The 71,067-nt window shown below is 59.6% G+C and overlaps 2 protein-coding genes and 1 long non-coding RNA gene across 3 annotated transcripts; 1 reads left to right on the plus strand and 2 right to left on the minus strand.

The window, feature by feature from the left end:
* Positions 1–30,263: 30,263 nt before the first annotated feature.
* Positions 30,264–35,792, plus strand: LOC139826169 (uncharacterized; the record flags this gene model as incomplete). Its single annotated transcript, XM_071801189.1, has 3 exons — positions 30,264–30,555; positions 34,747–34,811; positions 34,947–35,792. Coding segments are annotated over 3 exons (667 nt in total), but the record flags the coding sequence as incomplete, so codon positions are not given.
* A 406-nt stretch (positions 35,793–36,198) lies between these two features.
* On the minus strand, positions 36,199–44,216 carry LOC139826170 (uncharacterized). Its single transcript, XM_071801190.1, has 10 exons — positions 43,514–44,216; positions 43,295–43,437; positions 41,904–42,022; positions 41,678–41,697; positions 41,457–41,634; positions 39,635–39,710; positions 39,390–39,478; positions 39,067–39,198; positions 38,565–38,686; positions 36,199–38,411 (listed from the first exon to the last, which is right to left on the minus strand). The coding sequence occupies exons 1-10, from the start codon at positions 43,672–43,674 to the stop codon at positions 36,311–36,313; spliced, it is 3,141 nt and encodes a 1,046-aa protein (XP_071657291.1). The 5' UTR covers positions 43,675–44,216; the 3' UTR covers positions 36,199–36,310.
* Positions 44,217–44,304: 88 nt separating this feature from the next.
* Positions 44,305–46,446, minus strand: LOC139826187 (uncharacterized). Its single transcript, XR_011736184.1, has 3 exons — positions 46,161–46,446; positions 45,323–45,407; positions 44,305–44,967 (listed from the first exon to the last, which is right to left on the minus strand). It is a non-coding gene; the product is annotated as an uncharacterized lncRNA (long non-coding RNA).
* Positions 46,447–71,067: the final 24,621 nt, after the last annotated feature.

Genomic DNA, 71,067 nt, shown 5'->3' on the forward strand with positions numbered 1-71,067 from the left:
CTCCCAGGGCCCGTTGTGGCACCATGGGGACACCCCCTTTGTCCCCAGGGCCCATTGTGACATCCCAGGACCCCCCTTTGTCCCCAGGGCCCATTGTAGCACCATGGGGACCCCCTTTGACCCCAGGGCCCATTGTGGTACTATGGCAACCCCTTTTGTCCCCAGGGCCCATTGTGACATTCTTGGACCCCACTTTGTCCCCAGGGCCTATTGTGACACCATGGGGACCCCTCCTTGCCACTGGGGACCCATTGTGACACCATGGGGACCCCCCCTTGTCCTCAGGAGTCATTCTGACATCCTGGACACCCCCCATTGTCCCCAGGGCCCATTGTGACATCCACTGCACCCCCCTGTCCCCAGGGCCCATTGTGACATTCAGGGGACTCCTCTTTGTCCCCAGGGCCCATTGTGACATCCTGGGGATCCCTCCTTGTCTTCAGGGCCCATTGTGATGTCCGAGGACCCCCCATTGTCCCCAGGGCCCATTGTGACATCCTCTGCACCCCCTTGTCCCCAGGGCCCATTGTGACATTCAGGGGACCCCTCTTTGTCCCCAGGGCCCATTGTGACATCCTGGGGATCCCTCCTTGTCGCCAGGGCCCATTGTGACGTCCCAGGACCCCCCATTGTCCCCAGGACCTATTGTGACATTCAGGGGACCCCCTTTGTCACTGGGGCCCATTGTGACACCATGGGGACCCCTCCTTGTCACTGGGGACCCATTATGACACCATGGGGACCCCCCTTGTCCTCAGGACTCATTCTCACATCCTGGACACCCCGCATTGTCCCCAGGGCCCATTGTGACATCCACTGCAACCCCTTGTCCCCAGGGCCCATTGTGACATTCAGGGGACCCCTCTTTGTCCCCAGGGCCCATTGTGAGATCCTGGGGACCCCCCCTTGTCCCCAGAGCCCATTGTGACGTCCCAGGACCCCCCATTGTCCCCAGGACCCATTGTGACATCCTGGGGACCCACCCTTTTGCCCAGGGCCCATTGTGACATCCTCTGCACCCCCTTGTCCCCAGGGCCCATTGTGACATTCAGGGGACCCCTCTTTGTCCCCAGGGCCCATTGTGACATGCTGGGGACCCTCTTTGTCACTGGGGCCTATTGTGACATCCCAGGACCCCCCTTTGTCCCCAGGGCCCATTGTAGCACCATGGGGACCCCCTTTGACCCCAGGGCCCATTGTGGCACCATGGCAACCGCTTTTGTCCCCAGGGCCCATTGTGACATTCTTGGACCCCACTTTGTCCCCAGGGCCTATTGTGACACCATGGGGACTCCTCCTTGTCACTGGGGACCCATTGTGATACCATGGGGACCCCGCCTTGTCCTCAGGACTCATTCTCACATCCTGGACGCCCCCCATTGTCCCCAGGGCCCATTGTGACATCCACTGCACCCCCTTGTCCCCAGGGCCCATTGTGACATTCAGGGGACCCCTCTTTGTCCCCAGGGCCCATTGTGACATCCTGGGGACCCCCCCTTGTCCCCAGGGCCCATTGTGACGTCCCAGGACCCCCCATTGTCCCCAGGGCCCATTGTGACATCCTGTGGATCCCTCCTTGTCCCCAGGGCCCATTGTGACGTCCCAGGACCCCCCATTGTCCCCAGGGCCCATTGTGATATGTTGGGGAGCCCTCTTTGTCCCCAGGGCCCATTGTGAAATTCAGGGGACCCCAACTTGTCCTCAGGGCCCATTCTGATATCCTGGGGACACTCTTTGTCCCCAGGGCCCATTGTGACATCCTGGGGACCCCATTGTCACCAAAGCCCATTGTGATATCCTGGCGACCACCTTTTGTCCCCAGGGCCCATTGTGATATCCTGAGGACCGCCCTTTGTCCCCAGGGCCCATTGTGACGTCCCAGGACCCCCCATTGTCCCCAGGGCCCATTGTGACATTCAGGGGCCCCCGTTTGTCATTGGGGCCCATTGTGACATCCCAGGACCCCACATTGTCCCAAGGGCCCATTGTGACTTTCAGGAGACTCCACTTGTCCCCAGGACCCATTGTGACACTATAGGGACCCCCCCTTGTGCCCAGTGCCCATTGTGACACCGTGGGTACCACCCTTGTCCGCAGGGCCCATTGTGACATCCTGGGGACACCCCCTTGTCCCCAGGGCCCATTGTGACATTTTGGGAATCCCTCCTTGTCCCCAGGGCCCATTGTGACGTCCCAGGAGCCCCCATTGTCCCCAGGACCCATTGTGACATTCAGGGGACCCCCTTTGTCACTGGGGCCCATTGTGAAATCCCAGGACCCCACACTGTCCCCAGGGCCCATTGTGACATCCTGGGGACCCCCCCTTTGTCCCCAGTGCCCATTGTGACATCCTGCGGACCCCCCTTTGTCCCCAGGGCCCATTTTGACATTCAGGGGACCCACCATTGTCCTCAGGGCCCATTGTGAGGTCCCAGGACCCCCCATTGTCCCCAGGGCCCATTGTGACATCCTCGGCACCCCCTTGTCCCCAGGGTCCATTGTGACACTATGGGGACCCCCCCTTGTGCCCAGGGCCCATTGTGACACTGTGGGTACCACCCTTGTCTGCAGGGCTCATTGTGACATCCCAGGACCCCCCATTGTCTCCAGGGCCCATTGTGACATTCAGGGGACCCCCCTTGTCCCCAGGGCCCATTCTGATACCGTGGGGACCCCCTTTGTCCCCAGGGCCCATTGTGACATCCTGGGGACCCTCCTTGTCCCCAGAGCCCATTGTGACATCCAGGGGACCCCCTTTGTCCCCAGGGCCCATTGTGGCACCATAGGGACCCCCTTTGTCACTGGGGCCCATTGTGACATCCCAGGACCCCCCCTGGTCCCCAGGGCCCATTGTGAACATCCTGGGGACCCCCTTTGTCCCAAGACTTCATTGTGACATCCTGGGGACCCCCCTTGTCCTCAGGGTCCATTGTGACAGCCCAGGACCTTACATTGTCCCCAGGGCCCATTGTGATATCTGGGGTACCCCCTTGTTCCCAAGGCCCATTGTGACATCCTGGGGACCCCCCCTTGTCCCCAGGGCCCATTGTGACATCCCAGGACCTTACTTTGTCCCCAGGGCCCATTGTGACATCCCACGACCCCCCATTGTCCCCAGGGCCCATTGTGACATCCTCTGCACCCCCTTGTCCCCAGGGCCCATTGTGACATTCAGGGGACCCCTCTTTGTCCCCAGGGCCCATTGTGACATCCTGGGGACCCCCCCTTGTCCCCAGGGCCCATTGTGACATCCTGGGGATCCCTCCTAGTCCCCAGGGCCCATTGTGACGTCCCAGGACCCCCCATTGTCCCCAGGGCCCATTGTGACATTCAGGGGACCCCCTTTGTCACTGGGGCCCATTGTGACGTCCCAGGACCCCCCATTGTTCCCAGGGCCCATTGTGATGTCCTTGGGAGCCCCCTCTCTTCCCAGGGCTCATTGTGACTCTCAGGGGACCCCATCTTGTCGCCAGGGCTGATTGTGACGTCCTAGGGCCCCTCTGTGTCCCCAGGGCCCATTGTGACGTCCCAGGACCCCCATTGTCCCCAGGGCCCATTGTGACATCCTCGGCACCCCCTTGTCCCCAGGGCCCATTGTGACATTCAGGGGACCCCTCTTTGTCCCCAGGGCCCATTGTGACACCGTGGGTACCACACTTGTCTGCAGGGCTCATTGTGACATCCCAGGACCCCCCATTGTCCCCAGGGCCCATTCTGATACCGTGGGGACCCCCTTTGTCCCCAGGGCCCATTGTGACATGCTGGGGACGCTCTTTGTCCCCAGGGCCCATTGGGACATCCTGGGGACCCTCCTTGTCCCCTGAGCCCATTGTGACATCCAGGGGACCCCCTTTGTCCCCAGGGCCCATTGTGGCACCATAGGGACCCCCTTTGTCACTGGGGCCCATTGTGACATCCTGGGGACCCCCCCTGGTCCCCAGGCCCCATTGTGACATCCTGGGGACCCCCTTTGTCCCAAGACTTCATTGTGACATCCTAGGGACCCCCCTTGTCCTCAGGGTCCATTGTGACAGCCCAGGACCTTACATTGTCCCCAGGGCCCATTGTGATATCTGGGGGACCCCCTTGTTCCCAAGGCCCATTGTGACATCCTGGGGACCCACCCTTGTCCCCAGGGCCCATTGTGACATCCTGGGGATCCCTCCTTGTCCCCAGGGCCCATTGTGACATCCTGGGGATCCCTCCTTGTCTCCAGGGCCCATTGTGATGTCCCAGGACCCCCCATTGTCCCCAGGGCCCATTGTGACATCCTCTGCACCCCCTTGTCCCCTGGGCCCTTTGTGACATTCAGGGGACCCCTCTTTGTCCCCAGGGCCCATTCTAACATCCTGGGGATCCCTCCTTGTCCCCAGGGCCCATTGTGACGTCCCAGGACCCCCCATTGTCCCCAGGACCTATTGTGACATTCAGGGGACCCCCTTTGTCACTGGGGCCCATTGTGACACCATGGAGACCCCCGCTTGTCCTCAGGGTCCATTGTGACATCCTGGGCACCCCCCATTTTCCCCAGTACCCATTGTGACATCCTGGCCACCCCCATGCTCCCAGGGCCCGTTGTGACACCATGGGGACACCCCCTTTGTCCCCAGGGCCCATTGTGACATCCCAGGACCCCCCTTTGTCCCCAGGGCCCATTGTGACATCCCAGGACCCCCCTTTGTCCCCAGGGCCCATTGTAGCACCATGGGGACCCCCTTTGACCCCAGGGCCCATTGTGGCACCATGGCAACCCCTTTTGTCCCCAGGGCCCATTGTGACATTCTTGGACCCCACTTTGTCCCCAGGGCCTATTGTGACACCATGGGGACCCCTCCTTGTCACTGGGGACCCATTGTGACACCATGGGGACCCCCCCTTGTCCTCAGGACTCATTCTCACATCCTGGACACCCCCCATTGTCCCCAGGGCCCATTGTGACATCCACTGCAACCCCTTGTCCCCAGGGCCCATTGTGACATTCAGGGGACCCCTCTTTGTCCCCAGGGCCCATTGTGACATCCTGGGGACCCCCCCTTGTCCCCAGGGCCCATTGTGACGTCCCAGGACCCGACATTGTCCCCAGGGCCCATTGTGACATCCTCTGCACCCCCTTGTCCCCAGGGCCCATTGTGACGTCCCAGGACCCCCCCTTGTCCCCAGGGCCCATTGTGACGTCCCAGGACCCCCCTTTGTCCCCAGGGCCCATACTGATACCGTGGGGACCCCCTTTGTCCCTAGGGCCCATTGTGACATGCTGGGGACCCTCCTTGTCCCCAGGGCCCATTGTGACATCCAGGGGACCCCCTTTGTCCCCAGGGCCCATTGTGGCACCATGAGGACCCTCTTTGTCACTGGAGCCCATTGTGACATCCCATGACCCCCCTTTGTCCCCAGTGCTATTGTGAAATCCTGGGGACCCCTTTTGTCCCCACGGCCCATTGTGACACCATGGGGAACCCCTTTGTCACTGGGGGCCATTGTGACATTCCAGGATTCCACTTTGTCCCCAGGGCTCGTTCTGACACCTTGGGGACTCCCATTGTCCCCAGGGCCCATTGTGACATCCTGGGCAACCCCATTGTCCTCAGGGCCCATTGTGACATCTGGGGGACGCCCTTGTCCCCAGGACCCATCGTGGCACCGTGGGGACCCTCCTTGTCACTTGGGCCCATTGTGACACCATGGGGACCCCCCCTTTATCCCTAGTGCCCATTGTGACATCCTGCGGACCCCCCTTTGTCCCCAGGGCCCATTTTGACATTCAGGGGACCCACCATTGTCCTCAGGGCCCATTGTGACATCCCAGGACCCCCCATTGTCCCCAGGGCCCATTGTGACATCCTCGGCACCCCCTTGTGCCCAGGGCCCATTGTGACATTCAGGGGACCCCTCATTGTCCCAAGGGCCCATTGTGACGTCGTGGGGACCCCCCCTTGTCCCCAGGGCCCATTGTGACGTCCCAGGACCCGCCATTGTCCCCAGGGCCCATTGTGACATCCTGGGTATCCCTCCTTGTCCCCAGGGCCCATTGTGACGTCCCAGGACCCCCCATTGTCCCCAGGGCCCATTGTGACATTCAGGGGACCCACCATTGTCCTCAGGGCCCATTGTGACATCCCAGGACCCCACATTGTCCCCAGGGCCCATTGTGACTTTCAGGGGACCCCACTTGTCCCCAGGACCCATTGTGACACTATAGGGACCCCCCCTTGTCCCAGTGACCATTGTGACACCGTGGGTACCACCCTTGTCCGCAGGGCCCATTGTGACATCCTGGGGACACCCCCTTGTCCCCAGGGCCCATTGTGACATCCTGGGAATCCCTCCTTGTCCCCAGGGCCCATCGTGACGTGCCAGGACCCCCATTTTCCCCAGGGCCCATTGTGACATCCTCGGCACCCCCTTGTCCCCAGGGCCCTGTGTGACATCCTGGGGTGCCCTCCTTGTCCCCAGGGCCCATTGTGACGTCCCAGGACCCCCCATTGTCCCCAGAGCCCATTGTGACATCCAGGGGACCCCCTTTGTCACTGGGGCCCATTGTGACATCCCAGGACCCCCCCTGGTCCCCAGGGCCCATTGTGACATCTGGGGGACCCCCCTTGTCCTCAGGGTCCATTGTGACAGCCCAGGACCTTACTTTGTCCCCAGGGCCCATTGTGATATCTGGGGGACCCCTTTGTCCCCAGGGCCCATTGTGACACCATGGGGACCCCCCTTTGTCCCCAGGGCCCATTGTGACATCCTGGGGTCCCCCCTTTGTCCCCAGGGCCCATTGAAATGTCCCAGGACCACCCTTTGTCCCCAGGGCTTATTGTGACACCATGGGGATCTCCCTTGTCCCCAGGGCCCATTGTGACATCCCACGACCCCCCTTTGTCCCCAGTGCTATTGTGAAATCCTGGGGACCCCTTTTGTCCCCAGGGCCCATTGTGGCACCATGGGGAACCCCTTTGTCACTGGGGGCCATTGTGACATTCCAGGATTCCACTTTGTCCCCAGGGCTCGTTCTGAACACCTTGGGGCCTCCCATTGTCCCCAGGGCCCATTGTGACATCTGGGGGACGCCCTTGTCCCCAGGACCCATCGTGGCACCGTGGGGACCCTCCTTGTCACTTGGGCCCATTGTGACACCATGGGGACCCCCCCTTTATCCCTAGTGCCCATTGTGACATCCTGCGGACCCCCCTTTGTCCCCAGGGCCCATTTTGACATTCAGGGGACCCACCATTGTCCTCAGGGCCCATTGTGAGGTCCCAGGACCCCCCATTGTCCCCAGGGCCCATTGTGACATCCTCGGCACCCCCTTGTCCCCAGGGTCCATTGTGACACTATGGGGACCCCCCCTTGTGCCCAGGGCCCATTGTGACACCGTGGGTACCACCCTTGTCCCCAGGGCTCATTGTGACATCCCAGGACCCCCCATTGTCCCCAGGGCCCATTGTGACACCGTGGGGACCCCCCTTGTCCCCAGGGCCCATTCTGACACCGTGGGGACCCCCTTTGTCCCCAGGGCCCGTTGTGACATCCTGGGGACCCCACCTTGTCCCCAGGGCCCATTGTGACATCCCAGGACCCCCCATTGTCCCCAGGGCCCATTGTGACATCCTCGGCACGCCCTTGTCCCCAGGGCCCATTGTGACATCCTGGGGACCCCACCTTGTCCCCAGGGCCCATTGTGACATCCCAGGACCCCCCATTGTCCCCAGGGCCCATTGTGACATCCTCGGCACGCCCTTGTCCCCAGGGCCCATTGTGACATCCTGGGGACCCCCCCTTGTCCCCAGGGCCCATTGTGACGTCCCAGGACCCCCCATTGTCCCCAGGGCCCATTGTGACATCCTGGGGATACCTCCTTGTCCCCAGGGCCCATTGTGATGTCCCAGGACCCCCCATTGTCTCCAGGGCCCATCGTGACATCCTCTGCACCCCCTTGTCCCCAGGGCCCATTGTGACATTCAGGGGACCCCTCTTTGTCCCCAGGGCCCATTGTGACATCCTGGGGACCCCCCCTTGTCCCCAGGGCCCATTGTGACGTCCCAGGACCCCCCATTGTCCCCAGGGCCCATTGTGACATCCTGGGGATCCCTCCTTGTCCCCAGGGCCCATTGTGATGTCCCAGGACCCCCTATTGTCCCCACGACCTATTGTGACATGCAGGGGACCCCCTTTGTCACTGGGGCCCATTGTGACACCATGGAGACCCCCGCTTGTCCTCAGGGTCCATTGTGACATCCTGGGCACCCCCCTTTGTCCCCAGGGCTCATTGTGACATCCCAGGACCCCCCTTTGTCCCCAGGGCCCATTGTAGCACCATGGGGACCCCCTTTGACCCCAGGGCCCATTGTGGCACTATGGCAACCCCTTTTGTCCCCAGGGCCCATTGTGACATTCTTGGACCCCACTTTGTCCCCAGGGCCTATTGTGACACCATGGGGACCCCTCCTTGTCACTGGGGACCCATTGTGACACCATGGGGACCCCCCCTTGTCCTCATGACTCATTCTCACATCCTGGACACCCCCCATTGTCCCCAGGGCCCATTGTGACATCCACTGCACCCCCCTGTCCCCAGGGCCCATTGTGACATTCAGGGGACCCCTCTTTGTCCCCAGGGCCCATTGTGACATCCTGGGGACCCCCCCTTGTCCCCAGGGCCCATTGTGACGTCCCAGGACCCCCCGTTGTCCCCAGAACCCATTGTGACATTCAAGGGACCCCCTTTGTCACTGGGGCCCATTGTGAAATCCCAGGACCCCACATTGTCCCCGGGGCCCATTGTGACATCCTGGGGACCCCCCCTTTGTCCCCAGTGCCCATTGTGACATCCTGCGGACCCCCCTTTGTCCCCAGGGCCCATTTTGACATTCAGGGGACCCACCATTGTCCTCAGGGCCCATTGTGCGGTCCCAGGACCCCCCATTGTCCCCAGGGCCCATTGTGACATCCTCGGCACCCCCTTGTCCCCAGGGTCCATTGTGACACTATGGGGACCCCCCCTTGTGCCCAGGGCCCATTGTGACACTGTGGGTACCACCCTTGTCTGCAGGGCTCATTGTGACATCCCAGGACCCCCCATTGTCCCCAGGGCCCATTGTGACATTCAGGGGACCCCCCTTGTCCCCAGGGCCCATTCTGATACCGTGGGGACCCCCTTTGTCCCCAGGGCCCATTGTGACATCCTGGGGACCCTCCTTGTCCCCAGAGCCCATTGTGACATCCTGGGGACCCCCTTTGTCCCCAGGGCCCATTGTGGCACCATAGGGACCCCCTTTGTCACTGGGGCCCATTGTGAGATTCCAGGACCCCCGCTTTGTCCCCAGGGCCCATTGTGACATCCTTGGGACCCCCTTTGTCCCAAGACTTCATTGTGACATCCTGGGGACCCCCCTTGTCCTCAGGGTCCATTGTGACAGCCCAGGACCTTACATTGTCCCCAGGGCCCATTGTGATATCTGGGGGACCCCCTTGTTCCCAAGGCCCATTGTGACACCCTGGGGACTCCTATTGTCCCCAGGGCCCATTGTGACATCCCAGGACCCCCCATTGTCCCCAGGGCCCATTGTGACATCCTCTGCACCCCCTTGTCCCCAGGGCCCATTGTGACATTCAGGGGACCCCTCTTTTTCCCCAGGGCCCATTGTGACATCCTGGGGACCCCCCCTTGTCCCCAGGGCCCATTGTGACGTCCCAGGACCCCCCATTGTCCCCAGGACCCATTGTGACACTATGGGGACCCCCCGTTGTGCCCAGGGCCCATTGTGACACCGTGGGTACCACACTTGTCCGCAGGGCTCATTGAGACATCCCAGGACCCCCCATTGTCCCCAGGGCCCATTGTGACATTCAGGGGACCCCCCTTTGTCCCCAGGGCCCATTCTGATACCGTGGGGACCCCCTTTGTCCCCAGGGCCCATTGTGACATGCTGGGGACGCTCTTTGTCCCCAGGGCCCATTGTGACATCCTGGGGACCCCCCCTTGTCCCCAGGGCCCATTGTGACGTCCCAGGACCCCCCATTGTCCCCAGGGCCCATTGTGATATGCTGGGGAGCCCTCTTTGTCCCCAGGGCCCATTGTGAAATTCAGGGGACCCCAACTTGTCCCCAGGGCCCATTGTGACATCCTGGGGACCCCATTGTCACCAGAGCCCATTGTGATATCCTGGCGACCGCCCTTTGTCCCCAGGGCCCATTGTGACATCCTGGGTCCCCCTTTGTCCCTGTCGAGGGTTAGGATTGCGGGGTGACAATCAAACCCTGCCAGATGTGTTGTCAACCTCCTCTGCCCCCCACTTCCCCCTTTTGCCCCTCCCTCTCCCCCCTTCCCACTCAGCACAGGCGATCGGGAGGGGAAGAAGCACAGAGGGGAGAGAGTTGGAAAAGTTCAAGATGTTTTACTGATGCTACTGATGAGAACAGAGAAAATGATACAAATATACAAAACCCATCTTGTAAGTCTGAGCAACTGCAGAGCCAGCACCCAAAGTCCTGGATCAGACTCTGCAGCCAACCGGAGCTGGATTCAGTCTCTCACTGGCCTCCGTTCGCAGGGACGACCAGCAAGGTCCTCTCCTGATGTCGGCCATGAGGAAAAAAGGGAGAAAGGGAAAAGGGGCGAGATCCTCGTGATCTCCCACTTTTATATGAAGTATTCACGTGAATGGAATGTTATTCACCGTTGGTCAGTCTCTCGATCACCAGTTTCTCGTTGCCCCTCTCGCGAGATGTCCATCTGTGCTTGTCAATAAGTTTGCATTCCCTTGCTGGGTTTAACCAAAACATGTGTCTGGTTCTCCAGGAAAATGCAGCTGACATGAAGGCTTTGGCTGACAGGCAAATTCACTAAAAGAGAAACTTGTTTTTAACAAAACCAGGACATTCCACCCCTTATCATATGACATTCACTGAATACTTAAACCTTATCAATACAATCTATCAATACAATCTAATTAATCACTACTACTATATATATATACATATGTACATATATACACAGGAGTAATTAATCAGTGGACCATCCTTTGAAAAGTTCATTAAGTTCATTTTGTCACCACAGTCTCCCAGGGCAGGGAAAATGGTCCAAGTGCATCTCATGACCCCTGTTGGTGGGTTAAGGACACCAACTTCCAAGAAGGTGTCGGGCGCCACTCGAAGAAGCCAGCGCTGGTTTCATCACCATTGTCTTGATCTGAAAGACACTTATTAAACATTGTTAGTGCGGCAATTCACATCGTACAGTTCAGCATTGCATATTTTCACCTAAAATCAAATCCCCTTGAGGTGCACACCGAACTTCTCCATCCTTAAGCATCACCCACCAGGTGCTGCCAGGTCCCTGGGCAAAAACAATCCCACGAATAGGTTTGCCTGTGCCTGAGGCAGGAGGAACCCAGACTGCCTTTCCTAACATATTTTTCATGTGTACTACAGGGACTTTATCTCCTTCCACAGTCCATAGAATTTCTGATTGGGCAGGCCCGGCTCGATTGGTTGATCCCCTGGTGTTGCCCAACCAAGTGGCTTTTGCTAAATGTGAATCCCAGTTTTTAAAGGCTCCACCACCCAGTGCCTTTAGTGTAGTTTTTAACAAACCATTGTACCTTTCAATTTTCCCAGAGGCTGGTGCATGATATGGAATATGATATACCCACTCAATACCATGTTCTTTGGCCCAATTGTCTATAATACTGGTTTTGAAATGAGTACCATTGTCTGATTCAGTTCTTTCTGGCGTACCCGGCCGCCAAAGGACTTGCTTCTCAAGGCCCAAGATGGTATTTCGGGCTGTAGCATGAGGTACGGCAGATGTTTCCAACCATCCAGTGGTTGCTTCCACCATTGTAAGTACATAACGCTTACCTTGACGTGTTTGTGGAAGTGTAATATAATCAATCTGCCAACCTTCCCCCAACACCCTGCAATCCCAAACCCTGCACCCCCAATTCTGGCGCTAAACCCTGCACCCCCAAAACCCTGCACCACTGAACCTTGCACCCCAAAACCCTGCTCCCCCAATCCTCCCCCCAAATACTCTGCACCCCAAAACCCTATACCCAAAACCCTGCACCCCACAAGTTGCACCCTGAAATCCCTGCACCCCCAAATCCTCCAAGCCCCAAGTCCTGCACCCCCAGGTGCTGAACACCTGAACCCCTCACCCCAGACCCCTCACCCCAAAACCCTGCACCCCAGTACCCCAGACCACCAAATCTTGCACCTCCAAATCCTGCCCCCTTTAGCCCTGCACTTCAAACCCTGCACCCCAAATCCTGCAACCAAACCCTGTACCCCAAATCCTGCAACCAGCCCTTGTACCCCTAAATCCTTGACCTCCACATCCCGAATCCCCAAAAGCAGCAACCCCAAAACCCTGCACCCCCAATCTCTGCACCTCCAAATAATTTTCTTTCAAATCCCACACCCAAAGCTCGTACACCCCAAGATTTTGCACCCCCACACACTGCACCCCAGATCCTGCACCCCCGAATCCTCCAGCCCCATGTCCCAAACCCCGAAACCCTGCAGCCTCAAATCTTGCATCCCCAAAACCCCAGCACCCCAAACTGTTCTCCCCCAAATCCTGCAAACCACAAATCCTGCACCTCCTGCACCCCAAAATTCAACACCTCCAAATCTTAAACCCTTAAACCCTGCATCCCCCAAATCCTTCCCCCCAACACAGAGCACCCCAAACCCTGCACCCCCAGTTCCTGCAGCCCCTAACTCTGCACCCCAAACGCTGCACCCTCAGATCCTGTGTCCCCCTAAATCTTCCACCTCCAAACCCTGCACCCCAACATCCGGCTGCCTTAAACCCTGAACCCCCATGTCCTGCACAGCCAAGCCCTACACCCCAAGATCCTTTCCTCCCGAACTCTGTACCCCTAGGTCCTGAACCTCAAAATCCTTCCACCCCCCCACCCCGCACCCTCAAACCCTGCACCAACATCCCTGCACCTGCAAATCCTTCCCCCCAACACCCTGCACCCCAAAATTCTACACCTCCAAATCCTAAACCCTTAAACCTGACCCTCCAAATCCTTCCCCCCAACACAGTGCCCCCCAAACCCTGCACCCCAGATCCTGCAGCCCCTAACTCTGCACCCCAAACGCTGCACCCTCAGATCCTGCGTCCCCCAACCCTGCACCCCAAGTCCTTTACCCCAAAATTCCCAAACCTGCAAACACAAATCCTGCACCCCCGGGTCCTGAACATGCGAACCCTGCACCCCAAAGCCTCAGCCTGAAGCCCTGCGCCCCCAAATCCTGCAGTACACAACCCTTCACCCCAAACCTCTTCAACCCAAGATACTGAAACCCTAAGCCCTGCCCCCCCAAACCTACATCCCCAAATCCTGCACCCCCAGGTCCTGAACACCCAAAATCTGCATCCCCAAATCCCTGAACTCCAAAAACCTGCACCCCCAATTCTGCCTCCCCAAGACCTCAACCCCCAAACCCTGCACCACTAAACCCTGCACCCCCAAACCCTGTACCCCAAATCCTGCCCCCCACAAGTTGCACCCTAAAAACCTGCACCCCAAATCCTGTCCTACCCAACCCTTCACCCCAAACCCCTTCACCCCAAGATCCTGCTGACCTAAACCCTGCACCCCAAAATCATCCCTCCCAACCCTGCCCCCCAAACCCTGTCCCCCTAAAGCCTGACCCCGAAACCCTGCTCCCCAAAACCCTGCTACCCCCAATCTTGCACCCCCAGATCCTGCTGCTCCAAACCCTGCACCCCCAAATCCTCCAGCCCCACGTACCGAACTCCCAAACCCTGCATCCCACAACCCTGCACCCCACAACCCCTTCACCCCCAAATCCTGCACCCCCAACCCTACCCCCTAAACTTTCCACCCCCAAATCCTGCCCTACCAAGCCCTCCACCCCAAACCCCTGCACCCCAAGATCCTGCACCCTGAAATCCCTGCACCCCCAAATCCTCCAACCCTCAGGTCCTGCACCCCCAGGTGCTGAACACCTGAACCCCTCACCCCAGACCCCTCACCCCAAATCCCTGCACCCCAAATCCTGCCTCTAAACGCTGAACTACAAGGTTCTGTACCCCAACAGCCTGCTCACCCAGATCCTGCACCCCAGAACCCTGCACCCCCATATTCTGATCCCTACAGCCTGCACCCCCAGCTCCTGCACCCCCAAAACCTGTACCCCTAAATCCTGCACCCTTCAACCCTGCAGCCCACAACGCTGCACCCCCAACCTCTGCAGCCCCAGTTCCTTAACGTGTGAAACCTGCGCCCCCAAGTCCTGCACCTCAAAACCTTACACCCGGAATCCTGCCCCCCAAACCATGCACCCCAAAATCAAGGCCCCTCAAACTTGCACTCAAAAGTCCGCACCAAGAAACCCTCCCCGCCCAGTTCCTAAAGACATGGAACCTGCACCCCCAAATCCCGCACCCCAAAACCCTGCAGCCCAGTACCCCAGACCACCAAATCTTGCACCTCCAAATCCTGCCCCCTTTAGCCCTGCACTTCAAACCCTGCACCCCAAATCCTGCAACCAACCCTGTACCCCAAATCCTGCAACCAGCCCTTGTACCCCTAAATCCTTGACCTCCACATCCCGAATCTCCAAACGCAGCAACCCCAAAACCCTACACCCCCAATCCCTGCACCCCCAAATCATTGTCCTTCAAATCCCACACCCAACGCTCGTACACCCCAAGATCTTGCACCCCCACACACTGCACCCCAAATCCTGCACCCCCAAATCCTCCAGCCCCATGTCCCAAACCCCCAAACCCTGCACCCTCAAGTCTTGCACCCTAATTCTGCCTCCCCAAGACCTGCACCCCCAAACCCTGCACCACTAAACCCTGCACCCCCAAACCCTGTACCCCAAATCCTGACCCCCACAAGTTGCACCCTAAAAACCTGCACCCCAAATCCTGTCCTACCCAACCCTTCACACCAAACCCCTTCACCCCAAGATCCTGCTGACCTAAACCCTGCACCCCAAAATCATCCCCACCAACCCTGCCCCCCAAACCCTGTCCCCCTAAAGCCTGACCCCAAAACCCTGCTCCCCAAAACCCTGCTACCCCCAATCTTGCACCCCCAGATCCTGCTGCTCCAAACCCTGCACCCCCAAATCCTCCAGCCCCACGTACCGAACTCCCAAACCCTGCATCCCACAACCCTGCACCCCACAACCCCTTCACCCCCAAATCCTGCACCCCCAACCCTACCCCCTAAACTTTCCACCCCGAAATCCTGCCCTACCAAGCCCTCCACCCCAAACCCCTGCACCCCAAGATCCTGCACCCTAAACTCTGCACCCCCATATCCTCCTTCCCCAAACCCTGCACCCCAAAACACTGCACTCCAAACCACTGCACCCCTAAATCCTGAACCCCCAAATCCTGCACCCCTGGAACCTGCAACCCCAGACCCTGTAGCCCCAAATCAGGCCCCGCAAAATCCTGCTGCCCCAGCCTTGCACCCCCAAATCCTGCACCACCTAATCCTCCAACCCCCTAACACAACCCCCTAACCCCTTTGTCCCCAGGGCCCATTGTGACATCCCAGGACCCCCCATTGTCCCCAGGGCCCATTGTGACACCATGGGGAACCCCCTTGTCACTGGGGACCCATTGTGACACCATGGGGAGCTCCCCTTCTCCTCAGGGCCCATTGTGCCATCCTGGGGACCCCCATTATCCCCAGAGCTCACTGTGGCACCATGGGGACACCCTTTGTCACTGTGGCCCATTGTGACATCCAAGGACCTCCCATTGTCCCCAGGGCCCATTGCTACATCCTGGGGACCCCCTTGTCCCCAGGACCCATTGTGACACCATGGGGAGCCGCCCTTGTCCTCAGGGCCCATTGTGAACATCCTGGGGACCCTCCATTGTCCCCAGGGCCCATTCTGACATCCTGGGGAGCCCCTTTGTCCCCAGGGCCCATTGTGACGTCCCAGAACCCCCCATTGTCCCCAGGGCTCATTGTGACATCCTGGGGACCCCCTTGTCCCCAGGACCCATCGTGGCACCGTGGGGACCCCCCTTGTCACTGGGGACCCATTGTGACACCATGGGGACCTCCCGTTGTCCTCAGGGCCCATTGAGAAATCCTGGGGACCCCCTTTATCACTGGGGACCCATTGTGACAGCCCAGGACCCCCCATTGTCCCAAGGGCCCACTGTGACATCCTGGGGATCCCCCTTTATCCTCAGGGCCCATTGTGACACCCTGGGGACCCCATTAGCCCCCAGAGCCCATTGTGACATCCGGAGGACCTCCCTTTGTCCCCAGGGCTCATTGTGGCACTATGGGGACGCCCTTTGTCACTGGGGCACATTGTGATATCCTGGGACCCCACTTTGTCCCCAGGGCCCATTGTGACATCCTGGGCACCCCCTTGTCCCCAGGACCCATTTTGACATCCCAGGATCCCTTAATGTCCCCAGGACCCATTGTGAAACCATGGGGACCCTCTTGTCACTGGGGCCCATTGTGACACCATAGGGAACCCCCCCCTTGTCCTCAGGGCCCATCGTGACATCCTGGGGACATCTCTTGTCCCCAGGGCCCATTGTGACATCCTGGGGACCCCTCCTTCTCCCCAGGGCCCATTGTGACGTCCCAGGACCCCCCATTGTCCCCAGGGCCCATTGTGACACCATGGGGACCCCCGCCTTGTACTCAGGAGCCATTGTGACATCCTGGGCACCCCACATTGTCCCCAGGGCCCATTGTGACATACTGGGGACCCTCCTTTGTCCCCAGGGCCCATTGTGACTCCGTGGGGACTCCGCTTGTCCCCAGGGCCCATTGTCACATTCAGGGGACCCCTTTTTATCCCCTGGGCCCATTGTGACGTCCCAGGACACCCCGTTGTCCCCAGGGCCCATTGTGACATCCCAGGACCCCACTTTGTCCCCAGGGCCCGTTGTGGCACTGTGGGGATCCCCCTTGTCCCCAGGGCCCATTGTGACATCCCGGGGACCCCCTTAGTCCCCAGAGCCCATTATGACAGGGTGGGGACTCCACTTGTCCCCAGGGCCCATTGTGACAGCATGGGGTCCCCCCCTTGTCCCCAGGGCCCATAGCAGCTCCATAGGGACCCTACTTGTCACTGGGGACCCATTGTGACACCGTGGGGGTCCCCCCTTTGTCCCCAGTGTCCATTGTGACATCCCAGGACCCCCCTTTGTCTCTAGGGCCCATTGTGGCACCATGGGGACCCCCCATTGTCCCCAGGGTCCATTGTGACATCCTGGGGACCCCCTTTGAACCCAGGGCCCATCGCGACACCATGGGGCCCCCCTTGTCACTGGGGATCCATTTTGACACCATGGGGACCCCCCCTTTTCCTCAAGGTCCATTGTGACATCCTGGGCACCCCTCATTGTCCCCAGGGCCCACTTTGATATCCTGGGGACCCCCTTGTCCCCATGGGCTATCATGGCACCGTGGGGAACCCACCCTGTCCCCAGGGCCCATTGTGACACCGTGGGGACCCCCTTTGTCTCTAGGGCCCATTGGACGTCCCAGGACTCCCCGTTGTCCCCAGGGCCCACTGTGACATCTTGGGACCCCCCTTTGTCACTGGGGCCCATTCTGACACCATGGGGACCCCCTTTGTACCCAGGGCCCATTGTGACATCCTGGGGACCCCCCCTTGTCCCCAGGGTCCATTGTGACATCCCAAGACCCCCCTTGTCCCCAGTGCCCATTATGACATCCCAGGACCCCACTTTTTCCCCAGGGCCCATTGTGCCACCATGGGGACCCCCTTTGTCACTGGTGCCCATTGTGACATCCCAGGAACGCCCTTGTCCTCAGAGCCCATCGTGACATCCCAAAACCCCCCATTGTCTCCAGGGCCCATTGTGACACCATGGGGACGCCACTTGTTCCCAGGACCCATTGTGGCATTCTAGGGACTCCGTTTGTCCCCATGGCCCATGGTGAAACTGTCAGGATACCCCAGGTCCCCAGGGCCCACTGTGACCTCCTGGGGAGACCCCATTGTTCCCAAGGCCCATTGTGGCACCATGGGGACCTCCTTTGTCCCCAGGGCCCATTGTGACATCCCAGGACCCCACTTAGTCCCCAGGGCCCATTGTGCCACCATGGGGACCCCCTTTGTCACTGGTGCCCATTTTGACATCCCAGGACCCCCCTTGTACTCAGAGCCCATCGTGACATCCCAAAACCCCCCATTGTCTCCAGGGCCCATTGTGACATTCAGGGGACACGCCTTTGTCCGCAGGGCCCATTGTGACACCGTCGAAATACCCCATGTCCCCAGGGCCCATTGTGACATCCTGGGGACCCCCCTTGTCCCCAGAGCCCATTGTGACATCCTGGGGAGCCCCCTTTGTCCCCAGGGGCCATTGTGACATCCCAGGACCCCCCATTGTCCCCAGGGCCCATTGTGACATCCTGGGGACCCACTTTGTCCCCAGGGCCCATTGTGGCACCATGTGGACCCCCTTTGTCTCCAGGGCCCCTTGTGACATCACAGGATGCCTCTCTGTCCCCAGGGCCCATTGTGACACTGTGGGGACCTCCCTTGTCCCCAGGGCCCATTGTGACATTCAGGGGACACCCCTTGTCCCCAGGGCCCATCGTGGTACCATGGGGACCCCCTTTGTCACTGGGGCCCACTGTGGCATCCCAGGACCCCACTTTGTCCCCAGGGCCCATTGTGACACCATGTGGACGCCCTTGTCCCCAGGGCCCATCATGGCACTGTGGGGACCCTCCTTGTCCCCAGGGCCCATTGGGACATCCTGGGGACCCCCGTTGTCCCCAGGGCCCATTGTGGCACCATGGGGACCCTCTTTGTCACTGGGGCCCATTGTGACATCCCAGGACCCCCCGTGGTCCCCAGGGCCCATTGTGACATCCTGGGGACCCCTTTGTCCCAAGACCCCATTGTGACATCCTGTGGACCCCCCCATTGTCCCAAGGGCCCATTGTGACACCATAGGGATCCCCTTTGTCCCCAGGGCCCATTGCGATGTCCCAGGACCCCCCGTTGTCCCCAGGGCCCATTGTGACATTTTGGGGACCCCCCCTTGTCGCCAGGGCCCACTGTGACATCCTGGAGACCCCGTTTTTTCCCAGGACCCACTGTGGCACCATGGGGACCTCCTTTGTCCCCAGGGCTCATTGTGACACCGTGGGGACTCCCTTTGTCCACAGGACCCATTGTGACATCCTGGGGACCCCCTTGTCCCCAGGGCCCATCGTTGCACCGAGGGGATCCCCTCTTTGTCCCCAGGGACAATTGTGACACTGTGGGGACCCCCTTTGTCCCCAGGGCCCATTGTGACATCCTGGGGATCCTATTGTCCCCAGGTCCCGTCCTGGCACTGTGGGGACCCCCTTTGTCCCCAGGGCCCACTGTGACATTCAAGGGAACCCCCTTGTCCCCAGGGCCCATTGTGACCTTCAAGGGAGCCCCCATCGTCCCCAGGGCCCGTTATGACGTCCCAGGACGCCACTTTGTCCCCAGGGCCCATTGTAGACACCATGGGGACCACATTTGTCCCCAGAACCCATTGTGACATCCCAGGACCCCCTTTGTCCCCAGGGCTCATTGTGACATCCTGGGCACCCCGTTTGTCTCCAGGGCCCGTTGTGACACCATGGGGACCCCACTTGTTCCCAGGACCCATTGTGGCATTCTGGGGACTCCCTTTGTCCCCATGACCCATGGTGACACCATGGGGACCCGATTTGTCACTGGGGCCCATTGTGACATCCCAGGACCGCCCAATTGTCCCCAGGGCCCACTGAGACATCCTGGGGACCCCCGCTTTCTCCCCAGATCGCATTGTCACATGCTTGGGACCCTCATTATCCGCAGAACTCATTGTGGCTCCATGGGGACACCCTTTGTCACTGGGGCCCACTGTGACATCCCAGGACCCCCCATTGTCCCCAGGGCCCATTGTGACATCCTGGGGTCCCCCTTTTGTCTCCTGGGCCCATTGTGACACTGTGGGGACCTCCTTTGTTCCCAGGGCCAATTATCACATCCTGGCGACCCCCTTTGTCCCCAGGACCCATTGTGACATCCTGGGAACCCCCTCGTCTCCAGTGCCCACTGTGACATCCCAGGACTCCACTTTGTCCCCAGGTCCAACTGTGACACCGTAGGGACCCTCTTTGTCCCCAGGACCCATTGTGACAGAGTGGGGAACCCCGTTGTCCCCAGGGTCCATTGTGACTTCCCAAGATCCCCCTTGTCCCCAGTGCCCATTATGACATCCCAGGACCCCACTTTGTCCCCAGGGCCCATTGTGACACCATGGGGACCCCGCCTTGTCCCCAGGGCCCATAGTGGCACCATGGGGACCCCCCTTGTTACTGGGGAACCATTGTGACACCATGGGCCCCCCGCTTTGTCCCCAGTGCCTATTGTGACATCCCAGGACCCATCTTTGTCCCCAGGGCCCATTGTGGCACCATGGGGACCACCTTTGTCCCCAGGGCCCATTGTGACATCCCAGGACCTCCCATTGTCCCCAGGGCCAATTGTGACATCCTGGGGACCCCCCTTTGTCCCCAGATCCCATTGTGACATGCTGGGGACCCCCATTATCTCCAGAGCTCATTGTGGCACCATGGGGACACCCTGTGTCACTGGGGCCCACTGTGACATCCCAGTGTCCCCCTTGTCCCCAGGGCCCATTGTGACACTGTGGGGACCCCCCTTGTCCCCAGGGCCCATTGTGACATCCTGGGGACCCCCCCTTGTCCACAGGGCCCATTGTGACATTTTGGGACTCCACTTTGTCCCCAGTGCTCATTGTGAAATTCTGGGGACCCCCCTTGTCCTCAGGGCCCATTGTGACAGCCGAGGACCTTACTTTGTCCCCAGGGTCCTTTGTGTCATCCGGAGGACCCCCTCGTCTCCAGTGCCCATTGTGACATCCCAGGACTCCACTTTGTCCCCAGGTCCAACTGTGACACCGTAGGGACTCTCTTTGTCCCCAGGGCACATTGTGACAGAGTGTGGAACCCCCTTGTCCACAGGGCCTATTGTGACATCCTGGGGACCCTCTTTGACCCCAGTGCCCATTGTGACATCCTGGGGACCCCCTTGTCCCCAGGGCCCATCGTGGCACCATGGGGATCCTCCTTGTCCCCAGTGCCCATTGTGACACCGTGGGGACCCCCCCTTTGTCCCCAGGGCCCATTGTGACAGGGTTGGACACCCCTTCTCCCCAGAGCCCATTGTGATATCCTGGGGAGCCCCCTTTGTCCCCAGGGCCCATTGTGTCATCCCAGGACACCCCATTGTCCCCAGAGCCCATTGTGACATCCTGGGGACCCCCTGTTTGTCTCCAGTGCCCATTGTGACGTCCTTGGGACCCCCCTTGTCCCCAGGGCCTATTGTGACATCCTGGGGACCCCCCCTTATCTCCAGGGCCCATTGTGACATCCCAGGACCCCCTATTTTTCCCAGGGCCCATTGTGAAATCCTGGGGACCCCTTCTTTGTCCCCAGGGCCCATTGTGACACCCTGCGGACCCCCTTGTCCCCAGGGTCCATCGTGGCACCGTTGGGACCCCCCCTTTGTCTCCATTCCCCGTTGTGACATCTTTGGGACCCCTCTTGTCACCAGAACCCATTGTGACATCCTGGGGACCCCCTCTGTCTCCAGGGTTCATTGTGACACCGTAGGGACCCCACTTGTCGTCAGAGCCCATTGTGATATTCAGGAGACCCGTCTTTGTTCCCAGGGCCTATTGTGACATCCTGGGGACCCCTCTTTGTCCCCAGGGACCATTGTAACATCCCAGAACCCCCCCTTGTCCCCAGGGCCAATTGTGACATCCCAGGACCTCCCATTGTCCCCAGGGCCATTGTGACATTTCAGGACGCCACTTTGTCCCCAGTGCTCATTGTGAAATTTTGGGTACCCCCCTTGTACTCAGGGCCCATTGTGACAGCCGAGGACCTTATCTTGTCCCCAGGGCCCATAGTGGCACCGTGGAGATCCCTCTTGTCACTTGAGCCCATTGTGACACCATGGGGACCCCTGCTTTGTCCCCAGAGCACATTGTGACATCCCAGGACCCCCCATTTTCCCCAGAGCCCATTGTGACATCCTGGGGACCCCTCTTTGTCCCCAGGGCCCATTGAGATGTCCTAGGACCCCCCTTTGTCCCCAGGGCCCATTGTAAGACCATGGAGACCCCATTTGTCACTGGGGCCCATTTTGACATGCCAGGACCCCGCTTTGTTCCCAGAGCCCGTTGTGATATCCTGGGGACCCCTTTTGTCCCAAGGGCCCATTGTGGCACCATGGGGACCCCTTTGTCCCCAGGGCCCATTGTGACGTCTCAGGATCCCCCGTTATCCCCTGGGCCCATTGTGACATTCTGAGGACCCCAAATGTCCCCAGGGCCCATTGTGACATTCTGGGGACCCCCTTTGTCCCCAGGGCCCATTGTGGCACCATGGGGATCCCCTTTGTCACTGGGCCCCATTGTGACATCCCAGGACCCCAATTTGTCTCCAGGGCCCATTGTGACATCCTGGGGACTCCGTTGTCCCCAGGGCCCATCATGGCACCGAGGGGACTTCCCCCTTTGTCCACTGGGACCATTTTGACACCGTGGGGACCCCCTTTGTCCCCAGGGCCCATTGTGACATCCTGGGGACCACCCTTTGTTCCCAGGGCCGACTGTGACATTCAAGGGACCCCCCCTTGTCTCCAGGGCCCATTGTGACGTCCCAGGACCCCCCATTGTCCCCAGGGCCCATTGTGACATCCTGGGGACCTCTTTTGTCCCCTGGGCCCATTGTGACACTGTGGGGACCTCCTTTGTCCCCAGAGCCCATTGTGACATCCTCGGGACAACCTTTGTCCCCAAGGCCCATCGTGACAGGGTGGGGACCCCCTTTGTCCCAAGGGCTCATTGTGATGTCCCAGGATCCCCATTGTCCCCAGAGCCCATTGTGGTGTCCTGGGGACCCCCTTTGTCACTGGGGCTCATTGTGACATCCCAGGACCCCGCCTGGTCCCAAGGGCCCATGGTGTCATCCTGGGCACCCCCTTTGTCCCAAGACCCAATTGTGACATCCTGGGGACCACCCATTGTCCCAAGGGCCCATTGTGACACCATGGGGATCCCCTTGTCCCCAGGGCCCATTGTGATATCCCAGGACACCCCTTTGTCCCCAGGGCCCATTGTGACATCCTGGGGACCACCCTTTGTCTCCAGGGCCCACTGTGACATTCAAGGGCCCCCCCCTTGTCCCCAGGGCCCATTGTGATGTCCCAGGACCCCTCATTGTCCCCAGGGCCCATTGTGACATCCTGGGCACCCCCTTTGTCCCCAGGACTCACTGTGGCACCATGGGGACCCCCTTTGTCACTAGGGCCCATTGTGGTACCATGGGGACCCCCTTTGTCACTGGGGCCCATTGTGACATCCCAGGACCCCCTGTTGTCCCCAGGGCCCATTGTGACATCCTGGAAACCCCCCTTGTCCCCATGGCCCATCGTGGCACCAAGGGGACACCCGCTTTGTCCCCAGGGACCATTGTGACACCGTGGGGACCCCCTCTGTCCCCAGGGCCCATTGTGACATCCTGGGGACCCTCTTGTCCCTAAGGCCCGTCGTGGCACCGTGGGGACCCCCTTTGTCCCCAGGGCCCATTGTGACATCCCAGGACCCCACTTTGTCCCCAGGGCCCACTGTGACATTCAAGGGAATCCCCCTTGTCCCCAGGGCCCATTGTGACGTCCCAGGAACCCTCATTGTCTGCAGGGCCCATTGTGACATTCTGGGCACCCCCTTTGTACCCAGGACTCACTCTGGCACCATAGGGACCCCCTTTGTCACTGGGGCCCATTGTGACATCCCAGGACCCCGCCTGGTCCCAAGGGCCCATGGCGTCATCCTGGGCACCCCCTTTGTCCCAAGACCCAATTGTGACATCCTGGGGACCACCCATTGTCCCAAGGGCCCATTGTGACACCATGGGGATCCCCTTGTCCCCAGGGCCCATTGTGATATCCCAGGACGCCCCTTTGACCCCAGGGCCCATTGTGACATCCTGGGGACCCCCTTTGTCCCCAGAGCCCATTGTGACATTCTGGGCACCCCAAATGTCCCCAGGGCCCATTGTGACATTCTGGGGAGCCCCTTTGTCCCCAGGGCCCAATGTGGCACCATGAGGACCCCCTTTGTCACTGGGGCTCATTGTGACATCCCAGGACCCCAATTTGTCCCCAGGGCCCATTCTGACATCCCGGGGACCCCCCTTGTCCCCATGGCCCATCGTGGCACCGAGGGGACCCCGCCTTTGTCCCCAGGGACCATTGTGACATCTTAGGGACCCTATTGTTCCTGGGGCCCATTGTGACGTCCCAGGAACCCTCGTTGTCTGCAGGGCCCATTGTGACATTCTGGGCACCCCCTTTGTCCCCAGGACTCACTGTGGCACCATAGGGACCCCCTTTGTCACTGGGGCCCATTGTGACATCCCAGGACTCCACTTTGTCCCGAGGGCCCATTGTAGACACCATGGGGACCACATTTGTCCCTGGGGCCCATTGTGACATCCCAGGACCCCCCATTGTTCCCAGGGTCCATTGTGACATTTTGGGGACCCCGTTTGTCTCCAGGGCCCGTTGTGACACCATGGGGACCCCCCCTATGTTCCCAGTGCCCATTGTGACATTCTGGGGACCCCCTTTGTCCCCAGGGCCCATTGTGACACCATGGGGACCCCACTTGTTCCCAGGACCCATTGTGGCATTCTGGGGACTCCCTTTGTCCCCATGGCCCATGGTGACACCATGGGGACCCCATTTGTCACTGGGGCCCATTGTGACATCCCAGGACCCCCCATTGTCCCCAGGGCCCATTGTGACATTCAGGTGACACCCCTTTGTCCCGAGGGCCCATTGTGACACCGTCAGGTTACTCATGTCCCCAGGGCCCGTTGTGACCTCCTGGGGAGACCCCATTGTCCCCAAGGCCCATTGTGGCACCATGGGGACCCCCTTTGTCACTGGTGCCCATTGTGGCATCCCAGGAACCCCCTTGTCCTCAGAGCCCATCGTGACATCCCAAAACCCCCCATTGTCTCCAGGGCCCATTGTGACATCCTGGGGACCCCCCTTTGTCCCCAGGGCCCATTGCGACACCATGCGGACGCCACTTGTTCCCAGGACCCATTGTGGCATTCTAGGGACTCCGTTTGTCCCCATGGCCCATGGTGAAACCGTCAGGATACCCCAGGTCCCCAGGGCCCATTGTGACCTCCTGGGGAGACCCCATTGTTCCCAAGGCCCATTGTGGCACCATGGGGACCTCCTTTGTCCCCAGGGCCCATTGTGACATCCCAGGACCCCACTTAGTCCCCAGGGCCCATTGTGGCACCATGTGGACCCCCTTTGTCTCCAGGGCCCCTTGTGACATCACAGGACGCCTCTTTGTCCCCAGGGCCCATTGTGACACTGTGGGGACCTCCCTTGTCCCCAGGGCCCATTGTGACATTCAGGGGACACCCCTTGTCCGCAGGGCCCATCGTGGCACCATGGGGACCCCCTTTGTCACTGGGGCCCACTGTGGCATCCCAGGACCCCACTTTGTCCCCAGGACCCATTGTGACACCATGTGGACACCCTTGTCCGCAGGGCCCATCGTGGCACTGTGGGGACCCTCCTTGTCCCCAGGGACCATTGTGACATCCTGGGGACCCCCTTTGTCCCCAGGGTCCATTGCGGCACCATGGGGACCCTCTTTGTCACTGGGGCCCATTGTGACATTCCAGGACCCCCCGTGGTCCCCAGGGCCCATTGTGACATCCTGGGGACCCTCTTTGTCCCAAGACCCCATTGTGACATCCTGTGGACCCCCCATTGTCCCAAGGGCCCATTGTGACACCATAGGGATCCCCTTTGTCCCCAGGGCCCATTGCGACATCCCAGGACCCCCCGTTGTCCCCAGGGCCCATTGTGACATTTTGGGGACCCCCCCTTGTCGCCAGGGCCCATTGCGACATCTTGGGGACCCCGTTTTTTCCCAGGACCCACTGTGGCACCATGGGGACCTCCTTTGTCCCCAGGGCCCATTGTGATATCCGAGGGACCCCCTTGTCCCCAGGGCCCATAGTGTCACCTTGGGGACCACTCTTGTCACTTGGGCCCATTGTGACACCATGGGGACCCACTATGTGCCCAGGGCCCATTGTGACATTCTAGGACTCCCCATTTTCCCCAGAGCCCATTGTGACATCCTGGGGATCCCCCTTTGTCCCCTGGGTCCATTGTAATGTCCCAGGACCCCCTTGTCCCCAGTGTTCATTGTGAAATCCTGGGGATTCCCTTTGTCCCGAGGGCCCATTGTGGCACCATGGGACCGCCTTTGTCACTGGGGACCATTGTGACATTCCAGGATTCCACTTTGTCCCCAGGGCCCGTTCTGACACCGTGGGGACCCCCATTGTCCCCAGGGCCCATTGTGACATCCTGGGGATCACCCTTTGTCCCAAGGGCCCATTGTGACGGGGTGGGGACCTTTTTTGTCTCCAGGGCCCATTGTGACATCTTGGGTACCCCCTTGTCCCCAGTGTCCATTGTGACATCCTGGGGACCCCCAATTGTCCCAGGGCCCATTGTGACATTCCAGGACCCCCCTTGTCTCCAGGGCTCATTGTGACATCACAGGACGCCCCTTTGTCCCCAGGGCCCGTTGTGACACAGTGGGGACCCCCCTGTCCCCAGGGCCCATTGTGCCATCCTGGGGACTCTCTTTGTCCCCAGGGCCCATTGTGATATCCTGGCGACCCCCGCTTTGTCCCCAGGGCCCATTGTGAACATCCTGGGGACCCCCTTTGTCCCCAGGGCCCATTGTGACATCCCTGGACCCCCCATTGTCCCCAGGGCGCATTGTGACATTCAGGGGACCCCCCTTTGGCCCCCGGGGCCCATTGTGATATCGTGGGGACCGTCTTTGTCCCCAGGGCCCATTGTGACACCATCAAGACCCCTCTTTGTCCCCAGGGCCTATTGTGACATACTGGGGACCCCCCCTTGTCTCCAGGGCCCATTGTGACGTCCGAGGACCCCCCCTTGTCCCCAAGGTCCATTGTGACACCGTGGGGACCCCGCTTGTCCTCAGGGCCCATTGTGACATTCAGGGGACCTCTCTTTGTCCCCAGGGCCTATTGTGACATCCTGGGGAACCCCCTTGTCTCCAGTCCCATTGTGATGTCCCAGGACCCCCCATTTTCCTTAGGGCCCATTGTGAAATCCGGGGGAACCCCCCCTTTCTCCTCAGGGCCCATTGTGACGTCCTGGGGACCCCCCTTTGTCCCCAGGGCCCATTGTGACGTTCAGGGGAACCACCTCTGTCCCCAGGGCCTATTGTGACATCCTGGGACACCCCCTTTGTCCTCAGGGCTCATTGTGACGTCCCAGGACCCCCCATTGTTCCCAGGGCCCATTATGAAATCCTGGGGACCCCCCCTTTGTCCCCAGGGCCCATCGTGGCACCATGGGGATCCCACCTTTGTCCCCAGGGCCCATTGTGACAGGGTGGGACCCCCCTTGTTCCCAGGGCCCATTGTGACATCCTGAGGATCCCCCATTGTCCCCAGGGCCCATTGTGACATTCTTAGGATGCCCTTTGTCCCCAGGGCCCATTGTGATATCCCAGGACCCCCCCTTGTCCCCAGGGCCCATTGTGACATCCTGGGGACCCCCTTTGTCTGCAGAGCCCATTGTGACATCCTGGGGAGCCCCCTTTGTCCCCAGGGCCCATTGTTATGTCCAAGGACCCCCCGTTGTCCCCAGGGCCCATTGTGACATCCTGAGGATGCCCTTTGTCCCCAGAGCCTATTGTGACATCCTGGGGACCCCTCTTTGTCCCCAGGGCCCATTGTGACAGGGTGGGACCCCCCTTGTCCCCAGAGCCCATTGTGACATCCTGGGGACCCCTTTGTCACCAGAGCCCATTGTGATATCCTAGGGACCCCCGCTTTGTCCCCAGGGCCCATTGTGACATTCAGGGGACCCCCCTTTATCCCCAGGGCCCATTGTGACATCCTTGGGACCTCATTTGTCCGCAAGGCCCATTGTTGTACCATGGGGACCCCCTTTGTCCCCACGGCCCATTGTGACAGCGATGACAGCGGTGTCAGTGATCAGGACACGGAACCACGGGCGCAGCTCCATGCGGTGCTTTATTCCAGCGCTGGGAAACCCGGGGTTCGCACCCAGAGCTTCCAACAGCTGATTCAGACTCCACCTTATTTATACAAGTTGGTCACATACATATTCCTTATGACCCCTGACAACCATGAGCACATCCCACACCTATTCTAACACAAACTGTCTGTCTAAGAGATGTTAAGCAACAGTCGCATGTTTATCAGTTATTTCTAAGGTACCAACTTGAAAAGAATATATCATAAATGTATGTCAGCCTTAAGAATAAGGCTTGGTTGCAGCTACCTGCTTTAGAAGAATATATCATAAATGTATGTCAACCTTAAGAATAAGGCTTGGTTACAGCTACCTATAAAGAATATATCGTAAATCTACGTCAACTTTAAGAATAAGGTTTGGTTACTGTCTTAAAGTTAATCCAACCGTAACAGATCAGTGATACCCAGGGATCCAACCGTAACAGATCAGTGACACCCAGGGATCCAACCGTAACAGATCAGTGATACCCAGGGATCCAACCGTAACAGGTCAGTGATACCCAGGGATCCAACTGTAACAGATCAGTGACACCCAGGGATCCAACCGTAACAGGTCAGTGATACCCAGGGATCCAACCGTAACAGGTCAGTGATACCCAGGGATCCAACTGTAACAGATCAGTGATACCCAGGGATCCAACTGTAACAGGTCAGTGATACCCAGGGATCCAACCGTAACAGGTCAGTGATACCCAGGGATCCAACCGTAACAGATCAGTGATACCCAGGGATCCAACCGTAACAGATCAGTGATACCCAGGGATCCAACCGTAACAGATCAGTGATACCCAGGGATCCAACCGTAACAGGTCAGTGATACCCAGGGATCCAACCGTAACAGATCAGTGATACCCAGGGATCCAACCGTAACAGATCAGTGATACCCAGGGATCCAGCTGTAACAGATCAGTGATACCCAGGGATCCAACCGTAACAGATCAGTGATACCCAGGGATCCAACCGTAACAGGTCAGTGATACCCAGGGATCCAACCGTAACAGATCAGTGATACCCAGGGATCCAACCGTAACAGGTCAGTGATACCCAGGGATCCAACCGTAACAGATCAGTGATACCCAGGGATCCAACCGTAACAGATCAGTGATACCCAGGGATCCAACCGTAACAGGTCAGTGATACCCAGGGATCCAGCTGTAACAGGTCAGTGATACCCAGGGATCCAACCGTAACAGGTCAGTGATACCCAGGGATCCAGCTGTAACAGGTCAGTGATACCCAGGGATCCAACTGTAACAGATCAGTGGTACCCAGGGCAGAGCCAGCCAAGGCCCATCCCATACCTGTTCCAGAAGGGAACACCTTGTAAAACCGATCCCGTCACTAACACCTGCGGCTGAACTTCATCAAATGCCGAGATCAGAAGTTTCACGGCACCAGCTGCAACCTTGAGGAGACGAGATCGCCAAGATTTCCAGCAAAAAGGGGGCGCCAGGCCGGGTTCAACCGCCTTGGCCGCTTGGGTCCCACCAGTTCCTCACAATGAGCCAAAGGGGCAAAGCCCACTGTGAGGAGGCTGAGGAGCCTTCATCCAAAGACCCCAAGGACCCCTCCTCAAATGCACCCAGTGCCACTGCGCAGGAGAACAGGGGGCTCAGGGCTGTGGAAACGGTTCTGAGATCACCTCATGGACATGCACAGTTCTGGGGTCATTATGAACACTTACTGTAATTAACACACTTCCTGTTGTTAAAGGTGTGCGTGTTGGGCCGAGCGAATCTCCCGCGCACCCAGCGCTGTTTCGCTTGTGCTCTCATGAACCCGCGTTTAAACAACACAATTAAAGAATTGGATTAAACAGCAGCGAGAGCCCGCAACGGACGACGGCGCCACCGCGGGGCTGCGCGGGGGCTGCACTGCGCAGGCGCGGAGCCGTGTCGGGAAGGGGAGGGACTTCCCGCTGGAAGCGGCACAGCCAATGGGCATCAGGAGGCCGCCTCCAGGCCAATGGCGGCTCGGGACGGGTGCTGAGGGACGGTGACGAGCCGGCTGTGTGGCCAATGGGGGTGCCGGGGGCGTGGCCAGGCAGCCCGCCCCGGGAGCAGCGGCCCGGCCGTGGCGGTTCGTCCCCTCCTGCCGCCGGAGCGCCGCTGCCACGGGCGGGTCCTGCGGCTGCAGCGGCTGCGGGGGCGGGCGGGGGGCCCGGGGCTGCGGCCCCGCTGGCCGGGGCCGGGCGGTCGCCGTGTTGCCCCCGGGCGGTCGCCGTGTTGCCCCCGGGCGGCAGTGGGGGGGGCCCGCTGGTCGCCCCCGCAGTTCCGCGGTTGAAAATCCTCCTCACACCGCGCTGGGACCGCGATCGCCGCCAGTTCCGTCCTGGGTGAGCGGCGGGGACGGATTTGGTTGGTGCGGGGGTTGTGGGGGGCGCGGGGCGGGTCTGGGGGTGCAGGGGAGCTGTGGGGGTTGGGGTGCAGCCGGCAGGAGGGACCAGGTTTGGGGGGCCCTGGGTCCCTTTGCGGGGGAGGGGAGGCCCTGCTGACCCTGCCTCCCCCAGCAAATCCCCCTGCGGGGCTCCCCCCGCCCCCCCGATCGGTCCCCGCCCCCCGCGACTCCCTCAAGTCCCCCTGAACCTCAATGCCCCTTTTTGACCCCAAAACAGCCCCAAATGTGCCCCCCAATGTCCCTTTAACACACCCTCCCCCCAGCCCCCCCGCACCGAGGCCTCCAGTGTATAAATTAAATGTGTAACATTAAACGCGACATTTGAGCGTTAACTAAAAAACAACAAATGTTGAAGTTTCGTTGAGGTTTTTGTTGAATTTTGGTTTCACGGAAGGGAGCGTTGTTGGAAATTTACTGGGATTAATGTTTTGCTTTAAAAACTTTTTGTATCTCAAAAGTGACCTGAACAGTTTGATAAAGAACATTTCAAATTAAATTAATTTCCCATTAAATTTCTTGGGATTAAACGTCCGTCAGAGGCAGTGGTGCTTAAACCCCACTTCGTTGGTCCCTCTCCGCATTAAAAATCCATCATTAAACAGTTAAATATTTCCCGTAATTAAACCCCTGTGATCTACATTCTGTAGTTTAAAAATGCGGTGACTGAGCGGTTGAACAGCCGATATCGCTCTGAGCGCGTGGCTCAATCTCTTGATTTCGGGCTCAGCTCAGTTCATCCCCACCAACCCCGTCGCCGTTCATGGGAACGTACCCGGGTGGATGGAGGGGGCGGGCGGTGGGTGTGGGCTCCCTGGGCTTCAGCAAAGCCTCTGACACCGTCTGCACAGCATCCGCACAGCTGAGCTGGGGAGGGGTGCTCTGGGCAGTGGGGAGTGGGGGGTGCAAACTGGCTGAGAGGGAGAAGCCAGAGAGTGGTGGTCAATGGGCAGAGTCCGGTTGAGGCCTGGATCCAGTGCAGGGCCTCAGGGGCCAATATTATTCAATATATTCGTTAACGATTCGGATGAGGGAATTGAGTGACTGTCAGCGAGTTTGCTGGGGACACCAAGCTGGGAGGAGTGGGTGACCCTGGAAGCTGTGCTGCCATCAGAGACCTGGACAGGCTGAGAGCTGGGGGGGGATAACCTGGTGAGATTTAACAAGGGGAAGTGCAGAGTGCTGCACCTGGGCAGGAACAACCCCAGGGTCAGTATAGGCTGGGAATGAGCTGTTAGAGAGCAGGGTAGGGAAAGGGAGCTGGGGTCCTGGGGACAGCAGGGTGAGCATGAGCCAGCACTGGGCCCTTGTGGCCAGGAAGCCAATGGGACCTGGGGTGGGTTAGAAGGGGGTGGTCAGTAGGTCAGAGAGGTTCTCCTGCCCCTCTGCTCTGCCCTGGGGAGACCACCCCTGGAATATTGTGTCCAGTTGTGGCCCCTCAGTTCCAGAAGGACAGGGAACTGCTGGAGAGGGTCCAGCGCAGCCACCAAGATGCTGAAGGGAGTGGAGCATCTCCCGTGTGGGGAAAGGCTGAGGGAGCTGGGCTCTTTAGTTTGGAGAAGAGGAGACTGAGGGGTGACCTCATTAATATTTATAAATATATAAAGGGTGAGTGCCAGGAGGATGGAGCCGGGCTCTTCTCGGTGGCAAACAATGATAGGACGAGGGGCAATGGGATCAAGCTGGAACACAAGAGGTTCCACTTAAATTTGAGAAAGAACTTCTTCCCAGTGAGGGTGGCAGAGCCCGGCCCAGGCTGCCCAGGGGGCTGTGGGGTCTCCTTCCCTGCAGACATTCAAACCCCCTGGACATGTTCCTGTGCGACCTCTCCTGGGCGTTCCTGCTCCATGGGGGGATTGGACTGGATGAGCTTTCGAGGTCCCTTCCAGTCCCAAACACACCGTGATACTGTGATACTGTGATTTCTGTGCTAAATCCTTTCCTTTCCCCCCGTGCCAGTGGGGGGGACCCAGAGGACCCACCCAGGCCCCCCCAGGTTTGTGGGAGCAGCACTGGGGAGGGGGTGCTTTTTCCCCCAGCTACGAATATAGAGACAATTTGTACAAAAGCTCTAAAGTGGGGGGACGGCAACTCAGGGACCCCCAAACCACCACAGGGGGATCCACATCACCCCATGCGCCCCATCACTTTTGGGGTGTCAGAGCCCCCCCCCATGCAGCTGCCCCTCGGGGGTCCTGGGTGGGTTGTGAGGTCCCTGGGGGCTGGAGGGGAGAAAGGGGGAAACCTGGGTTTGGGGGGGGGTCCCAGGGGTTCTTGCGAGTGGGTCTGGGGGGGTCTCAGTGGTTTCTGGGATCCCTGGGGGGTCCCTGAGATCAAAAAGAATTTGGAGGCTGGCAGGGAACTTTGTGAGGGGAAGATTGAAACATCCCTTTTCCCTCTGTTTCACAGCCCCAGCTTCTCTTCTCTGCCCTTCCTCCTCTGCCCTTCCTCCTCTGCCCTTCCTCCTCTGCCCTTCCTCCTCTCCCCTTCCTCCTCTCCCCTTCCTCCTCTCCCCTTCCTCCTCTCCCCTTCCTCCTCTCCCCTTCCTCCTCTCCCCTTCCCTCAGAACCCCATTCTGGTTTGGGATGAAGGGATCTCTGGAGATCATCCAGTCCAACCCCCCTGCTCCCGCGGGGTCCCAGAGCAGATCACACAGGATCCCAGGGGTCTGAATGTCTCACAGAAGGAGACTCCACACCCGCTCTGGGCAGCCTGGGCCGCGCTCTGGCACCTCCCAGCAAGCAAGTTTCTCCTTCCGTTCAGATGGAGCCTCCTGGGTTTCAGTCTGTGCCCGATGCCCCTCACCCCGGCGCTGGGCACCACTGAACAGAGTCTGCTCCATCCTGACACCCACCTGAGATATTGATCCCATTGATCACATCCCTCTCAGCTTCTCTTCTCCAGCTCAACAGCCCCAGCTCTCTCAGTCTCTCCTGATCAGAATGATGCTCCAGACCCCTCAGCATCTCTGTGTCCCTCCACTGGACTCCCTCCAGTAACTCCTTGTCCTTCTTCAACTGGGGAGCCCAGAACTGGACCCAGAACTGCAGATGCAGCTTCCCCAGGGTGGGGCAGAGGGGGAGGATTCACCTCTCTCACCTGCTGCTCACACTCTTCTTAATAAATATCCCCCAGGTACCCTCGGCCTCGTGACCACAAGGACACATTGGTGACTTGTGGCCAACCTGATGTCACCCAGAACTCCCAAGTCCTTCTCGCAGAGCTGCTTTCCAGCGGGTCCACCCCCAAACCGTGCTGGTACTGGACCCCTGCTGCCCCAGGAGGGGCCGGTATCGCCCCGGTATCGCGATGGGTGGCACCAACAGCCCTGGTATTGCGATGGGTGGCACCAACGGCCCCGGTATCGCGATGGGTGGCACCGACAGCCCCGGTATCGCGATGGGTGGCACCGACAGCCCCGGAATCGCGATGGGTGGCACCGACAGCCCCGGTATCGCGATGGGTGGCACCGACAGCCCGGTATCGCGATGGGTGGCACCAACGGCCCCGGTATCGCGATGGGTGGCACCGACGGCCCCGGTATCGCAATAGCGAGCACTGATGGTCCTGGTATTGCGACAGGTGGCAACAACAGCGCTGGTATCGTCACAACAGCAGTGACGACGGCCCCGGTATCGCGATGGGTGGCACCGACGGCCCCGGTATCGCGATGGGTGGCACCGACGGCCCCGGTATCGTGATGGGTGGCACCGACAGCCCCGGTATCGCGATGGGTGCCACCAACAGCCCCGGTATCGCGATGGGTGGCACCAACAGCGCCCTAACGTGGTGCTCATCAGTAAGAAGGGAGGGAAGGGGGTTGCAGGGCAGCCATCGCTCGGGGTCTGCGGGATCTCCCTGTGCTTGTGGGAGCCCACGAGTCTTTGCATCACGCCTTGCGTTTTATTCTCTCTTCCTCTTTCAATTACTTATCTCACTTGTGTTTTTTTATCTTAGCCCATGAGTTTTCTTACTTTTGCTCCTCATATTCTTCATTCCCATCCTACTGAGGGGTGCGTGGGGCTGCTCTGCCAGCCCCGGCTGCCCCACCGCAGCTCCCCAGGCCCTCACGTCTCCCATCCCAGCAACAGCAGTGGCCGCGGCACTGATTTCTTTCCTCTCCCTTTTGCAGCCTCCTTGCGCTCGTCCTCTCCACGCCGATCTCTCCTGGCTTCCTCCAGCTGCTGTGTCCTCTGGGTAAGTGCAGCTCGACCCCTCCCAAGATGCTCTCGAGTTGGCTGGGGTTTCTAAAACAGAGGGAAAAGGGATGTCTCACTTTTCCTCAGGCAGAGTTTCCTCCCAGACCCCTTTTACCCCCTGCGCTCTCCACAGACCCCAGTTACCGTTTCTGTTCGATGGGGAACATCTCACTGTGCTGTGCATGGCCAAGACGATGAGGACTCTGGACAGGAAATCCCTTCCAAGCGCAGCTTTCCTCTCACCGTTGGGCAGCGACAACAGCCCCGGTATCGCGACAGCAGCACCGACGGCCCCGGTATCGCGACAGCAGCACCGACGGCCCCAGTATCGCGACAGCAGCACCGACGGCCCCGGTATCGCGACAGCGGCACCGACAGCCCCGGTATCGCGACGGGCAGCAGTGATGGAGCTGGTATTGCGACGGCAGCACCGACGGCCCTGATATTGTGATGGGCAGTGACAGGGGCCCTGGTATCGTGATGGGCAGAACCAACAGCTCCAGTATCGTGATGGGCAGCACTGACGGTCCCGGTATTGCGACGGCAGCACCGACAGCACCGGTATCGCGATGGGTGGCACCAACAGCCCCGGTATCGCGAAGGGCGGCACCGACGGCCCCGGTATCGCAATAGCGAGCACTGATGGTCCTGGTATCACGACAGGTGGCAACAACAGCGCTGGTATCGTCACAACAGCAGTGACGACGGCCCCAGTATCGTGATGGGCAGCAATGATGGTCCTGGTAGCGCGATGGGTGGCACCGACGGCCCTGGTATCGCGATGGGTGGCACTGACGGCCCTGGTATCGCAATGGGTGGCACTGATGGCCCCGGTATCGTGATGGGCAGCGACAATGGCCCCGGTATCACGATGGGTGGCACCGACGGCCCCGGTATCGCGATGGGTGGCACCAACAGCCCCGGTATCGTGACAGCAATAAATCTCAAGACCTCCCAAAATAAATCCCCCTTCCATCCCTCCTGGTGTGACAAGACCCTTAATTAACTTTTCATTAATCAAACAACTCAACCCCCCCGTTGTCACAAATCGCTGCATTAACGAACTTCAACTCATTCCAGAACCCAGTTTATTAAGCAAAGCAGAAAGCGCGTTAAATAGAAAGAAAAACACCAAAACCCCTGTTTCTCGGCTCAGATCGGGGCGCTTTACGGCACCATTTTGCCACCATTTCCCTTTCCGGTTCTTCCCACCGCGAGCAGCCGCTGCCCGTTGATCTCACAGCGGCGTTTTTTCCCAATCTCGCAGGATTTCAGCCCAATTCCGGCCCCGTTCCGTGCACCCCCTGGTGCCGGAGATGACGATCGGGCGCCAGCTCTTCCCATCAAACCCGATGCCGAGAAACCAAACCCCCCGCGGTTGCTTCTTCAAACACGCGCAGATTCACCCCTTTTCTCCCCAAAAACCCCCTCTGGATGCGCCGTCCGGTGGGAAAGCCGACGGTGGTTTCGGCGCGGGGGTTTCCTGAGGGCGCAAACCTACCCCGGGCGCTGCTCCGGCGCCGCGATCCCCATTTCGGCTGGTTCCTCCATTTTAAGGCGCTTCGGGGGCGGCTCGGTCCCGGCTTGCGGCTCCGGCATCGCCATTTCGGTTGGTTTCTCCTCTATTTTCATGCATTTTGGTGGTGGCTCGGTCTCAGCCGGCGGTTCCGGCGTCACAATCGCCATTTCGGTTGGTTTCTCAATTTCCAAGTGCTTCAGGGGCGGCTCGGTCCCGGCCCGTGGCTCTGGTGCCGCAATCACCGTTTCGGCTGGTTCCTCCTCAATTTTCAGGTATTTTGGTGGTGGCTCGGTCCCGTCCTGCAGCTCCGGTGCCGCAATCCCCATTTCGGCTGGTTCCTCCTCAATTTTCAGGCGCTTTGGGGGCGGCTCCATCCCAGCTTGCAGCTCCGACTCCGGCATCGCCATTTCACCTGGTTTCTTGATTTCAAAGCATTTTGGGGGCGGCTCGGTCCCCACCTGCAGCTCCAGTGCCACAATCACCATTTCAGCTGCTTTCTCCTCAATTTTAACGCATTTTGGGGGCGGCTCGGTCCCGGCCGGTGGCTCTGGTGCTGGCACCACAATCTCCATTTTAGCTGGTTTCTCCTCAATATTCAGGCACTTTGGTGGTGGCTCAGTCCCGGCCTGAGGCTCTGGCTCCGGCATCTCCATTTCAGCTGCTTTCTCCTCAATCTTCACACACGTTGGGGGCGGCTCGGTCCCGGCCTCTGGCTCTGGCTCCGCAATCGCCTTTTCAGCTGCTTTTTCCTCCATTTCCAGGCAATTTGGAGGCGGCTCGGTCCCGGCCTGCAGCTCCCGCACCGGCATCGCCATTTCGCCTGTTTTTTCCTCAATTTGAAAGCATTTTGGGGGCGGCTCGGTCCCCACCTGCGGCTCCGGTGCCACAATCACCATTTCCGCTGGTTTTCCCTCAATTTTCAGGCACTTTTCGGGCGGCTCGGTCCCGGCCTGTGGCTCTGGCACCGCAATCTCCATTTCGGCTGCTTTCTCCTCAATTTTCAAACACTTTGGCGGTGGCTCAGTCCCGGCCTGCAGCTCCAGTGCTGCAATCTCCATTTCAGCTGCTTTCTCCTCAATTCTTAAGCGCTTCAGGGGTGGCTCAGTCCCGGCCTCCGGCTCCGGCATCGCCATTTCCGCTGGTTTCTCTTCAATTTTAAAGCGCTTCAGGGTGGGCTCGGTCTCAGCCTGCGGCTCCGGCGCTGGCGCCGCAATCACCGTTTCAGCTGGTTTGTCCTCAATTTGCAGGTATTTTGGTGGTGGCTCAGTGTCAGCCTGCGGCTCCGGTCCCGCAATCACCATTTTGTCTCGTTTCTCCTCAATTTCCAAGCATCTTGGAGGCGGCTCAGTCCCGGCCTGCGGCTCCAGAACCGGCGCAGCAATCGCCATTTCAGCTGGTTTCTCCTCAATTTCCAGGCCCTTTGGGGGTGGCTCAGTGCCATCCTGCAGCTCTGGTCCCACAATCACCATTTTGGCTGGTTTGCCCTCAATTTTGAAGCACTTTAGGGGCAGCTTGGTCTCAGCCTGCGGCTCCAGCGCCACAGTCACCATTTCAGCTGGTTTCTCTTCAATTTTCACACATTTCAGGGGTGGCTCAGTCCCGGTCTGCGGCTCCAGCGCTGCAATCACCATTTCAGCTGGTTTCTCCTCGATATTCAGGCCCTTTGGGGGTGGCTCGGTGCCATCCTGCAGCTCCGGTCCCGCATTCACCATTTCGGCTGGTTTGTCCTCAATCTTCAAGCATTTTTGGGGCGGCTCGGTCCCCACCTGCGGTTCTGGCACCGCAATCTCCATTACGGCTGGTTTGTCCTCAATTTCCAAGGATCTTGGGGGCGGCTCGGTGCCATCCTGCAGCTCCGGTCCCGCAATCGCCATTTCAGGTGGTTTCTCCTCAATCTTCAAGCACTTTATGGGCAGCTCGGTCCTGGCCTGCGGCTCCAGAACCAGCGCAGCAATCACCATTTCGGCTGGTTTGTCCTCAATTTCCAAGCCCTTTGGAGTCAGCTCGGTCCCCGCCTGCAGCTCCCGCGCCCGGTGCCACCTCATGTGTGCGTTCTTGCCCCGCATCGTGGCAAACGCCCTGGAAACGGGGCGGAAAACCCAGGTTTTAGTGCTTTTTGGCTTCACCCTCTCTGGGTGCGTTTTGGCGCGGGTCCGGCGCCGTTTCTCGGCTCCGCGCCGGGTGGCTTTAACACCTTTTAACCTCTTTATCCCCAAATAAGCAACAACTCACCTGCCGCACTCCGTGCATGGAAAGGACTCCCCGGCGCCCTCATTTTGGGCCATTTGCTGCTTCATTTTGGCCCTTTCCTCGGGCGAGGGACGGGGCTTCTTCTTCGGGGGCTGGAAAGTGGCCTGGAAAGCAGAGATTCCCCTCATTCCCCCCTTTCACCAAAGGTCGAGAGCGCTGAGAATAAACCAGCTTGGAAACAAGACCCTATGGAACAGCCCATAGAGACAACTCAGCCAGGTGAGGCTAAAAGAGCCAAAACCGGCTCTTTTTGTGACACAAACCACCGCTTTTTGGCAGGGAACGCACAGCAATTCCCTTCGGCGGCGAAGCCAAAACCACAGAATATCCCCCAAACCATTCAAACCCCACCAGGATCGTTAATACCTGGAATCACTGCAATCAACCTGCAGCCAATCGAGCCCATTTCGGGCCCAAAAAGCCGCTTTTTTGGCCTCAAGGCGGTTTTCCTGCAGCGCAAATTCTGTGTAAACGCGTTTTCTACCTTCTCCTCGGCCTTTTCCTTGTTTCTCTTGGCTTTTTTGCCCGTCCCTTTTGCTCGGTAGGACTTGAGTTTGGTCGTTTTCTTCCAGATGTAGTAATATTCAACACACTGGGCCACAGTCTTAGTCTGGACCTAAGCGAGGGGATAGGGGCGGTTTAGGATGGAAACGCCGCGGTAAATCACATTTACGCCTCGTTTTGTCTCATTCCGGTGCCTTTTTTGCAGCGTTAAGCAGCAAAATGACATTTGGAGAATGGGAGTTCGATGCGTGACTCAAAAACGCGGCTTTTTGGGTTAAAACCCGATGATTTTGGGGGATTTACCTTCTTGTGGATGCGATAAAAGTCCTTCTTGTGGGTGGCAAAAGCACGGTGGAAAAGCTGCTGCTCCAATGGCGTCCACGTGTCCGAGCCTGCGGGGCAATGAGCGGGTTCGTTATGGGGAACGCAATTAGCAAACGGGGCGGGGGGGTCGTTATCGGCAGCCCAAGATGTTTAAATCGGCGTGGAAAGGGTATCGTGGTGTCTGTTTGTGTCCTGGGGGGGAATGGGCCCCGTTCCTCGTTTACCTGCGTAATGATAATTGGCCAGAGGGTCCGATTCGGACTTGGGGGGCCCCCCCGAAAGCAGCATCTCCAGCGCCTTCTGCAAGAGGAAGAGGCTCGGGGTTCGCCTTCCATTCGGAGCAGGACGCCCCAAGTTGTGATTTTGGGGGTTTTGGGGTGATATCGGGGGGTTTTGGGGAGATATCGGGGGGCTTGGGGAGATATCGGGGGGTTTTGGGGCGATATCAGGAGGTTTGGGGGTGATATCAGGGGGTTTTGGGGAGATATCGGGGGATTTGGGGTGATATCGGGGGGTTTTGGGGAGATATCAGGAGGATTTGGGGTGATATCGGGGGGTTTTGGGGAGATATCAGGAGGTTTTGGAGTGATATCGGGGGGTTTGGCGGTGATATCGGGGGGTTTTGGGGTGATATCAAGGGGTTTTGGGGAGATATCAGGGGGTTTTGGGGTGATATCGAGGGGTTTTGGGGTGATATTGAGGGGTTTTGGGGAGATATCAGGGGGTGTGGGGTGATATCGAGGGGTTCTGGGGTGATATCAGGGGATTTGAGGAGATATCAGGGGGTTTTGGGGTGATATTGGGGGGTCTGGGGTGATATCGAGGTGTTTTGGGGAGATATCGGGGTGTTTTGGGGAGACATCGGGGGGTTTTGGGGTGATATCGGGGTTTGGGGGTGATATCGGGGGGTTTTGGGGTAACATTGAGGGGCTTTGGGGAGATATCAGGGGGTTTTGAAGAGATATCGAGGGGTTTTGGGGAGATATCAGGGGGTTTTGGGGTGATATCGAGGGGTTTTGGGGAGATATCGAGGGGTTTTGTGGTGATATCGGGATTTGGGGAGATATCAGGGGGTTTTGGGGTGATATCAAGGTGTTTTGGGGAGATATCAGGGTGTTTTGGGGAGATATCAGGGGGTTTTGGGGTGATATCAAGGTGTTTTGGGGAGATATCGGGGTGTTTTGGGGAGATATCAGGGGATTTTGGGGTGATATGAGGGGGTTTTGGGGTGATATCGGGGTTTTGGGGTGATACCGGGGGGTTTTGGGGTGATATCGGGGGCATGGGGGTGATATTGGGGCTTTTGGGGGTGATATCGGGTGGCTTGGGGGTGATATTGGGGGGTTCTGGGGTGATATCAGGGGGTTTGGGGAGATATCGGGAGATTTTGAGGTGATATCGGGGGGTTTTGGGGAGATACTGGGGGGGTTTGGAGTGATATCGGGGGGTTTTGGGGAGATATCATAGGGTTTTGGGGTGATATCGGGGGGTTCTGGGGTGATATCAAGGGGTTCTGGGGTGATATCAAGGGGATTTGGGCAGATGCCAAGTTGTTTTGGGGAGATATCGGGGTGTTTTGGGAAGATATCAGGGGGTTTTGGGGTGATATCGGGGGGTTTTGGGGTGATATCGGGGGGTTTTGGGGTGATATCGGGGGGCTTTGGGGAGATATCGGGGGTTTTGGGGAGATATCGGGGGGTTTTGGGGTGATATCAATGGGATTTGGGGAGATATCAGGGGGTTTTGGGGTGATATCGGGGGGTTTGGGGTGATATCGGGGACATGGGGGTGATACTGGGGCTTTTGGGGATGATATCGGTGGGTTTGGGGTGATATTAGGGGGTTCTGGGCTGGTATCAAGGGGTTTTGGGGAGATATCAGGAGGTTTTGGGGTGATATCAGGGGGGTTTGGGGAGATATCGGGGGTTTTGGGGAGATATCGGGGGTATGGGGGTGATATCGGGGGGCTTTGGGGGTGATATCGGGGGGTTTGGGGGTGATATCAGGGGGTTTGGGGTGATATCGGGTGGTTTTGGGGTCACTCACCATCAGGTCGCCGCGCGCCGCGTGCAGGCAGTGCAGGGCCAGCTCCAGGTTGGGGACGGCGCCGGGGACGGCGCTGGAGCTCCCAGGGACAGCACTGGAGCTCCCGAGGATGGCACTGGAGCTCCCGGGGATGGCACTGGAGCTCCCAGGGACGGCACTGGAGCTCCCGGGGACGGCACTGGAGCTCCCGAGGATGGCACTGGAGCTCCCGGGGATGGCACTGGAGCTCCCGGGGATGGCACTGGAGCTCCCGGGGATGGCACTGGAGCTCCCAGGGATGGCACTGGAGCTCCCGGGGATGGCACTGGAGCTCCCGGGGACAGCACTGGAGCTCCCAGGAACAGCACTGGAGCTCCCGAAGATGGCGCTGGAGTTTCCAGGGATGGCACTGGAGCTCCCGAGGATGGCACTGGAGCTCCCGAGGATGGCACTGGAGCTCCCAGGGACGGCACTGGAGCTCCCGAGGATGGCGTTGGAGCTCCTGGGGATGGCACTGGAGCTCCCGGGGACGGTGCTGGAGCTCCCGGGGATGGTGCTGGAGCTTGCCATGGACAGCAGGGTCAACACTGCAACCGACACGGGGTGGGGGAAACGGGGTGATGGGACATGGGGATGTTGGGGTTCGGGGGGGAAATGGGGTGATATGAGGTGGGGATGTTGGGGTTTGGGGGGGAAAGGGGGATGTGACATGGGGGTGTTGGGGTTTGGGGAAAGGGGGATGTGACATGGGGGTGTTGGGGTTTGGGGAAAGGGGGATGTGACATGGGGGTGTTGGGGTTTGGGGAAAGGGGGATGTGACATGGGGATGTTGGGGTTTGGGGAAAGGGGGATGTGACATGGGGGTGTTGGGGGAAAGGGGGATGTGACATGGGGGTGTTGGGGGAAAGGGGGATGTGACATGGGGGTGTTGGGGGAAAGGGGGATGTGACATGGGGGTGTTGGGGTTTGGGGGTGGAAATATGGGATCCAACAAGGAAAAGCTGGGGTTTGTCAAGGAAAAGCGTGATACGACAATGGGTACGATTCAAGGAAAAGTTGGAGTTGGTCAAGAAAAGATGCGATATGATAAAGGAAATGTTGGGGTTTGTCAAGAAAAGGTGCGATAGGACAAGGAAAAGTTGGGTTTTGTTGAGAAAAGACGCGATAGGACAAGGAAAAGTTGGGTTTATGTCAAGAAAAGACAATAGGACAAGGAAAAGTTGGCTTTTGTCACGAAAAGACACAATAGGTCAAGGAAAAGTTGGAGTTGGTCAAGATAAGAACCAATAGGACAAGGAAAAGTTGGGTGTATGTCAAGAAAAGACGCGATAGGACAACAGAAACGTTGGGTGTATGTCAAGAAAAGACGTGATAAGACAAGGAAAAGTTGGGTTTTGTTGAGAAAAGATGCGATAGGACAAGGAAAAGTTGGGTTTTGTTGAGAAAAGACGTGATAGGACAATGGAAACGTCAGGGTTGGTCAAGAAAAGGTGCGATACAACAATGGGTACGATACGAGAAGGAAAAGTTGGGTTTATGTCAAGAAAAGACGCGCTACAACAAGGAAAAGTTGGGTTTTATCAAGAAAAGTGTGATAGGACAAAGGAAACGTCGGGGTTGGTCAAGAAAAGGTGCGACATGATAATGGGTACGATACGAGAAGGAAAAGTTGGGTTTTGGGGACAAAAGGTGCGATACGGGACAGCGGAAAACGAGCCAACCAGGTGGAGCGGAGAGCAAGAAACACACGGAAAAACGTCACTATTTCTAACCAAAAGGCAGCGTTGGGAGCCCCAAGAGCAGCGACGACCCCCCCGGGGCCCAGGTGGGGTGGGCCAGGCACCCAATGCGTGCGATACCTGGGTCGGGCGCCTGCGGGTCGGTGTCCATGTCCCCCCAGGGCTTCCAGACCAGCTCCGCGCGCTCCTCGTCCTGCTGCGCCTGCGCTGGGTCGCGCAGGGCCGGCAGCTCCGCCTGGAAGCCGCTCCCCACGTTGATCTGCCTGGAGAGGGGACGGGAGGCGGTGACGGGGACCGCGGCGGCGCGGCGGGGGGGACGGGGGCGTTCTGAGCGCTCACGGCATCATCGTGCTCCGATCGGCACCGAAACCGCGCGGTTCGGCCGAAAACCACAGGGATTCGCTCCAAGACGCGGCAGAGTGGGAGAGACGCCCTGCGAGGGCTCGGAACAACAAAGCGTTGCCGGGGTTCCGCCGCGACATCAGCGCCGCCGGTGACATCAGCGCCTCGTGTTCCGTTCGGAATGGACGTCAATGGGTCCTGGCGGGCCAAACGAGGGGCAGGAAAAGCGCGACGCACCCGTTTTGCGCCCGTTTTTGGTGGTTTGGGGACTCACGGCCGGATGCTGATTTTGGGGGCGTCCTTCACCAGGCACAATCCCAAGTCGCCGTCCATTCTGCCTGCGGGATATTGAGAAATAAGGGGGGAAAAGCAAGGCTCAGGATCAAAATCATCGTGCCGAGACCGTTCCTCGGCATCACAACCACAAATTGTCCCAATTCCCATCGTTTTGGTGAAATCGGTCGCTGATGGATCATCCCAATGGGGTTTTGCAGTCGATCGCAGCACTCGGGTGGTTTTTACACCCGATATCACAGCGAAACGCTGGGGGGTTGTTTCCATCCCATATTCCACAAAAGCACCCATTTTGGGGGTTTTTGGGGAGCACGAGCTCTGCGTTTGTCACCACAAACCAGCGAGGGGACGCCGAACCCAAACCGGGTTCACCGGGCGGTTTTACACCGGGATCGCTCGGCCCGGGTTGAGATAAATCCCCCATAAACCACAACCATAAAGCGGGGTGTTCCCCCCAAAGCGCTACGTGGGGACATCCGCATCGCACCGAATTAACCCCGCGGGGCGGCCGAAAGCGCTTCAATCCCGGTGTCGGGATCACGAGGGGTTTTGGCCTCCGTCGCCTTTTTGCTGCGAGATCTTCCCATCCGGAGACGCATTTTCGGTGATCTGGGCAACATCGAACGAGAAAAGGGTTAAAGGTGGAAAACGCACAAAATCACACGGGCGTTTATCTGCTTTTCCTCCTTTTTTGGCTCAAAAGCAAGCGGCGAACCCCAAAATGAGGGGTCTGGGGACCCACCAGTCCTGCTGATGCTTCCTCCCTTTCACCCAACTCGAGGCGATCGCCGGGTTCCGTATTTCGGATCAATAACCCAGCGGGAGCCTGGAGCCTCCCAGAGCCCGTCCCTGGGGTAGCGGCCGCCGAGCGCGTCCCCATAGCGTTATTTGGGTGTAATTTGGGGGGTTTTGGGGCACGTAGCACCCTTGGTTCAGCCAGGGACACACACACGGGTGCTCCGGGAAGCGACTCCGGCGCCGCCGGTTGCCGAATCATCGCACAACCATCCAAGTACTCCTCACCCACCTCGTTCCTTGTCACTGGAACCAACACCGGGATCACCAGGGGGGTTTTCAGACAGTGTCGGGGGTTCGGAGGCGCCGTTTCCATCTCCCAACGATGGTTTCGCGGTGTTTGCATCGCCCGCGTCGCGCACCTGAGCACAAACGGAACCGGGAGCGTCGGTGGCGCTGGAGGATATCAAAGCGCTTTGCAAACTGCTCTTCCCAATTATTTCTCCGTTATATAACGAGGATAATAAAACCCGCTACGCTAAACACGACCCAAACCGGGCGGGAGCGCGCAACGTGAATCTTTACACTGCAGCGATTCCCTGTTTCTCGTTTTCTCACCCCGTCGTCTCCACTCAATCGGCAGCGACGTTCACAAATCATCCAGTTACGCACAATTTGGTAACGACCCCCGCAAAGGGCTTCGACGGCACCGCCGTCCCCCCCGCCGCCTTCGCTCAGATCCCCGCTCAATGAGCAGCACCCATGGGTGCCCGTTACCTGCCCCCTCTCGGCGTCCACCGACCACCCGTGGTTCCGGCACATGGAGACGCCGCCATCCTCAACCGGAGCAGCCGCCAAGTGGCTAAAGTGACAAAAATCAGGATAAATAGGTAAAAAAATCAACATGATAAAGCCGCGGCGCTTTTAGAACAGATGGCGTAGTCGGCACTGAAGCTCCAGGCAGGTGGAGCTTGCCCGGTGGAATCAATCGGCGTTCGGTCTCAAAGGTTTCAACCCAAAAGGGTTAAATAGCAAGGATTAATAAATACTGACCCTCATTAATAATTACTGATTGTCATTAATAAATAGTGACCGTCACTAATAAATACTGATCGTTATTAATAAATACTGACCATCATTAATAAATACTGATCATCATTAATAAATACTCACAATCATTAATCGATACTGATTGTCATTAATAAATACTGACTGTTATTAATAAATACTGATCATCATTAATAAATACTCGCCATCATTAATCAATACTGATCATCATTAATAGTGACGGTCATTAATAAATACTGATCGTCATTAATAAATACTAACCATTATTAATAAATGCCGATCACCATTAACAAATACTGATCATCATTAATAAATAATAATCATCCTTAATAAATACCATCATTAATCAATACTGATTGTCATTAAGAAATACTGACCGCCATTAATAAATACTGGCCGTTATTAATAAATACTGGTGGTTATTAATAAATACTAATTGTCATTAATAAATACTAACCATCATTAATAAATACTGGTTGTTATTAATAAATACTGATCACTATTAATAAATTATGACCATCATTAGTAAATACTGATCATTAGTAACCAGGCTCAGGTTGGGCTCCAGGTTGGGCTCAAGGCTCAGATTGGGCTCCAGGTTGGGCTCCAGGCTCAGGTTGGGCTCCAGGTCAGGCTCAAGGCTCAGGATGGGCTCCAGGTTCAGGTTGGGCTCCAGGTTGGGCTCCAGGCTCAGGTCGGGCTCCAGGCTCAGGTTGGGCTCCAGGTCGGGCTCCAGGCTCAGACTGGGCTCCAGGTCGGGCTCCAGCGCTTCCCCGCAGAGCAGCCCGGGGCTCTGGGCAAAGCCACGCAGCTCGTCGCCCAAGGGAAACAGGTCCATGGTCACCGGGCTCCAAACACCCCGGAGCAAAAACCAGAGCGGCCCCAGGACACCCGGGCTCCCAAAGAGCCTGGAAAAGGGACACAAAGAGTTAAATTGGGGGGAGTGAAGTGGCTGCTGATGCTGAGAAACCCCCGGGGGTTCGGGGCTGGGGGGAAAGGGGGGATCTGTATGAAAACTGCTCTGGGGAAAAGGGGGGAAGGGGTTGGGCTGCACGGGAATGGGAGGAGGGACGGGAAAACGGGAGAGGGAAACGGGGAAGAGGGAAAAGGGGGGAAAGGGGGAAAAAGGGGGGAAAGAGGGAAAAGGGGGAAAAAGGGAAAAGAGGGGAAAAGGGGGGAAAGAGGGAAAAGGGGGAAAAAGGGAAAAGAGGGGAAAAGGGGGGAAAGAGGGAAAAGGGGGAAAAAGCAAGGAAAGAGGGAAAAGGGGGAAAAAGGGGGGAAAGAGGGAAAAAGGGGGGAAAGAGGGAAAAAGAGGGAAAAAGCGAGGAAAGAGGGAAAAGAGGGAAAAAGGGGGGAAAGAGGGAAAAATAGGGAAAAAGCGAGGAAAGAGGGAAAGGGGGGGAAAAGGGAAGAAACAGGGATAAAGGGGGAAAAGAGGGATAAGATGGAAAGAGGGGGGAAGAGGGAAAGGGGGGAAAGAAGGGAAAAGAGGGAAGAGGGAAAAGGGGAGAAAAGGGGGGAAAGAGGAAAAAGGGGGAAAAGGGGGGAAAAGGGAAAAAGGGGGAAGAGGGAAAAGAGGGGGAAGAGGGGGGGAAGAGGAAAAAGAGGGAAAAAGGGGGCAAAGAGGGATAAAGGGGAAAGAGGGAAAAGAGGGAAAAAGGGGGGAAGAGGGAAAAGGGCGGAAAGAGGGAAAAGAGGGATAAAGGGGGAAAGAGGGAAAAGGGAGAAAAGGGGGGGAAGAAGGAAAAAGGGAGAAAAAGGGGGAAAAGAGGGGGAAGAGGGAAAAAGGGGGGAAAGGGAGAAAAAGGGGGGAAACAGGGATAAAGGGGGAAAGAGGGAAAAGAGGGAAAAAGGGGGGGAAAAGGGGGAAGAGGGAAAAGGGGGGAAAGAGGGAAAAGAGGGAAAAACGGCGGAAAGAGGGAAAAGAGGGAAAAAGGGGGGGAAGGGAAAAAGGGGGGAAAGAGGGATAAAGGGGGAAAGAGGGAAAAGAGGGAAAAGGGGGATGAAAGAGAGAAAAAGTCTGTGGGGGGATTGATGGCGGATCCGCCCCAGCCCCGGGGTCTCTCCTGGAGGGGAGGGACGGGCGGGCTCCAGCGGGGGTGCTGAGGAGATGAGGGGACACGAGGGGACCCGAGGGACACGAGGGGACGATGAAGGGACCCGAGGGACGCGAGGGGACACGATGGGACATGAAGGGACACGAGGGACCCGAGGGGACGCGATGGGACATGAAGAGACGCGATGGGACATGAAGAGACACGAGGGACCCGAGGGGACGCGATCTCCTCACCCGGTGTTTCCCGCCCCGGCGCTTCCCGCCCGCCGGCGCCGCGGCCACGCCCCCTCGCCGCCGGCCACGCCCCCTCGCCGGCGTCACGTCCGGGAGTGTGTGGCGGGAAAAGGCGGGAGGGAGGAGAGGGAGGCGCCGCCGTTTTGGTGGAGGTTGTGAGGGGAGCTGGGGGTCGGCGGGAGGGGCATTGGGGGTCGGTGTGGGGGGAGGAATTGGGGTCGGTGTGAGGGGCATTGGGGGGCCGGGGGGGGACATTGGGGGTCGGTGTGAGGGGGGGATTTGGGGGGCAGTGTGGGGGTGGGGATTTGGGGTCGGTGTGAGGGGGGAATTGGGGGGCGGTGTGGGGGAGGAACTGGGGGTCGGTGTGAGCGGGACATTGGGGGTCGGTGTGGGGAGGAATTGGGGATCGGTGGGGGGGGCTTGGGGGGTCGGTGTGAGGGGGAATTGGGGGTCGGTGGGGGGGGAAGTTGGGGGTTTGTGTGGGGAGGATTTGAGGGGTCAGTGTGGGGAGGATTTGGGGGTCGATGTGAGGGGCATTAGGGGTTGGTGTGGGGGGCAGGAACTGGGGGTCAGTGTGTGGGGGGGCGTTGGGGGTCGGTGCGAGGGGGAATTAGGGTCCAGTGGGGGGGCACTGGGGGTCGGTGTTTGAGGGGGGAATTGGGGGGTCGGTGTGGGGGGGTCAGTGCAGGGGGGGCCTTGGGGGTCGGTGTGAGGGGGCATTGGGGGTCAGTCTGGGGAGGAATTGGGGGTCGGTTTGGAGGGGGGCATTGGGGATCAGTGTGGGGGGAATTGGGGGTCGGTGTGGGGGGGAATTGGGGTCTGGCGTGGGGGGGGACATTGGGGGTCAGTGTGGGGGGAATTGGGGCTCGGTGTGGGGGGAAAGTTGGGGCTCGTTCTGGGGAGGATTTGAGGGGTCAGTGTGGGGAGGATTTGGGGGTTGGTGTGGGGGGCGTTGGGGGTCAGTGCGAGGGGGAATTAGGGTCCCGGGGGGGGATTGGGGGTCGGTGTTTGAGGGGGGAACTGGGGGGTTGGTGTGCGGGGGCGGCCTTGGGGGTCGGTGTGAGGGGGCATTGGGGGTCAGTCTGGGGAGGAATTGGGGGTCGGGGGGGCATTTGGGGGTCGGTGGGGGGGAGCTGGGGGTCGGGGTTTGGGGGGAGCTGGGGGTCGGGTGGGGGGTGGATTGAGGGTCGGTGTGAAGGGAATGGGGGGGCCATGAGGGGAACGGAGGCGCAGAAACAACTTTACAGCCTCCGGAGCCATGAACCTCCACACCCCGCAGGGCTCCAGAGCAGCTGCGTTCGTTTCGCCGTCGGGCGCAAGGGGAGCGATGGTTCCACCCCTCGTGCGCCGCTCCGAGCGGCAGGAGCTGCGTTTAAATACAGCGAGGTGCTCATGTCCCAGCGACCCCGGAGCGCCCGCGCACATCCATAACCTTTCCCGCTCATCACTGCCGTAGTCTCCGCCTGGACCCCCCCCGTTCGCCTGCGCGGCGCCACCTGGTGCTCTGGAGGAGGGGTCTTTGGATGAAGGCTCCTTCAGCTTCCTCAGGTTTGGCTCCTTGTGTTGAATGGACTGGGACCCAAGCTCCAGGTCGGTTGAACCCAGCCTGGCGCCCCCTTTTTGCTGTAAATCTCGGTTCTCTCGGCCCCTCGAGTTCACAGCTGGTGCCGTAAAACTCCTGATCCTGGCACTGCTGGGTTCTGGTTTCCTTACCATGAGTTCACCTAAAGCTCTGAACTGAGCACTCGTGTGGCTCAGCCCTAAAGTGTTGGCTCGTTAGTGGGCACCCAATTATGTTTTGTTAACCCTTAAAATGTTCGTGCCCTCTATCAGACCCAGGAGTTCGGGCGGGGATTCAATTCAGGAGGGACCCGGGAGTAACCCTAAGGACCCAGTAGTTGGGGGGTGTCAAGGGTTAAGATCGTGAAACCGTGGGGACCCCTAATGTCCCCAGGGGCCATTGTGACATCCTGGGGACCCTGCATTGTCCCCAGGGTGTTGTGACACCATGGGGACCCACTTTGTCCCCAGGGCCCATTGTGACGTCTCAGGATCCCCCATTGTCCCCAGGGCCCATTGTGACATTCTGGGGACCCCAAATGTCCCCAGGGCCCATTGTGACATTCTGGGGACCCCCTTTGTCCCCAGGGCCCATCGTGGCACCGAGGGGACCCCCCCCCCCTAGTCCCCAGGGCCCATTGTGGCACCATGGACACCCCCTTTGTCCCCAGGGCCCATTGTGACATCCCAGGACCCCACCTTGTCCCCAGGGTCCCTTCTGACAGGGTGGGGACCCCCCTTTCTCCCCAGGGCTCATTGTGACGTCCCAGGACCCCTCGTTGTCCCCAGTGCCCATTGTGACATCCTGGGGAGCCCCCTTGTCCCCAGGGCCCATTGTGAAATCCGGGGAACCCCCTGGTCTCCAGGGCCCATAGTGGTACCGTGGGGACTCGTCCTGTCACTTGGGTCCATTGTGACACCATGGGGACCCCGCCTTTGTCCCCAGTACCCATTGTGACATCCTGGGGACCCCTTTGTCCCCGGGGCCCATTGTGACATCCTGGGGACCCCCCTTTGTCCCCAAGGCCCATTGTGACACCGTGGGGACCCCACTTCTTTCCAGGACCCATTGTGGCATTCTGGGGACTTCCTTTGTCCCCAGGGCCCATTGTGACATCCTGGAGACCCCCTTTATCCCCAGAGCTCGTTATCGCACCATGGGGACCCCCTTTGTCACTGGGGCCCATTGTGACATCCCAGGACCCCCCATTGTCCCCAGGGCCCATTGTGACACCGTGGGGACCCCCCTTGTCCCCAGGGCCCATTGTGACGTCCCAGGACCCCACTTTGTCCCCAGTGCTCATTGTGAAATTCTGGGGACCCCCCCTTGTCCCCAGGGCTCATTGTGACAGCCGAGGACCTTACTTTGTCCCCAGGGCCCATTGTGACATCCCAGGACCCCCCACTGTCTCCAGTGCCCATTGTGACATCATGGGGACCACCCTTTTTCCCCAGGGCTCATTGAGACGTCCCAGGACCCCTCGTTGTCCCCAGGCCCCATCGTGACATCCTGGGGACCCCCCTTGTCTCCAGGGCCCATAGTGGCACTGTGGGGACTCATCACTTGGGCCCATTGTGACATCCTGGAGACCCCCCTTTATCCCCAGGGCCCATTGTGACACCGTGGAGACCCCATTTGTCACTGGGGCCCATTGTGACATCCCAGGACACCCCATTGTCCCCAGGGCCCACTGAGACATCCCGGCGACCACCCTTTGTCCCCAGGGCCCATTATGCACATTCAGGGGACACCCCTTTGTCCCCAAGGCCCATTGTGGCACCATGGGGACCCCCTTTGTCCCCAGTGCCCATTGTGACATCTTAGGACCCCACTTTGTCCCCAGGGCCCATTGTGACATCCTGGGGACCACCTGTGTCCCCAGGGCCCATTGTGACATCCCAGGAGCCACCGTTGTCCCCAGGGCCCATTGTGACATCCTGGGGACCCCCTTGTCCCCAGTGTCCATTGTGGCATCCTGGGACCCCCGTTGTCCCCAGGGCCCATTGTGGCACCATGTGGACCCCCTTTTTCCCGAGGGCCCATTATAACGTCCCAGGACCCCCCATTGTCCCCTGGGCCCATTGTGACATCCTGGGGTCCCCCTTTTGTCCCCTGGGCCCATTGTGACACTGTGGGGATCTCCTTTGTCCCCAGGGACCATTGTGACACTGTGGGGACCCCCTTTGTCCCCAGGGCCCATTGTGACATCCTGGGGAATCCCTTTGTCTCCAGGGCCCATTGTGACGTCCCAGGACCCTGCTTTGTCCCCGGGGCCCATTGTGACATCCTGGGGAACCGCTTTGTCCCCAGGACCCATTGTGACGTCCCAGGACCCCCCCTTGTCCCCAGGGCTCATTGTGATGTCCCAGGATCCCCATTGTCCCCAGAGCCCATTGTGATGTCCTGGGAACCCCCTTTGACCCCAGGGTCCATTGTGACACCATGGGGACCCCCTCTTGTCCCCAGGGCCCATCGTGGCACCGTGGGGACCCCCTTGTCACTGGGGACCCATTGTGACACTATGGGGACCCCCCTTTGTGCCCAGGGCCCATTGTAACATCCTGGGGACCCCCTTGCCTCCAGGGCCCCTTGTGACATCAAAGGATCACCCTTTGTCCCCAGGACCCATTGTGACATCCCAGGACCCCACTTACTCCCCAGGGCCCATTGTGGCACCATGAGGACCCCCTTTGTCACTGGTGCCCATTGTGACATCCCAGGACCCCCCATTGTCTGCAGAGCCCATTGTGACACTATAGGGACCCCCCTTGTCACTGAGGACCCATTGTGACACCATGGGCACCTCCCCTTGTCGTCAGAGCCCATCGTGACATCCCAAAACCCCCAATTGTCTCCAGGGCCCATTGTGACATCCTGGGGACCTCCCTTTCTCCCCAGGGCCCATTGTGACGTTCCAGGAACCCCCATTGTCCTCAGGGCCCATTGTGACATTCAGGGGACCCCCTTTGTCTTCAGGGCCCATTGTGACACCATGGAGACCCCATTTGTCACTCGGGCCCATTGTGACATCCTAGGACCCCCCATTGTCCCCAAGGCCCATTGCGACATCCTGGGGACCCCCCTTTGTCCTCAGGGCCCACTGTGACATTCAGGGCACCCCTCTTTGTCCCCAGGGCCCATTCTGATACCATGGGGACCCCTTTGTCCCCAGGGCCCACTGTGACATCCTGGGGACGCCCTTTGTCCCCAGGGCCCATTTTGACACCATGTGCACCCCCCTTTGTGCCCAGGGCCGATTGTGACATCCTGGGGACCCTCTTTGTCCCCAGGGCCCATTGTGACATCCTGGGGACACCCCATTGTCTCCAGGGCCCATTGTGAACATCCTGGGGACCCCCTTGTCCCCAGGGCCCATCGTGGCACCGTGGGGACCCCCCGTTGTCCCCAGGGCCTATAGTGACACCGTGGGTACCCCCTTTGTCCCCAGTGCCCATTGTGACATCCTGGGGACCCCCCTTGTCCCCAGGGCTTATTGTGACATCCTGGGGACCGCCTTAGTCCCCAGGGCCCATTGTGACATCCCAGGACCCCAAGTTGTCCCCAGGGACCATTGTGACACCGTGGGGACCCCCTTTGTCCTCAGGGCCCGTTGTGAACATCCTGGGGACCCCCTTGTCCACACGACCCATCGTGGCACCGTGGGGACCCCCCGTTGTCCCCAGGGCCTATAGTGACACCGTGGGTACCCCCTTTATCCCATGAGCCCATTGTGACATCCTGGGGACCCCCTTGTCCCCAGGGCCCATTGTGACACCATGGGGATCGCCTTTGTCCCCGTGGCCCATTGTGACATCCCAGGACCCCGCGTTGTCCCCAGGGCCCATTCTGACATCCTGGGGACCCCCCTTGTCCCCAGGGCTTATTGTGACATCCTGGGGACCCCTTTGTCCCAGGGGCACATTGTGGCACCATGGGGACCCCCTTTATCCCCAGGGCCACTTGTGACATCCTGGGGACCCCCCTTGTCCCCAGTGCCCATTATGACATTCTGGGGACCCCCTTTGTCCCAGGGGCACATTGTGGCACCACGGGGACCCCCTTTGTCACCGGGGCCCATTGTGACATCCCAGGACCCCAAGTTGTCCCCAGGGCCCATTGTGACACCATGGGTACCCCCTTTGTCCCATGGGCCCATTGTGACATCCTGGGGACCCCCTTGTCGCCAGGGCCCATCATGGCACCGTGGGGACCCGCCTTTGTCCCCAGTGCCCATTGTGACATCCTGGGGACCCCCCTTGTCCCCATGGCTTATTGTGACACCCTGGGACCGCCTTTGTCCCCAGGGCCCATTGTGACGTCCCAGGACCCCCCATTGTCCCCAGGGACCATTGTGACATCCTGGGGACCCCCTTTGTCCCAAGACCCCATTGTGACATCCTGGGGACCCCGCCTTGTCCCCAAAGCCCATTGTGACATCCTGGGGACCCTCTTTGTCCCCAGGGCCCATTGTGGCACCATGGGGACACCCTTTGTCACTGGGGCCAGTTGTGACATCCCAGGACCCCACTTTGTCCCCAGGGCTTATTGTGATACCATGGGGACCCCCCTTGTCCCCAGGGCCCATTGTGACATTCAGGGGGACTCCTCTTTGTCCCCAGGGCCTATTGTGTCATCCTGGGGATCTCCCCTTGTCTCTAGGGCCCATTGTGAGACTGTGGAAGACCCCCTTTGTCCCCAAGTCCCATTGTGACGTCCCAGGACGCCTCGTTGTCCCCAGGACCCATTGTGACTCCATGGGAACCCCCCCTTGTCCCCAGGGCCCATTGTGACATCCTGGGACCCCCCTTTGTCCCCAGTGCTCATTGTGAAATCCTGGGGACCCACTTTGTCCCCAGGGCCCATTGTGGCACCATGGGGAGCGCCTTTGTCACTGGGGACCATTGTGACATTCCAGGATTTTACTTTGTCCCCGGGGCCCATTGTGACATCCTGGGGATCCCCCTTTGTCGCCAGGGCCCACTGTGACACCGTGGGCACCCTCTTTGTCCCATGGGCCCATTGTGACCTTCAAGGGACCCCCCATTGTCCCCAGGGCCCATTGTGACATCCTGGGTACCCCCTTTGTCCCCAAGACCCATTGTGACATCCTAGTACCCCCCGCAGTCCCCAGGGCCCATTGTGACATCCTGGGGATCCCTTTGGCCCCAGGGCCCATTGTGACAGGGCGGGGATCCCCCTTGTCCCCAGGGCCCATTGTGAAACCGTGGGGACCCTCTTGTCCCCAGGGCCCATTGTGGCACCGTGGAGACCCCCCCTTTGTCTCCAGTGCCCATTGTGACATCCTGGGGACCCCTTTGTCCCCAGGCACCATTGTGACAGGGTGGGACCCCCCTTGTACCCAGGGCCCGTTGTGACATCCTGGGGACCCCCTTTGTCCCCAGGGCCTATTGTGACATCCTGGGGAGTCCCCTTTATCCCCAGGGCCCATTGTGACATCCTGGGGACCCCCTTTGTCCCTAGGGTTCATTGTGACATCCCAGGACCCCCATTGTCCCCAGGGCCCATTGTGAACAACCTGGGGACCCCCCTTTTTCCCCGAGCCCATTGTGGCGTCCCAGGATGCTTCGTTGTCCCCTGGGCCCATTGTGACATCCCGGGGACCCCTTTTGTCCCCAGGGACCATTGTGACACTGTGGGGATCTCCTTTGTCCCCAGGGACCATTGTGACACTGTGGGGACCCCCTTTGTCCCCAGGGCCCATTGTGACATCCTGGGGAATCCCTTTGTCTCCAGGGCCCATTGTGACGTCCCAGGACCCTGCTTTGTCCCCGGGGCCCATTGTGACATCCTGGGGAACCGCTTTGTCCCCAGGACCCATTGTGACGTCCCAGGACCCCCCTTGTCCCCAGGGCTCATTGTGATGTCCCAGGATCCCCATTGTCCCCAGAGCCCATTGTGATGTCCTGGGAACCCCCTTTGACCCCAGGGTCCATTGTGACACCATGGGGACCCCCTCTTGTCCCCAGGGCCCATCGTGGCACCGTGGGGACCCCCTTGTCACTGGGGACCCATTGTGACACTATGGGGACCCCCCTTTGTGCCCAGGGCCCATTGTAACATCCTGGGGACCCCCTTGCCTCCAGGGCCCCTTGTGACATCAAAGGATCACCCTTTGTCCCCAGGACCCATTGTGACATCCCAGGACCCCCCATTGTCTGCAGAGCCCATTGTGACACTATAGGGACCCCCCTTGTCACTGAGGACCCATTGTGACACCATGGGCACCTCCCCTTGTCGTCAGAGCCCATCGTGACATCCCAAAACCCCCAATTGTCTCCAGGGCCCATTGTGACATCCTGGGGACCTCCCTTTCTCCCCAGGGCCCATTGTGACGTTCCAGGAACTCCCATTGTCCTCAGGGCCCATTGTGACATTCAGGGGACCCCCTTTGTCTTCAGGGCCCATTGTGACACCATGGAGACCCCATTTGTCACTCGGGCCCATTGTGACATCCTAGGACCCCCCATTGTCCCCAAGGCCCATTGCGACATCCTGGGGACCCCCCTTTGTCCTCAGGGCCCATTGTGACATTCAGGGCACCCCTCTTTGTCCCCAGGGCCCATTCTGATACCATGGGGACCACTTTGTCCCCAGGGCCCACTGTGACATCCTGGGGACGCCCTTTGTCCCCAGGGCCCATTTTGACACCATGTGCACCCCCCTTTGTGCCCAGGGCCGATTGTGACATCCTGGGGACCCTCTTTGTCCCCAGGGCCCATTGTGACATCCTGGGGACACCCCATTGTCTCCAGGGCCCATTGTGAACATCCTGGGGACCCCCTTGTCCCCAGGGCCCATCGTGGCACCGTGGGGACCCCCCGTTGTCCCCAGGGCCTATAGTGACACCGTGGGTACCCCCTTTGTCCCCAGTGCCCATTGTGACATCCTGGGGACCCCCCTTGTCCCCAGGGCTTATTGTGACATCCTGGGGACCGCCTTTGTCCCCAGGGCCCATTGTGACATCCCAGGACCCCAAGTTGTCCCCAGGGACCATTGTGACACCGTGGGGACCCCCTTTGTCCTCAGGGCCCGTTGTGAACATCCTGGGGACCCCCTTGTCCACACGACCCATCGTGGCACCGTGGGGACCCCCCGTTGTCCCCAGGGCCTATAGTGACACCGTGGGTACCCCCTTTATCCCATGAGCCCATTGTGACATCCTGGGGACCCCCTTGTCCCCAGGGCCCATTGTGACACCATGGGGATCGCCTTTGTCCCCGTGGCCCATTGTGACATCCCAGGACCCCGCGTTGTCCCCAGGGCCCATTCTGACATCCTGGGGACCCCCCTTGTCTCCAGGGCTTATTGTAACATCCTGGGGACCCCTTTGTCCCAGGGGCACATTGTGGCACCATGGGGACCCCCTTTATCCCCAGGGCCACTTGTGACATCCTGGGGACCCCCCTTGTCCCCAGGGCCCATTGTGACATCCTGGGGATCCCTTTGGCCCCAGGGCCCATTGTGACAGGGCGGGGATCCCCCTTGTCCCCAGGGCCCATTGTGAAACCGTGGGGACCCTCTTGTCCCCAGGGCCCATTGTGGCACCGTGGAGACCCCCCCTTTGTCTCCAGTGCCCATTGTGACATCCTGGGGACCCGTTTGTCCCCAGGCACCATTGTGACAGGGTGGGACCCCCCTTGTACCCAGGGCCCGTTGTGACATCCTGGGGACCCCCTTTGTCCCCAGGGCCTATTGTGACATCCTGGGGAGTCCCCTTTATCCCCAGGGCCCATTGTGACATCCTGGGGACCCCCTTTGTCCCTAGGGTTCATTGTGACATCCCAGGACCCCCATTATCCCCAGGGCCCATTGTGAACAACCTGGGGACCCCCCTTTTTCCCCGGGCCCATTGTGGCGTCCCAGGATGCTTCGTTGTCCCCTGGGCCCATTGTGACATCCCGGGGACCCCTTTTGTCCCCAGGGACCATTGTGACACTGTTGGGATCTCCTTTGTCCCCAGGGACCATTGTGACACTGTGGGGACCCCCTTTGTCCCCAGGGCCCATTGTGACATCCTGGGGAATCCCTTTGTCTCCAGGGCCCATTGTGACGTCCCAGGACCCTGCTTTGTCCCCGGGGCCCATTGTGACATCCTGGGGAACCGCTTTGTCCCCAGGACCCATTGTGACGTCCCAGGACCCCCCTTGTCCCCAGGGCTCATTGTGATGTCCCAGGATCCCCATTTTCCCCAGAGCCCATTGTGATGTCCTGGGAACCCCCTTTGACCCCAGGGTCCATTGTGACACCATGGGGACCCCCTCTTGTCCCCAGGGCCCATCGTGGCACCGTGGGGACCCCCTTGTCACTGGGGACCCATTGTGACACTATGGGGACCCCCTTTGTGCCCAGGGCCCATTGTAACATCCTGGGGACCCCCTTGCCTCCAGGGCCCCTTGTGACATCAAAGGATCACCCTTTGTCCCCAGGACCCATTGTGACATCCCAGGACCCCACTTACTCCCCAGGGCCCATTGTGGCACCATGAGGACCCCCTTTGTCACTGGTGCCCATTGTGACATCCCAGGACCCCCCATTGTCTGCAGAGCCCATTGTGACACTATAGGGACCCCCCTTGTCACTGAGGACCCATTGTGACACCATGGGCACCTCCCCTTGTCGTCAGAGCCCATCGTGACATCCCAAAACCACCTATTGTCTCCAGGGCCCATTGTGACATCCTGGGGACCTCCCTTTCTCCCCAGGGCCCATTGTGACGTTCCAGGAACCCCCATTGTCCTCAGGGCCCATTGTGACATTCAGGGGACCCCCTTTGTCTTCAGGGCCCATTGTGACACCATGGAGACCCCATTTGTCACTCGGGCCCATTGTGACATCCTAGGACCCCCCATTGTCCCCAAGGCCCATTGCGACATCCTGGGGACCCCCCTTTGTCCTCAGGGCCCATTGTGACATTCAGGGCACCCCTCTTTGTCCCCAGGGCCCATTCTGATACCATGGGGACCCCTTTGTCCCCAGGGCCCACTGTGACATCCTGGGGACGCCCTTTGTCCCCAGGGCCCATTTTGACACCATGTGCACCCCCCTTTGTGCCCAGGGCCGATTGTGACATCCTGGGGACCCTCTTTGTCCCCAGGGCCCATTGTGACATCCTGGGGACACCCCATTGTCTCCAGGGCCCATTGTGAACATCCTGGGGACCCCCTTGTCCCCAGGGCCCATCGTGGCACCGTGGGGACCCCCCGTTGTCCCCAGGGCCTATAGTGACACCGTGGGTACCCCCTTTGTCCCCAGTGCCCATTGTGACATCCTGGGGACCCCCCTTGTCCCCAGGGCTTATTGTGACATCCTGGGGACCGCCTTAGTCCCCAGGGCCCATTGTGACACCGTGGGGACCCCCTTTGTCCTCAGGGCCCGTTGTGAACATCCTGGGGACCCCCTTGTCCACACGACCCATCGTGGCACCGTGGGGACCCCCCGTTGTCCCCAGGGCCTATAGTGACACCGTGGGTACCCCCTTTATCCCATGAGCCCATTGTGACATCCTGGGGACCCCCTTGTCCCCAGGGCCCATTGTGACACCATGGGGATCGCCTTTGTCCCCGTGGCCCATTGTGACATCCCAGGACCCCGCGTTGTCCCCAGGGCCCATTCTGACATCCTGGGGACCCCCCTTGTCCCCAGGGCTTATTGTGACATCCTGGGGACCCCTTTGTCCCAGGGGCACATTGTGGCACCATGGGGACCCCCTTTATCCCCAGGGCCACTTGTGACATCCTGGGGACCCCCCTTGTCCCCAGTGCCCATTATGACATTCTGGGGACCCCCTTTGTCCCAGGGGCACATTGTGGCACCACGGGGACCCCCTTTGTCACCGGGGCCCATTGTGACATCCCAGGACCCCAAGTTGTCCCCAGGGCCCATTGTGACACCATGGGTACCCCCTTTGTCCCATGGGCCCATTGTGACATCCTGGGGACCCCCTTGTCGCCAGGGCCCATCATGGCACCGTGGGGACCCCCCTTTGTCCCCAGTGCCCATTGTGACATCCTGGGGACCCCCCTTGTCCCCATGGCTTATTGTGACACCCTGGGACCGCCTTTGTCCCCAGGGCCCATTGTGACGTCCCAGGACCCCCCATTGTCCCCAGGGACCATTGTGACATCCTGGGGACCCCCTTTGTCCCAAGACCCCATTGTGACATCCTGGGGACCCCGCCTTGTCCCCAAAGCCCATTGTGACATCCTGGGGACCCTCTTTGTCCCCAGGGCCCATTGTGGCACCATGGGGACACCCTTTGTCACTGGGGCCAGTTGTGACATCCCAGGACCCCACTTTGTCCCCAGGGCTTATTGTGATACCATGGGGACCCCCCTTGTCCCCAGGGCCCATTGTGACATTCAGGGGGACTCCTCTTTGTCCCCAGGGCCTATTGTGTCATCCTGGGGATCTCCCCTTGTCTCTAGGGCCCATTGTGAGACTGTGGAAGACCCCCTTTGTCCCCAAGTCCCATTGTGACGTCCCAGGACGCCTCGTTGTCCCCAGGACCCATTGTGACTCCATGGGAACCCCCCCTTGTCCCCAGGGCCCATTGTGACATCCTGGGACCCCCCTTTGTCCCCAGTGCTCATTGTGAAATCCTGGGGACCCACTTTGTCCCCAGGGCCCATTGTGGCACCATGGGGAGCGCCTTTGTCACTGGGGACCATTGTGACATTCCAGGATTTTACTTTGTCCCCGGGGCCCATTGTGACATCCTGGGGATCCCCCTTTGTCGCCAGGGCCCACTGTGACACCGTGGGCACCCTCTTTGTCCCATGGGCCCATTGTGACCTTCAAGGGACCCCCCATTGTCCCCAGGGCCCATTGTGACATCCTGGGTACCCCCTTCGTCCCCAAGACCCATTGTGACATCCTAGTACCCCCCGCAGTCCCCAGGGCCCATTGTGACATCCTGGGGATCCCTTTGGCCCCAGGGCCCATTGTGACAGGGCGGGGATCCCCCTTGTCCCCAGGGCCCATTGTGAAACCGTGGGGACCCTCTTGTCCCCAGGGCCCATTGTGGCACCGTGGAGACCCCCCCTTTGTCTCCAGTGCCCATTGTGACATCCTGGGGACCCCCTTTGTCCCCAGTGCTCATTGTGACAGGGTGGGACCCCCCTTGTACCCAGGGCCCGTTGTGACATCCTGGGGACCGCCTTTGTCCCCAGGGCCTATTGTGACATCCTGGGGAGTCCCCTTTATCCCCAGGGCCCATTGTGACATCCTGGGGACCCCCTTTGTCCCTAGGGTTCATTGTGACATCCCAGGACCCCCATTGTCCCCAGGGCCCATTGTGAACAACCTGGGGACCCCCCTTTTTCCCCGGGCCCATTGTGGCGTCCCAGGATGCTTCGTTGTCCCCTGGGCCCATTGTGACATCCCGGGGACCCCTTTTGTCCCCAGGGTCCATTGTGACATCCTGGGGCCTCCCTTTGTCCCCAGGGCCCATTGTGACATCGCAGGAGCCCCCATTGTCCCAAGGGCACATTGTTACATCCTGGGGACCCCCTTGTCCCCAGGGCCCATCGTGGCACCGTGGGGACCCCCCCTTTGTCTCCAGTGCCCATTGTGACATCCTTGGGACCCCCCCTTGTCCCCAGGACCCGTTGTGACATCTTGGGGACCCCTATGTCACCAGAGCCCATTGTGATATCCTGGGGAGCCCCCTTTGTCCCCAGGGCCCATTGTGCACATCCTGTGGACCCCTCTTTGTCCCCAGGGCCCACTGTGATATCCTGGGGAGCCCTCTTTTTCCCCAGGGCCTATTGTGACATCCTGGGGACCCCCTTTGTCCCCCGGGCCCATTGTGACATCCTGAAGACCCCCTTTGTCCCCAGGGCCTATTGTGACATGCCAGGACCCCCCCTTTTCTCCAGGGCCCATTGTGACGTCCCAGGACCCCCTATTGTCCCCAGAGCCCATTGTGACATCCCAGGACCCCCCATTGTCCCCAGGCCCCATTATACACATCCTGGGGTCCCCCTTTATCCCCAGGGCCATTGTGACACCATGGGGACCCCCTTTGTCCCCAGGGCCCATTGTGACGTCCCAGGATGCCCCATTGTCCCCTGGGCCCATTGTGAAATCATGGGGACCCCCTTTGTCCCCAGGGCCTATTGTGACATCCCAGGACCCCCCATTGTCCCCAGGGCCCATTGTGACACCGTGGAGACCCTCCTTGTCCTCAGGGCCCATTATGACATTCAGGGGACTCCTCTTTGTCCCCAGGGACTATTGTGACATCCTGGGGACGCCCCTTTACTCCAGGGCCCATTGTGACACCGTGGAGACCCCATTTGTCACTGGGGCCCATTGTGACATCCCAGGACACCCCATTGTCCCCAGGGCCCACTGAGACATCCCGGCGACCACCCTTTGTCCCCAGGGCCCATTATGCACATTCAGGGGACACCCCTTTGTCCCCAAGGCCCATTGTGACATCCTGGGGAGACCCCATTGTCCCCAAGGCCCATTGTGGCACCATGGGGACCCCCTTTGTCCCCAGTGCCCATTGTGACATCTTAGGACCCCACTTTGTCCCCAGGGCCCATTGTGACATCCTGGGGACCACCTGTGTCCCCAGGGCCCATTGTGACATCCCAGGAGCCACCGTTGTCCCCAGGGCCCATTGTGACATCCTGGGGACCCCCTTGTCCCCAGTGTCCATTGTGGCATCCTGGGACCCCCGTTGTCCCCAGGGCCCATTGTGGCACCACGTGGACCCCCTTTTTCCCGAGGGCCCATTATAACGTCCCAGGACCCCCCATTGTCCCCTGGGCCCATTGTGACATCCTGGGGTCCCCCTTTTGTCCCCTGGGCCCATTGTGACACTGTGGGGATCTCCTTTGTCCCCAGGGACCATTGTGACACTGTGGGGACCCCCTTTGTCCCCAGGGCCCATTGTGACATCCTGGGGAATCCCTTTGTCTCCAGGGCCCATTGTGACGTCCCAGGACCCTGCTTTGTCCCCGGGGCCCATTGTGACATCCTGGGGAACCGCTTTGTCCCCAGGACCCATTGTGACGTCCCAGGACCCCCCCTTGTCCCCAGGGCTCATTGTGATGTCCCAGGATCCCCATTGTCCCCAGAGCCCATTGTGATGTCCTGGGAACCCCCTTTGACCCCAGGGTCCATTGTGACACCATGGGGACCCCCTCTTGTCCCCAGGGCCCATCGTGGCACCGTGGGGACCCCCTTGTCACTGGGGACCCATTGTGACACTATGGGGACCCCCTTTGTGCCCAGGGCCCATTGTAACATCCTGGGGACCCCCTTGCCTCCAGGGCCCCTTGTGACATCAAAGGATCACCCTTTGTCCCCAGGACCCATTGTGACATCCCAGGACCCCACTTACTCCCCAGGGCCCATTGTGGCACCATGAGGACCCCCTTTGTCACTGGTGCCCATTGTGACATCCCAGGACCCCCCATTGTCTGCAGAGCCCATTGTGACACTATAGGGACCCCCCTTGTCACTGAGGACCCATTGTGACACCATGGGCACCTCCCCTTGTCGTCAGAGCCCATCGTGACATCCCAAAACCCCCAATTGTCTCCAGGGCCCATTGTGACATCCTGGGGACCTCCCTTTCTCCCCAGGGCCCATTGTGACGTTCCAGGAACCCCCATTGTCCTCAGGGCCCATTGTGACTTTCAGGGGACCCCCTTTGTCTTCAGGGCCCGTTGTGACACCATGGAGACCCCATTTGTCACTCGGGCCCATTGTGACATCCTAAGACCCCCCATTGTCCCCAAGGCCCATTGCGACATCCTGGGGACCCCCCTTTGTCCTTAGGGCCCATTGTGACATTCAGGGCACCCCTCTTTGTCCCCAGGGCCCATTCTGATACCATGGGGACCACTTTGTCCCCAGGGCCCACTGTGACATCCTGGGGACGCCCTTTGTCCCCAGGGCCCATTTTGACACCATGTGCACCCCCCTTTGTGCCCAGGGCCGATTGTGACATCCTGGGGACCCTCTTTGTCCCCAGGGCCCATTGTGACATCCTGGGGACACCCCATTGTCTCCAGGGCCCATTGTGAACATCCTGGGGACCCCCTTGTCCCCAGGGCCCATCGTGGCACCATGGGGACCCCCCGTTGTCCCCAGGGCCTATAGTGACACCGTGGGTACCCCCTTTGTCCCCAGTGCCCATTGTGACATCCTGGGGACCCCCCTTGTCCCCAGGGCTTATTGTGACATCCTGGGGACCGCCTTTGTCCCCAGGGCCCATTGTGACATCCCAGGACCCCAAGTTGTCCCCAGGGACCATTGTGACACCGTGGGGACCCCCTTTGTCCTCAGGGCCCGTTGTGAACATCCTGGGGACCCCCTTGTCCACACGACCCATCGTGGCACCGTGGGGACCCCCCGTTGTCCCCAGGGCCTATAGTGACACCGTGGGTACCCCCTTTATCCCATGAGCCCATTGTGACATCCTGGGGACCCCCTTGTCCCCAGGGCCCATTGTGACACCATGGGGATCGCCTTTGTCCCCGTGGCCCATTGTGACATCCCAGGACCCCGCGTTGTCCCCAGGGCCCATTCTGACATCCTGGGGACCCCCCTTGTCCCCAGGGCTTATTGTGACATCCTGGGGACCCCTTTGTCCCAGGGGCACATTGTGGCACCACGGGGACCCCCTTTATCCCCAGGGCCACTTGTGACATCCTGGGGACCCCCCTTGTCCCCAGTGCCCATTATGACATTCTGGGGACCCCCTTTGTCCCAGGGGCACATTGTGGCACCACGGGGACCCCCTTTGTCACCGGGGCCCATTGTGACATCCCAGGACCCCAAGTTGTCCCCAAGTTGTCCCCAGCGCCCATTGTAACACTATGGGTACCCCCTTTGTCCCATGGGCCCATTGTGACATCCTGGGGACCCCCTTGTCGCCAGGGCCCATCATGGCACCGTGGGGACCCCCCTTTGTCCCCAGTGCCCATTGTGACATCCTGGGGACCCCCCTTGTCCCCATGGCTTATTGTGACACCCTGGGACCGCCTTTGTCCCCAGGGGCCATTGTGACGTCCCAGGACCCCCCATTGTCCCCAAAGCCCATTGTGACATCCTGGGGACCCTCTTTGTCCCCAGGGCCCATTGTGGCACCATGGGGACACCCTTTGTCACTGGGGCCAGTTGTGACATCCCAGGACCCCACTTTGTCCCCAGGGCTTATTGTGATACCATGGGGACCCCCCTTGTCCCCAGGGCCCATTGTGACATTCAGGGGGACTCCTCTTTGTCCCCAGGGCCTATTGTGTCATCCTGGGGATCTCCCCTTGTCTCTAGGGCCCATTGTGAGACTGTGGAAGACCCCCTTTGTCCCCAAGTCCCATTGTGACGTCCCAGGACGCCTCGTTGTCCCCAGGACCCATTGTGACTCCATGGGAACCCCCCCTTGTCCCCAGGGCCCATTGTGACATCCTGGGGATCCCCCTTGTCCCCAGGGCCCATTGTGAAACCGTGGGGACCCTCTTGTCCCCAGGGCCCATTGTGGCACCGTGGAGACCCCCCCTTTGTCTCCAGTGCCCATTGTGACATCCTGGGGACCCCCTTTGTCCCCAGTGCTCATTGTGACAGGGTGGGACCCCCCTTGTACCCAGGGCCCGTTGTGACATCCTGGGGACCCCCTTTGTCCCCAGGGCCTATTGTGACATCCTGGGGACCCCCTTTGTCCCTAGGGTTCATTGTGACATCCCAGGACCCCCATTGTCCCCAGGGCCCATTGTGAACAACCTGGGGACCCCCCTTTTTCCCCGGGCCCATTGTGGCGTCCCAGGATGCTTCGTTGTCCCCTGGGCCCATTGTGACATCCCGGGGACCCCTTTTGTCCCCAGGGTCCATTGTGACATCCTGGGGCCTCCCTTTGTCCCCAGGGCCCATTGTGACATCGCAGGAGCCCCCATTGTCCCAAGGGCACATTGTTACATCCTGGGGACCCCCTTGTCCCCAGGGCCCATCGTGGCACCGTGGGGACCCCCCCTTTGTCTCCAGTGCCCATTGTGACATCCTTGGGACCCCCCTTGTCCCCAGGACCCGTTGTGACATCTTGGGGACCCCTATGTCACCAGAGCCCATTGTGATATCCTGGGGAGCCCCCTTTGTCCCCAGGGCCCATTGTGCACATCCTGTGGACCCCTCTTTGTCCCCAGGGCCCATTGTGATATCCTGGGGAGCCCTCTTTTTCCCCAGGGCCTATTGTGACATCCTGGGGACCCCCTTTGTCCCCCGGGCCCATTGTGACATCCTGAAGACCCCCTTTGTCCCCAGGGCCTATTGTGACATGCCAGGACCCCCCCTTTTCTCCAGGGCCCATTGTGACGTCCCAGGACCCCCTATTGTCCCCAGAGCCCATTGTGACATCCCAGGACCCCCCATTGTCCCCAGGCCCCATTATACACATCCTGGGGTCCCCCTTTATCCCCAGGGCCATTGTGACACCATGGGGACCCCCTTTGTCCCCAGGGCCCATTGTGACGTCCCAGGATGCCCCATTGTCCCCTGGGCCCATTGTGAAATCATGGGGACCCCCTTTGTCCCCAGGGCCTATTGTGACATCCCAGGACCCCCCATTGTCCCCAGGGCCCATTGTGACACCGTGGAGACCCTCCTTGTCCTCAGGGCCCATTATGACATTCAGGGGACTCCTCTTTGTCCCCAGGGACTATTGTGACATCCTGGGGACGCCCCTTTACTCCAGGGCCCATTGTGACACCGTGGAGACCCCATTTGTCACTGGGGCCCATTGTGACATCCCAGGACACCCCATTGTCCCCAGGGCCCACTGAGACATCCCGGCGACCACCCTTTGTCCCCAGGGCCCATTATGCACATTCAGGGGACACCCCTTTGTCCCCAAGGCCCATTGTGACATCCTGGGGAGACCCCATTGTCCCCAAGGCCCATTGTGGCACCATGGGGACCCCCTTTGTCCCCAGTGCCCATTGTGACATCTTAGGACCCCACTTTGTCCCCAGGGCCCATTGTGACATCCTGGGGACCACCTGTGTCCCCAGGGCCCATTGTGACATCCCAGGAGCCACCGTTGTCCCCAGGGCCCATTGTGACATCCTGGGGACCCCCTTGTCCCCAGTGTCCATTGTGGCATCCTGGGACCCCCGTTGTCCCCAGGGCCCATTGTGGCACCATGTGGACCCCCTTTTTCCCGAGGGCCCATTATAACGTCCCAGGACCCCCCATTGTCCCCTGGGCCCATTGTGACATCCTGGGGTCCCCCTTTTGTCCCCTGGGCCCATTGTGACACTGTGGGGATCTCCTTTGTCCCCAGGGACCATTGTGACACTGTGGGGACCCCCTTTGTCCCCAGGGCCCATTGTGACATCCTGGGGAATCCCTTTGTCTCCAGGGCCCATTGTGACGTCCCAGGACCCTGCTTTGTCCCCGGGGCCCATTGTGACATCCTGGGGAACCGCTTTGTCCCCAGGACCCATTGTGACGTCCCAGGACCCCCCCTTGTCCCCAGGGCTCATTGTGATGTCCCAGGATCCCCATTGTCCCCAGAGCCCATTGTGATGTCCTGGGAACCCCCTTTGACCCCAGGGTCCATTGTGACACCATGGGGACCCCCTCTTGTCCCCAGGGCCCATCGTGGCACCGTGGGGACCCCCTTGTCACTGGGGACCCATTGTGACACTATGGGGACCCCCTTTGTGCCCAGGGCCCATTGTAACATCCTGGGGACCCCCTTGCCTCCAGGGCCCCTTGTGACATCAAAGGATCACCCTTTGTCCCCAGGACCCATTGTGACATCCCAGGACCCCACTTACTCCCCAGGGCCCATTGTGGCACCATGAGGACCCCCTTTGTCACTGGTGCCCATTGTGACATCCCAGGACCCCCCATTGTCTGCAGAGCCCATTGTGACACTATAGGGACCCCCCTTGTCACTGAGGACCCATTGTGACACCATGGGCACCTCCCCTTGTCGTCAGAGCCCATCGTGACATCCCAAAACCCCCAATTGTCTCCAGGGCCCATTGTGACATCCTGGGGACCTCCCTTTCTCCCCAGGGCCCATTGTGACGTTCCAGGAACCCCCATTGTCCTCAGGGCCCATTGTGACTTTCAGGGGACCCCCTTTGTCTTCAGGGCCCGTTGTGACACCATGGAGACCCCATTTGTCACTCGGGCCCATTGTGACATCCTAGGACCCCCCATTGTCCCCAAGGCCCATTGCGACATCCTGGGGACCCCCCTTTGTCCTTAGGGCCCATTGTGACATTCAGGGCACCCCTCTTTGTCCCCAGGGCCCATTCTGATACCATGGGGACCACTTTGTCCCCAGGGCCCACTGTGACATCCTGGGGACGCCCTTTGTCCCCAGGGCCCATTTTGACACCATGTGCACCCCCCTTTGTGCCCAGGGCCGATTGTGACATCCTGGGGACCCTCTTTGTCCCCAGGGCCCATTGTGACATCCTGGGGACACCCCATTGTCTCCAGGGCCCATTGTGAACATCCTGGGGACCCCCTTGTCCCCAGGGCCCATCGTGGCACCATGGGGACCCCCCGTTGTCCCCAGGGCCTATAGTGACACCGTGGGTACCCCCTTTGTCCCCAGTGCCCATTGTGACATCCTGGGGACCCCCCTTGTCCCCAGGGCTTATTGTGACATCCTGGGGACCGCCTTTGTCCCCAGGGCCCATTGTGACATCCCAGGACCCCAAGTTGTCCCCAGGGACCATTGTGACACCGTGGGGACCCCCTTTGTCCTCAGGGCCCGTTGTGAACATCCTGGGGACCCCCTTGTCCACACGACCCATCTTGGCACCGTGGGGACCCCCCGTTGTCCCCAGGGCCTATAGTGACACCGTGGGTACCCCCTTTATCCCATGAGCCCATTGTGACATCCTGGGGACCCCCTTGTCCCCAGGGCCCATTGTGACACCATGGGGATCGCCTTTGTCCCCGTGGCCCATTGTGACATCCCAGGACCCCGCGTTGTCCCCAGGGCCCATTCTGACATCCTGGGGACCCCCCTTGTCCCCAGGGCTTATTGTGACATCCTGGGGACCCCTTTGTCCCAGGGGCACATTGTGGCACCACGGGGACCCCCTTTATCCCCAGGGCCACTTGTGACATCCTGGGGACCCCCCTTGTCCCCAGTGCCCATTATGACATTCTGGGGACCCCCTTTGTCCCAGGGGCACATTGTGGCACCACGGGGACCCCCTTTGTCACCGGGGCCCATTGTGACATCCCAGGACCCCAAGTTGTCCCCAAGTTGTCCCCAGCGCCCATTGTGACACCATGGGTACCCCCTTTGTCCCATGGGCCCATTGTGACATCCTGGGGACCCCCTTGTCGCCAGGGCCCATCATGGCACCGTGGGGACCCCCCTTTGTCCCCAGTGCCCATTGTGACATCCTGGGGACCCCCCTTGTCCCCATGGCTTATTGTGACACCCTGGGACCGCCTTTGTCCCCAGGGCCCATTGTGACGTCCCAGGACCCCCCATTGTCCCCAGGGACCATTGTGACATCCTGGGGACCCCCTTTGTCCCAAGACCCCATTGTGACATCCTGGGGACCCCGCCTTGTCCCCAAAGCCCATTGTGACATCCTGGGGACCCTCTTTGTCCCCAGGGCCCATTGTGGCACCATGGGGACACCCTTTGTCACTGGGGCCAGTTGTGACATCCCAGGACCCCACTTTGTCCCCAGGGCTTATTGTGATACCATGGGGACCCCCCTTGTCCCCAGGGCCCATTGTGACATTCAGGGGGACTCCTCTTTGTCCCCAGGGCCTATTGTGTCATCCTGGGGATCTCCCCTTGTCTCTAGGGCCCATTGTGAGACTGTGGAAGACCCCCTTTGTCCCCAAGTCCCATTGTGACGTCCCAGGACGCCTCGTTGTCCCCAGGACCCATTGTGACTCCATGGGAACCCCCCCTTGTCCCCAGGGCCCATTGTGACATCCTGGGACCCCCCTTTGTCCCCAGTGCTCATTGTGAAATCCTGGGGACCCACTTTGTCCCCAGGGCCCATTGTGGCACCATGGGGAGCGCCTTTGTCACTGGGGACCATTGTGACATTCCAGGATTTTACTTTGTCCCCGGGGCCCATTGTGACATCCTGGGGATCCCCCTTTGTCGCCAGGGCCCACTGTGACACCGTGGGCACCCTCTTTGTCCCATGGGCCCATTGTGACCTTCAAGGGACCCCCCATTGTCCCCAGGGCCCATTGTGACATCCTGGGTACCCCCTTTGTCCCCAAGACCCATTGTGACATCCTAGTACCCCCCGCAGTCCCCAGGGCCCATTGTGACATCCTGGGGATCCCTTTGGCCCCAGGGCCCATTGTGACAGGGCGGGGATCCCCCTTGTCCCCAGGGCCCATTGTGAAACCGTGGGGACCCTCTTGTCCCCAGGGCCCATTGTGGCACCGTGGAGACCCCCCCTTTGTCTCCAGTGCCCATTGTGACATCCTGGGGACCCCCTTTGTCCCCAGTGCTCATTGTGACAGGGTGGGACCCCCCTTGTACCCAGGGCCCGTTGTGACATCCTGGGGACCCCCTTTGTCCCCAGGGCCTATTGTGACATCCTGGGGAGTCCCCTTTATCCCCAGGGCCCATTGTGACATCCTGGGGACCCCCTTTGTCCCTAGGGTTCATTGTGACATCCCAGGACCCCCATTGTCCCCAGGGCCCATTGTGAACAACCTGGGGACCCCCCTTTTTCCCCGGGCCCATTGTGGCGTCCCAGGATGCTTCGTTGTCCCCTGGGCCCATTGTGACATCCCGGGGACCCCTTTTGTCCCCAGGGTCCATTGTGACATCCTGGGGCCTCCCTTTGTCCCCAGGGCCCATTGTGACATCGCAGGAGCCCCCATTGTCCCAAGGGCACATTGTTACATCCTGGGGACCCCCTTGTCCCCAGGGCCCATCGTGGCACCGTGGGGACCCCCCCTTTGTCTCCAGTGCCCATTGTGACATCCTTGGGACCCCCCTTGTCCCCAGGACCCGTTGTGACATCTTGGGGACCCCTATGTCACCAGAGCCCATTGTGATATCCTGGGGAGCCCCCTTTGTCCCCAGGGCCCATTGTGCACATCCTGTGGACCCCTCTTTGTCCCCAGGGCCCATTGTGATATCCTGGGGAGCCCTCTTTTTCCCCAGGGCCTATTGTGACATCCTGGGGACCCCCTTTGTCCCCCGGGCCCATTGTGACATCCTGAAGACCCCCTTTGTCCCCAGGGCCTATTGTGACATGCCAGGACCCCCCCTTTTCTCCAGGGCCCATTGTGACGTCCCAGGACCCCCTATTGTCCCCAGAGCCCATTGTGACATCCCAGGACCCCCCATTGTCCCCAGGCCCCATTATACACATCCTGGGGTCCCCCTTTATCCCCAGGGCCATTGTGACACCATGGGGACCCCCTTTGTCCCCAGGGCCCATTGTGACGTCCCAGGATGCCCCATTGTCCCCTGGGCCCATTGTGAAATCATGGGGACCCCCTTTGTCCCCAGGGCCTATTGTGACATCCCAGGACCCCCCATTGTCCCCAGGGCCCATTGTGACACCGTGGAGACCCTCCTTGTCCTCAGGGCCCATTATGACA

This window comes from Patagioenas fasciata, chromosome 36, assembly GCF_037038585.1.
Source record: "Patagioenas fasciata isolate bPatFas1 chromosome 36, bPatFas1.hap1, whole genome shotgun sequence".
Classification (NCBI taxonomy): Eukaryota; Metazoa; Chordata; class Aves; order Columbiformes; family Columbidae; genus Patagioenas; species Patagioenas fasciata.

Coding starts and splice junctions, on each gene's coding strand:
- LOC139826170 (XM_071801190.1), bottom strand. CDS start 43,674: ATGTCACCGGCGGCGCTGATGTCGCGGCGGAACCCCGGCAACGCTTTG. Junction 42,023..43,294: donor CCCGCAGGCGCCCGACCCAG/GTATCGCACGCA, acceptor TGTCGGTTGCAG/TGTTGACCCTGCTGTCCATG. Junction 41,698..41,903: donor TCCTCGGGAGCTCCAGTGCC/GTCCCTGGGAGC, acceptor CGGGAGCTCCAG/TGCCATCCCCGGGAGCTCCA.